Source organism: Macaca thibetana, chromosome 11, assembly GCF_024542745.1.
Source record: "Macaca thibetana thibetana isolate TM-01 chromosome 11, ASM2454274v1, whole genome shotgun sequence".
Classification (NCBI taxonomy): Eukaryota; Metazoa; Chordata; class Mammalia; order Primates; family Cercopithecidae; genus Macaca; species Macaca thibetana.
In genome coordinates this window covers 49,303,788-49,367,332 of record NC_065588.1, presented here as the reverse complement: position 1 = coordinate 49,367,332, position 63,545 = coordinate 49,303,788, and the positions used below count along the sequence as shown (strand labels likewise).

The 63,545-nt window shown below is 44.4% G+C and overlaps 1 protein-coding gene across 2 annotated transcripts; it reads right to left on the bottom strand.

The window, feature by feature from the left end:
- Nucleotides 1–2,953: 2,953 nt before the first annotated feature.
- EIF4B (eukaryotic translation initiation factor 4B) lies at nucleotides 2,954–39,141 on the bottom strand. 2 transcript variants are annotated; one of them, XM_050748870.1, is made up of 15 exons: nucleotides 38,803–39,141; nucleotides 28,266–28,403; nucleotides 25,874–26,082; nucleotides 24,472–24,588; nucleotides 22,621–22,675; nucleotides 21,854–21,988; nucleotides 16,332–16,457; nucleotides 16,059–16,232; nucleotides 11,014–11,242; nucleotides 10,311–10,423; nucleotides 7,708–7,921; nucleotides 7,065–7,120; nucleotides 5,767–5,872; nucleotides 5,403–5,475; nucleotides 2,954–5,020 (listed from the first exon to the last, which is right to left on the bottom strand). In XM_050748870.1, the coding sequence occupies exons 1-15, from the start codon at nucleotides 38,813–38,815 to the stop codon at nucleotides 4,940–4,942; spliced, it is 1,839 nt and encodes a 612-aa protein (XP_050604827.1). In that variant the 5' UTR covers nucleotides 38,816–39,141; the 3' UTR covers nucleotides 2,954–4,939. The 2 variants fall into 2 exon arrangements, with proteins under 2 accessions (XP_050604827.1, XP_050604828.1); XM_050748871.1 differs by having other exon boundaries at nucleotides 10,326–10,423; nucleotides 38,803–39,036.
- Nucleotides 39,142–63,545: the final 24,404 nt, after the last annotated feature.

The following is a 63,545-nucleotide window of genomic DNA, read 5'->3' as shown; positions in this document are numbered from 1 at the left end:
TCCTTAGGGTCTTTGGCTGGGCCTTGGGATGGATGCTGTGGCAGTACCTTTACCTCAGCTGTAAAGTTACCATGGAGAGACTGGGACTCAAAGAGGAACTTGATTGGATCCCAGAGAGGTGAGGGGTAAGGGCTAGAATCTCACACATGCTGGTTTTGCTGCTGCCTGGCAGGCCCATGAGAGGAACTTTAAGGTTCCAAGGAATTGGAAAAGGGTCACAAGATGGGTGGTCCAACTCCCAGCTCTGGCTTGATTCCTACTCTCAAACTGGGGATAGTGGGGAAGGGAGCTGCAGGAAGGAAGCTGATGAGAAAGGCTGAGAATAAGAAGTTATGCAGGAGGTAGCTTGGTGGGAGTGAAACAAAAATGAAAGGTTCAGAAGGGCCAGCCAGGCATCCTGATTTCCAGCTCACAGCAGCAGGAGCTTCAGAGAGGAGGGAGAAGGGGAGGAGGAGAAAGCCAGGTTGATATTAATAAAGGCCAAATAATTTCAGGAACACCTCTGGCCTCCCTCCACACAGGTTTTCTTACCTTGACTATGCAGAGGGTGGTCCATCTTGGCACTGAAGGTGGAACCCCCTCTTCCATGGTCTGGGGTGACCCCATGCCTGTTACTGAATGTGCTCAGATCCTTGGGGTGCAGGGACTGTAGGGGGAGGATTTGAAGGTGTGGGATTGTCCTGGCTGGAGACCACTGGGTCAGGAGAACTCCAGTAGAGGGTTTGGGTGCTGGGAACCAGGAAGAGTGGGGGAAGGGGCAGAGCCAACTCCAGAGGCGGATCTCCTGGCTGAGGACAGAGGGTGTATTGTCCAAGCAGGAGGTTGCTGCAGCTGGGCGGGGAGCAGCTCAGCTCTTCTCTTCCAAATTTCTTTTGGGGGAGGGTAAGGGAAGCAAGTCCCTCTTTACTTGTAGCCCTGGGGGCTACAATGGTTGCAGAGAAACAAGGCTTATTTGACAAATAATGCTTCCCAGGAGCAGATGTGTAGCTCTCTCACTTCCTGAGAAACCAGATGCTGTGAGCTCACTTAGCACTTGAGGCGACGCCCTCAGCACGAACTGGGACCCTAGTGCCTTGGGATCCAGAGTATAGTGTTTGATTCTATTGAGAAGAAACTAGGCTAATGTGGACTGGGATACACGTGGGAGCTAACCAGCCTCAAGTTAGCCCTTGTGAAGTAGGATGCTGCACCTGCACTTTCCCCCTACTTGTCCAGTAGTTCAAGATTTACAAGAGGTTGGCAATGAGGGCTGACCACTCCTGGGTCCACTTCTGCAGCTGGGAGGCTTCTGGGTGGACCCACATTTTTTTTTTTTTTTTTTTTTTTTTTTGAGACAGGGTCTTGCTCTGTTGCCCAGGCTGGAGTGTAGTGGTGTGATCACAGCTCACTGCAGCCTTGACCTCCTGGGTTCAAGTGATCCTTCCTCCCGAGTAGCTGCAACTATGGGCATACACCACCATACCTGGATAATTTTTCTATTTTTTGTAGAGAAGGGTCTTGCCATGTCGCCCTGACTGGTCTCAAACTCCTAGGCTCAAGCGATCCTCCTGCCTCATCCTCCCAAAGTGCTGGGATTACAGGTGTGAGCAACCATGCACGGCTAACACACATCTTTTTTTTTTTTGAGACAGTCTTGCTCTGTCACCCAGGCTGGAGTGCAGTGGTACGATCCCGGTCCACTGCAGCCTCTACTTCCTGAGTTCAAGTGATTCTTCTGCCTCAGCCTCCTGAGTAGCTGGGACTACAGGTGTGTGCCACTACGCCTGGCTAATTTTCATATTTTTAGTAGAGACAGGGTTTCACCATACTGGCCAGGCTGGTCTAGAACTGACCATGTGATCTGCCCTCCTTGGCTTCCCAGAGTGCTGGGATTACAGCCGTGAGTCACCGCACCTGGCCACACACTTTATGAGGATGTGGCCATACACAGGGCCTTCCTCTATACACTTTCTGTACACAGCCATCATAAACCTCTTTCAACAAGCCTTTCCTATTTTTGTTCCTTCTTTCCATCATTTACCTAAACCTCAGTATTGCACAGCTAAGAGAGTGGCTTGAAACAAAAGCTTGGAGAATATGACTGAAACTGATTCCAGTGGTAGAGAGGCAGTGAACAAGCATTACCTTGTAGGTTCCCCAGGCAGCCTGGACGATAGGGGCACCTAAAGCCACATTGAAAAGCCTTCACATCATCACAGCTGAGTCTCATATCCCTCAACTTTGCCAATTTTGGAGAACAGAAAAATGCACTGGCCAGAAACTAGAAGAGCAGCTGTTCCAATTGGCTGGGAAATGCCATTTGTGTTAACTGGCTCCTCCTCTTGGCTCTTAAATCCCCAAAATTGTTGACTGAGGTTTTCCCGGGCTCCTTTGTATGTTCCACCTCCTTGTGACCTTAGGGATTCTCTGCCACTGTCCTAACCCCTTTCCTGCCTTGCAACAATGACCAGTCTGTCCCTAGCTGTTTGGAAAATTCCCACTGAGTCTGTAAGCCTCTGTTCTGGTAACCTTGACCAGGTTGTCACCAGTATCTCTGGTCCACCAGTGCAGTGCTGACTCAAGGGAGCAGCACCTCTCCAGATTGCTGAAGTAAGGGAGGGAGATTATGAGGGAACTGCCCCAAGGACGCAAGGATTCATTCTTAGAGTTCCCACATCTTGATTAAAATAAACAGTACAGGAAATAGACTGCAAGCACATCCAGGTGATTAAATAATTAACACCAGGCCAAAAAACAAGCAAGAGGGGAGCTGGGATGCAAACTGTATTACTGGGCCTCAATAAACATTGTAATGGATTACCTTGTAACCCCACCCTCTGACCTTGGACAATATGGTATCTAATGCTAAATGAAAACTTCAGAGATGGTGGGGGAAGGAGGAACAGGCAGTCAACGACTCCAGTAGAAACCACTGGGAGTGAAGAGTATATGTCAAAGAATTTCAGCATTACAATGAACTTTAAAGATCAGATTTATTTGGAGAAAACAAAAAACCCACAACCCAAAGGATGGGATTTTACATCAAGACATCTCCCAGGTAATAAGTCTACAGATTACAAATCATTTTCATAGAAGATATTTTTGTACAAATTTTACATGTATTCAGGAGTGGGACATTAATCCCCATTTCTATTTTAATAGGGGGGACAAGGCAGGGGAGAGGGAAAAACAGTTTTGGATATAACTATTTGGAAGGAGAGTAGACATGAAGAGGGCAAACCCTAGCTTTTCATTATCTACAATCAATGGTTTTTCCTTTTAAAAAAAAAAAAAAAAAAAAAAACCTTTCAATCTTCAACACTCTTTAAAAGCCCACTTCTTAGCTACTGGCCAATCCACACCAATTATTTAAATTCACTTGGTACACACCTTTGTCAACTGGGTAAATTATATTATGCCCACTGCTGCAGCACGCATAAACCAACACCCCTGCATGGCTGAACAGGGCCTAATCTAGGACTGATGGGAGACGGGCTTGCAAACCAAGATCAAGGTGTCGTTTCTCTGCTAATACTGTCTACCAAGCCGATCCCTACAAAAATGCACATACAAGCAGGCAAGTTTAGCTACTGTGTTGCAAGAGAAACCAGGACCTTGTTAAATAGTTCTCTCCATTACCATTTATTCTCTCAAGGGAAGCTTTAAAAAAAAATAATAAAGAAAAACAACACATTGGTCTGGCTACCTCATGAATCCAACAAGCATTGGTGTAGCATTTCAGTGGAGAAGGAAACGTGGGGGGAAAACTCATCAAGGTTGTAAAAAAGGCTCCCAATTTAACTGTCCCTGTCCCTATTTATCCACCATCCAAGACCATCCATTATTCTAGAGCACTCTGATCTATAAAAGGGGTCAAAGCATCAGGAGCAGGCAAGGAGTGAGAACCAAAAGACATCAAGAAACCGATTTGCTTGAGAAAAGCAGCGATTCTTCCTTTCACAGCTCTCCATGGCTGAGAGAGAAAATGCCCAAGACATCATCTATGTGACTTAAGAGACTGCTTTTTGGGAGGTTAAGAGTAGCACGAAGAACTTAAGATGACCACAAGAGTCTAAGTTTTTAGTTTCAAGGTTTCAACAGAATGTGGATATATTCAAACTTTCAAAAAGGACAGTGTTTAGAAAGGGTAAAACTAGGACACAGAAAACACTGGGAATTACCACGACCCCCAAGTGCTTCCGGCTCCAGGAAATAACCATTCATGTGTTTGCTGGAGGTCACACAATTTTCCCCATTACCTGGTACAAAATGACTCATCACTTCCCAAAAGCTTCTTTTCAAACCACGATTTTCCCATTTATTTTGATCCAATGCAGTCCTATTCTTTATGGCCTATAGTCTCACTCCCAACTACCCCCCTGGGGGGTTAAAAAAAAAATTCCCCCTAGGCTGGCCCCCAAAACTCAGAATTAAATAAGAGGAGGGGCTGGCAGCCTCCTGGAGACTAAAACAACTTGAGGCTAAATCTACCTTTCCAAGAGTGGAAAATGTATTCAGATAATGTTTTGAGAATTCATATATGCCACAATAGGATAAAAACTAAAAGGTAGAAATCTCACAATTTTCCTTCTACCTCCCTCCCCTACTGCCCAACCAGGTTCCAGACGTTATATCACTGTCATTACCATTTCTGCTAAATGGAGGCCCCTAGGCACTAATCACACTGGCAACTGTGTGGTGACATAACACACCACAACTCTTCCTCTAAAAAGCTGTAGTCCCTTTCTCTCTGGCTATATTGGCGATTCTCCAGTTACTTTAATACTTTAAAGGCTGCAGCAGCATGCAAAATAATTTCATTTTTTGTTTTTAAAAAAAGGTAAGAAAGGTCTTCAGGAGATGGTGAGTTTTATTTTGTCTTGTCTGGAGAGAGGTTTTGATTTGCTCTCGAATGTTCCAGGGTGGAGAGAAACTAGGAGAAAGCACAGGATGTAGAGGTCTATTCGGCATAATCTTCTCCCTCGTTTTCATCTTCACCATCAACAGAGAGAGCAGCATACTTGCTTGCAGAACTGAACTTCTGTAACACAACGAGAGTGACAGGATAATGAAGGCCTTGAATTATCACATCAAAACCCAAGACACAGAATACTGATCCTTTGGCAATGGAGGATGACAGTCAGATGACACCCACTTGCTTAGTCATCAACATTGTCCACTGGAGAGGAGCTAGGGAAGAGGGTCAGAGGCACATGTGATCTTACTGTAGTCCCACACCACCTCTACACCTTGCAAAAGGGATGAGAACAAAGGAAGGCAGAAACCAGGAAAAAGCTAAACTTCTTGTGCTATTTCAGATAAAGACCAATGTCTTATTTCCAAACACTTTGTATTCCAAATGGAAAGAAGTCCAACAGCAAAAAGTATTCTACGAAAAATTGGGAGCAGCCTTCAACACTTACCGAAGCTGGATTTTCCTCAGGTTTCTTTGGCTCAGGTGCAGATCTGGAGTCTTGATCCTTTTTGCCATCTTTCCTGCAGAGACGTAAGCATAAAACCACATCTTTAGGAAAGGACTCGCCTAATACAAATATGTGCATGCATGCAGTTTCAAAGCACTGAACAGGCACCTCTAGCCAACAGTCCTTGTTGTCTGGATGATGTATTACTTCTAGATTTTCAGAATCTTAACTGTCATGTTGGCTGACTTTAGTTTGCTCACAATGAGAGATCTGACAGTGCTTTGAGAACCAAGAACTTAATTTCTTAATTACACAAACATGTGGATCAGAGGAAAGATGATAATGAGAAAGAGAACAAGCATACCTATCTGACTCCTTCCAGTGGTCTTTGTTCCCTCCGTCTCCTGGTCCACGGCTAGAGGTCCCAGTTTGGCCTTTTGGGACATTCATCCCATCTACTTTATTTTCATCTGTTTGAGCAGTCATGTAAACAAATTAAAGGCAAGTAAAATTATCAATGTCCTTCTCCTAAGATTTTCCTTAAGCTGAAGAAAACTGTGCCCACATGTACTGAGGGAAACTAACCTCATGCCAACCCAGACTTCCTTCCTGAAGCCTTCTTTCCACATCCTCTATAGCACACAAAAATTCAAAAACCAAACAAAATCCACTAAAAAGTTCCATGTAGGGATGTGCCATCATGAAAAGCAAGCTGGAAATAAAGACTATGACGCTCTGTAGTGACCTTGGCCTTGCTGATGGTAACATTTCTAATCTGGATTGAAAGTGTTAATTTCCTTCCGATTTTTTTCTCCTCCTGTCAAAGAAATGTTCTACCAGGCAAGGGCAGGGTTTCATACTTTCTCCAAAGAGGCCATTCCTCCCTCTACTGGCAAGAAAAGGTAGATAACCCAATAATTCTTTTATTTTTTTTTATTTTTTGAGATGGAGTCTTGCTCTGTCGCCCAGGCTGGAGTGCAGTGGGGCCATCTCAGCTCACTGCAACCTCCGTCTCCCAGGTTCAAGCAATTCTCCTGCCTCAGCCTCTCCCCAGTAGCTGGGATTACAGGCATGTGCCACCACACCCGGCTACTTTTTTTGTATTTTTAGTAGAGACGGGGGTTTCGCCATGTTGGCCAGGCTGGTCTCGAACTCCTGACCTCTGATCTGCCCGCCTCGGCCTCCCAAAGTGCTGCGATTACAGGTGTGAGCCACCATGCCCGGCCAACCCAAGAACTCTTTTTTTTTTTTTTTTTGAGACGGAGTCTTGCTCTGTGCCCCAGGCTGGAGTGCAGTGGCGCGATCTCGGCTCACTGCAAGCTCCACCCCCCTGGGTTCAGGCCATTCTCCTGCCTCAGCCTCTCCCCAGTAGCTGGGATTACAGGCATGTGCCACCACACCCGGCTAATTTTCTTGTATTTTTAGTAGAGACGGGGTTTCACCGTGTTAGCCAGGATGGTCTCGATCTCCTGACCTCGTGATCCGCCCGTCTCGGCCTCCCAAAGTGCTGGGATTACAGGCTTGAACCACCGCGCCCGGCCCAACCCAAGAACTCTTAACACAGTATCAGGTGCAAGACACATGCTCTTCAAAATCTAATTTTGGAGGCCTTTTTATTTAGGCTTCTAGGTGAAAAACCTATTTCCCATACTATGAGCTCACCTTTCCTTGCTGGTCCTTCCTCAGATGGTTGAGCTGGAGCTACTTTTCCCCCACCACTAGAAGGAAAACAGGTAATCACATTCATCAGTTGTTTCAGGGAGAAAACAGCCAAGAAACTTATAATCATCTTCCAAATGCAGTAGGTAAGCTTTACAGAAAACAAAATCATACTCAATGTTATGGAACATTAAAATATGGGAAAGCAAGCAATGAAAGCAGTAATTTGAACACTAAATGCCATATGCTTTCTAATCATCACATCATGCAAGATTAGTATTGCTATTTTCTTTTCTTTTGGAGTCTTAACTCTGTTGCCCAAGCTGGAGTGCAATGGCACATCTTGGCTCACTGCAACCTCCACCTCCCGGGCTCAAGCCTCTGACTTATATTTGCAGATTTATGTGGCACTAGTACTCCCATCATAGCTGATTTCAAGCTACCAAAGTGATGTCAACTGGCTATCAAAACTCCAGAAAATGGAACTAGGTCTTATGAGCCAATTCCAGCACACTAAGAGACTAAAGCCAGCATAACTTGTAAGGTGCTATACAATGCTGGCATCCTGTAGGGCATCTTCTGTCATTACATCACAGTATTTTAGAATCTGCACAGCTAACCAACTACTGTTTCCAAGCTGACTCACCTTGTAGGGGATTGCTGCTCTGTGTCTGAGCTCTGAGATCGAGCTGGAGGGTTAGAACTTCGCTTCACCCAAGCATTCTCCTTTGGTGGAGGGGCTGGCATTACCTTTAGGGGCTGATCAGGTTTGGGAGGTTTAGAAGTTGGAGAGTGACAATCTTCCTCCTTATTGAGTGTTTCATTTTCTAGAGACTTCTCACTCTCTCTCCTTCGTGCATCTGTGAAGCCAGAGTGAAAAGATCAAATTATCAGGCTGCAGATGCTCATGCATCTACCAGGATCTCAATAGTGTGGAAAATGGTACACATCCAAGTTTTGGCTCCCAAAGATGGATTTATCCCTAAACCAGTGGTTTACAAGTATTTCCAGAACAATGTCTGATGCACAGAGAAATAGGAAAAATAATGACCACGTATACAACTTAAGGGACACCCAGCCATCTGACCTTTTTAGGAATGAGTATCCTTGACAGCCTTTCTGCATTCTCAATGTTAAAGTGTCTTGACCTGGAGAATGTACATATGTGAAGAGGACCTATGATGAAATCCCAAACTGTAGTAACCACTGCTCAACTTCAACTTAAAACTCAACACACATGGACTATGATGCAATCACATTTATGAAAAACAGCCTACTGGCTGGGTGCAGTGGCTCACGCCTGTAATCTTAGGACACTGGGAGGCTGTGGGGGTGGGGGGAATCGTTTCAGCCTAGGAGTTTCAGACCAGCCTGGACAACATGGTGAAACCCCAGCTCTACACAAAATAGAAAAATTAGCTGAGTGTGGCATGTGCCTGTAGTCCCAGCTACTAGGGATGATGAGGTGAGCTGTGATCGTATTGCTGCACTCCAGCCTGGCTGACAAGAGTGAGACCCCATCTCAAAAAACAAAACAACAACCTACATATGTGTGTTTTTTAAAAAAGGTAATACGTGTCTTCTCAAAACAAGGACCCTCCTTTGGGAGGCTGAGGCAGGACTGCTTGAAGCCAGGAGTTTGAGACCAGCCTGGGGAGTGTAGTCAGACCCCCATCTCTAAAAAAAAATTTTTAATTTAGCCAGATATGGTTGCATGCACCCATCGTTCACAGCTACTTGGGATACTGGGGCAAGAGGATTGCTTGAGGACAGGAGTTGAAGGCTGCAGTGAGCTATGATCGCACCACTGCACTCCAGCCTGGGTGAGAATGAGACCCTGTCTTAAAAATAAAAAACTAGGCCGGGAGCGGTGGCTCATGCCTGTAATCCCAGCACTTTGGGAGGCCAGGGAGGGCAGAGCATGAGGCCAAGAGATGGAGACAATCCTGGCCAACATGGCGAAACCCCATCTTTACTAAAAATACAAAAAATTAGCTGAGCATGGTGGCGCTCACCTGTAATCCCAGCTACTCAGGAGGCTGAGACAGGAGAACTGCTTGAACCAGGGAGTCAGAAGTTGCAGTGAGCCAAAATTGTGCCACTGCACTCCAGCCTGGTGACAGAGCAAAACTCTGTCTCAATAAACAAACAAACAAATAAATAAAAGAAATGCAAGTACAAATCAATTTAGAGGTGGGAGAAAAGACCTTAAAAAACATCGTAGTGGCTGGCACTTTATGAGGCTGAGAGCAGCCTGGGCAACATGGGGAAACCATCTCTACAAAAATTTAACTGGGTATAGGCCGGGCGTGGTGACTCATGCCTGTAATCCCAGCACTTTGGGAGGCCGACGTGGGCAGATCATGAGGTCAGGAGATCGAGACCATCCTGGCTAACACGGTGAAACTCCGTCTCTACTAAAAACACAAAAAATTAGCTGTACGTGGTGGCGGGCGCCTGTAGTTCCAGCTACTTGGGAGGCTGAGGCAGGAGAATGGCATGAATCCGGGAGGCAGAGCTTGCAGTGAGCCGAGATCGTGCCACTGCACTCCACCCTGGGAGACAGAGCAAGATTCCATCTCAAAAATAAATATATAAATAAATACAATTTAGCCGGTGTAGTGGTGCATGCCTACAGTCCCAGCTACTAAGGAGGCTGAGGTGGGAGGATCACTTGAGTCCAGGAGGTGAGGCTGCAGTGAGCCATCATAATGCCACTGCACTCCAGCCTGTGTGACAGAGTAAGACCCTATCTCAAAACAAAACAAAAAAACCACATCATGGTAAGGGAAGGAGGTATTATAATTGAACCACTGAGGTTTCTAAAACACTAAAAGTGCTTGATCAACCAGTAGTAACACTGCTTGAGAACACTGCTCTGGTGATAACATCAAAAAAGGTTGGTCTTGGGACAGCTCATATGAAACTCCAAGCCTTTGACTGTTCTGAATAGACAACATTCTAAGATGTCACAACATAAAATGAAAATACACCAAAAAAAAAAAAAGGACATAAAATGAAGAAACAAGCCTAACAGTCAAGTATCCGCTTCAGTGGTAGATTATTAAGCAGATCATCTAGGTCTACTCTGGTACCCATTCCTCAAATTCTTTGGAGCAGAAGACATGAAACTCCAGTCGGCCCATGCAACTCATATAAAGAGTTCATGACTGAATTTAAATACTGCAAAGTCTCTGCATAATTTGGTTATGGATAGTTTATGGAAAACAGCAATAACACAATACCCACCCTGGTCTGACTTACTTCTGCCAGATGTGGCGGAGGTCCCAGTCTGTGATGACTCACTTCCTGTCCTCGACCGTTCCCGTTCCTGAGTTTCTTCACTTCGCCAGCTTGGGTGTCTGTACGAGAGATTTCACAAAACACACATTATGCCTGGCTCAATGAAGGCCACCTTAGACCCATGCTGACCCCTCAAGAACCATCATTTATTAATATTCTACCACACTTGCTTCATCTATAGGTGTATGTGCATATAAATTTATCTTTCCCTCAAACTATTTGAAAGCTACAGACATTAAGACACACTTTGGCCCTAATTACTTCAGCAAGAATCAACTAATATGGTTAAGAACACTATCCTACATAATCTACAATACTGCCCTTCTTTAACACGGTTCTACAAGCCACTCACTACCAAGCCTAGTTTTTCAGGGCAATTACTTATTATAGGAGGTCTCTAGCCTTTTAGATGCCATACCAGCTTTTAACAGTAAACACTTTTGTGATGGACAGGAAACAACTCTTCATTGTGTAAAACTGTCCCTAACACTGCATACTAACACCCCCAGCCACAGCCCACTAAATGCTCATCAGTGACAACCAGTGATATGATAATGACACAAATTTCCCAAATGCCCCTGGGGATGTAATGCCCCCATTAAGAACCACTGGATTCCTAGATGGGATATCCATCAAGAAGACAACCTACCTCTCCCGAGGCCGTCGTTCTAGTTTTGGCTCATCCAGCTGACGCTGCAACTTCTCTTGTTCCTTCTGTAGCCGTTCTTCTACTTCTCTTTCTCTAGCAGCTGTGTCAACAGGCTTTGCCCCTCCAAAGATAGAAGCAGCTCGACTGGACTGGGAGGTACTAGCAGAGGAATCATCTTCCTTAGGAGTACTCCGAGGCTTTAGATTCAGTTTGGGTCTTTGAGGGGGACCTAAGTTAAATGAAACTTTAAGTAATAGTTTTCCAAATTGTCAGAAGCTGATGGCTGAAAGCCAGATTCCCAGATATAACTCCTATGAAATGCTATATGAGATTCAAGTTAGTGGCCTAACCAATCCGCAGAAGTCAAATAGGACATCATTAGACAATAGGTAGCTTAGGCCGGGCGCGGTGGCTCACGCCTGTAATCCCAGCACTTTGGGAGGCTGAGGCGAGTGGATCATGAGGTCAGGAGATCGAGACCATCCTGGCTAACAAGGTGAAACCCCGTCTCTACTAAAAATACAAAAAATTAGCTGGGCGTGGTGGCAGGCACCTGTAGTCCCAGCTACTCAGGAGGCTGAGGCAGGAGAATGGCGTGAACCCAGGAGGCAGAGTTTGCAGTGAGCTGAGATTGCACCACTGCACTCCAGCCTGGTCGATAGAGCGAGACTCTGTCTCAAAAAAAAAAAAAAAAAAAAGGTAGCTTAGGCCGGGTGTGGTGGCTCACACCTGTAATCCCGACACTTTGGGAGGCTGAGGCGGACAGATCACCTAGGGTTGGGAGTTCGAGACCAACCTGACCAACATGGAGAAACCCCATCTCTACTAAAAATAAAAAATTAGCCTGGCATGGTGGCGCGTGCCTGTAATCCCAGCTACTCAGGAGGCTGAGGCAGGAGAATCACTTGAACCTGGGAGGCAGAGTTTGTGGTGAACTAAGATTGCAACCCTGCACTCCAGCCCTCCAGGCTGGGCAACAAAAGCAAAACTCTGCCTAAAATAAATAAATAAATAAAAATAAAAATAGGTGGCATAAATAACCAAGTTCTGGCTGGGTGTGATGGCTCACGCCTGTAAACCCAGCACTTTGGGAGGCCGAGGCAGGCAGATCACCTGAGGTTGGGAGTTCGAAACCAGCCTGACCAATATGGAGAAACCCAGTCTCTACTAAAAATACAAAATTAGCCGGGAGTGGTGGCACATGCCTGTAATCCCAGCTACTCAGGAGGCTGAGGCAAGAGAATCGCCTGAACCCAGGAGGCGGAGGTTGCAGTGAGCCGAGATTGGTGCCACTGCACTCTACAATGGGCGACAAAAGCCAAACTCCATCTCAAAAAACAAAACAAACAAACAAAAAACCAATCAACTTCAATTACTCTTGTACCACATCCATGATGTAGTTCAAGACCACAGGAAAGACTAAAAATGGTAAACATTAAAGTGATAAATTAAAAAAAAAAAAAAAAAAAAAAAAAAAAGCGAAAGCCAGGCGCGGTGGCTCATGCCTGTAATCCCAGCTCTCAGGGAGGCAGAGGCGGGAGGATAGCTTGAGCCCAGGAGTTCGAGACCTGCCTGGGTAATATAGTGAGATCCCGTTCTCCACAAAAAAAAAAAAAAAAAAAAAAAAAAAAAAAAAAAAAAAAAAAGTGATAAATTAATAATCTATTAAGATTTCTTTTATATGGGAAAAAGTTTTGACCATCATTAAACTACTGGATGAAAGTATCTTGCTCTGAAATCTGTGCGTTAAGAACTAATACAATATGATACGGAAGACTCTAGTTCTTTATTTTTTTTTGAGACAGTCTCGCTCTGTCACCCAGGCTGGAGCGCAGGGGTGTGATCTCAACTCACTGCAACCTCTGCCTCCCTGATTTCCCTGCATCAGCCACCAGAGTAGCTGGGAGTACAGGCACATGGCACCATGCCCAGCTAAATTTTGTACGTTTAGTAGAGATGGGGTTTCACCAAGTTGGCCAGGCTGGTCTTGAACTCCTGACCTCAAGTGATCCGCTTGCCTCGGCTTCCCAAAGTGCTGTTACAGGTGTGAGCCACCACGCCCAGCCAGGAAGACTCTAAATCTTATACCCTTGTCTCTGTGTATAATATAAATTTGGCAGGTGGTTCATGGGGCAAAACATGTAACATTGAACAAATAAACTCTTAAGGCAGCCTGATTTCTTCCTTGATTCAAGTTGTCAGAATACTTTAAAGAGAAACCTAAGTGTTTCAAGGAAGTTAAATTACTAAAAATCATTGTTTGTCCTAAATATTTTGGATATACCAAAGATACAAAGAAAGCCTATCTATACAATCACCTGACTTAAGTAATGTAACCTTAACGAAGAGGTAAAACCTCCTGATGACATGACCAGCTGCACTCTGTCCTCTAAATAACCACTAGATGGTGACCTTATCATGCCCACACTTGACTTTATACTTTTACTACGTATGCACGTAGTACCTGTAGATAGAGGGTACTGTTTAACAAGATCTAAATTTTCTATGAGGGCTTAAAGTCGACAGTTTATATATGTTCCTAGACGTATTTTACATCTGTATTATAGCCCTGTCACTTTTATAAGATAAAATGGGGGCTCAGAAAAAGTAGCTCACTTCAGATATTTAAGATATTAATAAAATAATACAGCTGGGCACAGTGGCTCACGCCAGTAACCCCAGCACTTTGGGAGGCCGAGGGCAAGTGGATCACTTGAACTTGGAAGTTTAAAACCAGCCTTGGCAACATGGAGAAACCCCATCTCTATAAAAAATATCAAAATTAGCCAGGCATATGGCATGCACCTATAGTCCCAGTTACTGGGGAGGATAAGGTAGGAGGATCACTTGAGCTCAGAAGGCTGAGGCTACAGTTAGCCATGATTATGTCACTGCACTTTTAGCCTAGGCAACAGAATGAGATCCTGTCTCAAGAAGAAAAAAAAAAAGTAAATGGTGGGCAAACAGTGAAGGCCCGTGTATGTCAGAGGTATAGAGAAAGGGCTATCTTCCAGGTCCTGGGGAAACTAGAAAGGTCTAAACAGAGGAGAATAGGGTAATTAGATCTTATGCCAGAAAGACAACTGACAACTGGGGCCAATGTGAAGAATGGAGCAAGGAAGGGAACTCTGTTAGGAGGCAATGGCCAGTAATGTGGGTGCAGCAATGAGACTTCAACAAAGGTAGCAGCAGCGACTAGAGACAAGACAGCAGATCTTAGAGGGAATTGGGGGTAAGAGCAAGAAGAGAAAAAGAAAAAAAATCAGGTATGCAGCTTTTGGTGGGGAGGTAAGGGACAGTGTGAGACAGGAAAAGATCAGAAGTCAAGGAGAACATGAAGCCCACATCTAAGCCTCCACTTTTCTAACTTGTAATTTTACCTATACCACACAGAAGTCAGAATTAAACAATACTTGTACAAGCACTCAGCTCACAGATGGAACAGAGTAGTTAATAAATGTTAGTTATTATTTTTAGGCTTCTTGCTTGAGGAAATAGCTTTTAAGAATGTAGTTTTTTTGGCCAGGCGCGGTGGCGCACACCTGTAATCCCAGCACTTTGGGGAGGCCAAGGCAGGCGGATCACGAGGTCAAGAGATCGAGACCATCCTGGCCAACATGGTGAAACCCCATCTCTACTAGTGATGGTGAAACTCTGTGCGCCTGTAGTCCCAGCTACTCGGGGGGCTGAGGCAAGAGAATTGGTTGAACCTAGGAGGCAGAGGTTGCAGTGAGCCGAGATCGTGCCACTGCACTCCAGCCTGGCAACAAACAGAGCGAGACTCTGTCTCAATAAAAAAAAAAAAAAAAAAAAAAAATTCTGGGACACATGCCATAACCTTTTATATGACATCACTGAAGTTAGAACACAAATGGTGGCCATTTATTAGTATTTTCTAACAAGTTAGATTTGTAACAGTTTACATTTTATATCTTATAATATTAGGGCATGATTTTAGAACAGGTGTACCAAAATCTCACCTTTATAATTAATGAACATCAATTATTATGGTGTAATGGTACTGAAATCAGCAATGTTTTTTTTTTGGAGACAGTCTCACTCTGTCGCCCAGGCTGGAGTGCAGTGGTGCGATCTCAGCTCACTGCAACCTCCGCCTCTGGGCTCAAGCAATTCTCCTGCCTCAGCCTCCCGAGTAGCTGGGATGATAGGTGTGTGCCGCTCCGGCCACCTAATTTTTGTATTTTTAGTAGAAACGGGGTTTCACCATGTTGGCCAGGCTGTTCTCGAACTCTTGACCTCAAATGATCTGCCCATCTTGGCCTCCCAAAACGCTGAGATTACAAGTGTGAGTCACTGCACCTACCCTTAATGCTTAGTTTTCAACCCCACAGTACCAATGATGCGCTACAGGACTACGTTTAATCTGAGTTTCATTTCCCTCACTTGAAAAATGTAGCTAAAACCATCTGCTTTAAGTGTAATTTACTGAGATCACAACATAACAGTATCTGGCAATTTTTTTTTCCATTTTTACTGTTTATTCAATAAATTTTAACTGAAAAAATCTATCTGTGAAGGCATATGAGATGAAAGGAATTCGACTGCTGTATTTCCACTGATGTCATCCTTAGCCAATGCTTTTTTTTTTTTTTTTTTTGAGACAAGAGTCTCACTCTGTCATCCAGGCTGGAGTGCAGTGGCGCGATCTCCGCTCACTGCAAGCTCCGCCTCCCGGGTTCACGCCATTCTCCTGCCTCAGCCTACCGAGTAGCTGGGACTACAAGCGCCTGCCACCACGCCTGGCTAACTTTTTCTATTTTTAGTAGAGACGGGGTTTCACCATTAGCCAGGATGCTCTCTATCTCCTGACCTCGTGATGCGCCCGCGTCGGCCTCCCAAATTGCTGGGATTACAGGCGTGAGCCACTGTGCCCGGCCAGCCAATGCTCTTTCTACTATGCTTTGCTGCTTCCTGTACAATGTGCAAATCACATCTGTGCCCAACTCAGTGGTTTGTAACATAATCACAAATTTTCTGTAGTTTTCCCAGTTTCTGCTCCATGTAAGTAAAAAAAAAACTATTACCTCTGTCATCGCGCCTATAATCATCCCGAGAGTAATCATCTCTGGAGCTCCACGACCGATCATCCCGTCTGTCGTATCGGTCTTCATAGCGGTCCCCGCCTCCTCTGTAGTCATCATCCCTGCGATACCCACTGCCAAATGCTCTTCTGCCACTGCCTATCCGGGAATCATAGCCTGTAAACATATCCCAAATTATAATCATCACAGCAGAGAGAGAAAAAGAAGCAAAAAAGTTACTGAAAGAACAATTCAACATAAACATTTTACAATTACCTCTATCATAGTCTCTGCTGCCTCGGTCATCATAGCGATCCCGGCCACCATATCGATCCATATCCCGGCGTGGGCCATCCCGATACCCATCCCGATACCGGTCTGAATCATAACGATCTCGATACTCTAGAGAAAAGAGACAAGTAACACCATCCCCTTTCCTCTGACACCATTAATAGAAACACGGTAAGCTATCAGACCAGTTTGGAAGAATTTGTGTTTATTTAAATTTTCTATCTGATTTCTTCAAAAAGTTTCTCAGGTGAAATAAATGTTGCTCAGCTAATAATCTGGGAAGGGTGGGTTGGAAATAAAGAAAATCCCTAAATATTCTATAATGAATTTCCAGAAGGAGAAAAGGTTTATATGCAAAAACAAAAAACAAAACAAACAAACAAAAAAACCAAAGTAAGCACAAGACACTAAAACAACACAGTTGGAATCTTCCATGTGTGATCCCAAAGACCACCTATTTTTTAATTAAAAAATTTTTTTTAGCCGGGCGTGGTGGCTCACGCCTGTAATCCCAGCACTTTGGGAGGCTAAGGTGTGCGGATCACGAGGTCAAGAGATTGAGACCATCCTGGCCAACATGATGAAACCCCGTTTCTACTAAAAATACAAAAATTAGCTGGGCGTGGTGACGCGCACCTGTAGTCCCGGCTACTTGGGAGGCTGAGACAGGAGAATGTGTGAACATGGGAGGCGGAGGCTGCGCTGAGATCACACCACTGCACTCCAGCCTGGCGACAGAGTGAGACTACGTCTCAAAAAAAAAAAAAAAAAAAAAAAAAATTTTTTTTTTTTTTTTTTTGAGAGAGTCTCTCTATGCTGCCCAGGCTGGTCTTGGACTGCTGGGCTTAAGCAATCCTCCAGCCTTGGCCTCCCAAAGTGCTGGGATTACAGGCCTGAGCCATAACAACCAGCCACAAAGACTACTTTATTTAAGAGGCAAACAAAATGAGAAACAATATATGCAACATATGACTAACAGGACATAATTTTCTATTGAAGTTTAGGAGCTTTAATCAATTTCTGCACTGCTGATCATAATTTTAAACAGTACAAATACACTTTGGGAGGCTGAGGCTGGAGGATCGTCTGAGCTCAGGGGTTTGAGACCAGCCTGGGCAACCTGGCGAAACCACAACTCTATCAAAAATACAAAAAATCAGCCGGGCATGGTGGTACAGGCCTGTGGTCCCAGCTACTTGGGAGGACGAGGTGGAAGGATCACTTGAGCCAGGGAGGCAGAGGTTGCATTGATCCAAGATTGTGCCAAAGGCACTCCAGCCTGGGCAACAGAGTGAGATTTCTTCTCAAAATAAATAAGTAAATCAATAAATTAGTATAAATACTGAAAGTTGTATTAGAACTATGCATGAAAAGCTTTGAAGTCATGTATACCCTTCTTGGCCAACAATTTAATTTCTTGAAATTCATCCTGAGGAAATAACTGGATGTGTGATAAAGATACATGTACAAAGACATTCGTTGCAATGTTTGTTATAAACTATATTTTACACACACATGTGCATTTCAGTATCAGAGGAACCTAAATACTAGAAATCTGTATAAAGAAATGTAGTAACTCAGATAGCAAACTGGGTAGCATTAAGTTGTCTGTAAAAGGGATAGCTGCTATTTAGCTCCAGTTGACTGTTGCTAGGATCTTCCAATTTTCTGAGAGAAGCTGGCAGCCCAGATTTTTATGTTAAAAAAAATAAATCTGAATTTCTAAATATAAACTAACTAAAAAAACCTACAAATATTTTATAAGGCTGATTAATTTACATACAGGGGCCAAACAGGGATCTTTTTCTTTTTTCTTTTTTTTGAGACGGAGTCTCCCTCTGTTGCCCAGGCTGGAGTGCAGTCGCACAATCGTGGGCTCAATGCAACCTCTGCCTCCCGGGTCCGAGTGATTCTCCTGCCTCAGCCTCCCGAGTAGCTGGGGTTACAGACACCCGGCACCATGCCCGGCTAATTTTTTTTTTTGTATTTTTAGTAGAGACGGGTTTCACCGTGTTAGCCAGGATGGTCTCGATCTCCTGACTTCATGATCCGCCCACCTCGGCCTCCCAAAGTGCTGGGATTACAGGCGTGAGCCATCGTGCCAGGCCAGGGATCTTTTTCTTGTGGCTACTGTCTTTTAAATATAAATAATGATTTCATTTTGGAAACCACATACTTTTTACTGACCAGACATAACATTTCCCAGTATTATAAACTTTATATATTAAAGAACATGCTAATGTTAGTAAAATGATTATAGAAATGATCTAAAACGGACACAAGAAAATCAGCCCTGTGTTTATTTTGAAATGTGGTTTAATTTCTGCAGATGCGATTTACACTTGATTTTATTTGGATAATACTGAAATTATGATAAGCTTGCATTTATTGAGAAAGCACAGATCCACATTGGAGAAAAGCAGCACATGCTATTACTGACATTTCACAGGAATACTTAGTGTAATACCCCCCAACACCCCTCAGGGTTCTGTTTTTGGCCTAATGCTTGGGATAGGAGTCTCTGGATCTTTAATTCAAGCTAACTAAGTTGACTTTGGGGCAGCTTTGGATAACAACAGCACACTCACTCGTTATCCATCCTGCTTGCTCTAAATTCAAGGTTTCAGGTGAGAAAAGTCATGCCCCTGGACTCAAAACAGGACCCTTGGGCCGGGCGCGGTGGCTCAAGCCTGTAATCCCAGCACTTTGGGAGGCCGAGACGGGTGGATCACGAGGTCAGGAGATCGAGACCAACCTGGTGAACATGGTGAAACCCCGTCTCTACTAAAAAATACAAAAAACTAGCCGGGCGAGGTGGCGGCGCCTGTAGTCCCAGCTACTCGGGAGGCTGAGGCAGGAGAATGGCGTGAACCCGGGAGGCGGAGCTTGCAGTGAGCTGAGATCCGGCCACTGCAACTCCAGCCCGGGAGACAGAGCGAGACTCCGTCTCAAAAAAAAAAAAAAAAAAAAAAAACAGGACCCTTGGTCTGACTGTCTGCTTTTTCTTTCAAGAGCCATTTCTTCCTGTTAACAATAGAATCTCTTGCATAAATGCTGAAGTTAATCACCTCAGGTAGTTCTCCCCAAGGCTTTGTTGTGTCAAAGTCATGTAAGAAGTCAGATATAAACTTGCTGATTTACCCTTCTTTCAGACCTATGACCCATTCTTCTTCCTTCTACATCTTAAATGGTTAAAGACTCTCCTCTAATAGGAATTATATCCCTTATTGCTTCCTCAATTATATTTAGTACAAAGCTCAAAAGGTACCTCACAAAATTAAAACGCTTGTGGCTGGGAGTGCTAGCTCACACCTGTAATCCCAGCGTTTTGGGAGGTCAAGGTGGGCAGATCATCTGAGGTAAGGAGTTACAGACCAGCCTGGCCAACATGGTGAAACCCCATCTCTACTTAAAAATACAAAAATTAGCCAGGTGTGGTGGCATGCATCTGTAATCCCAGCTACTCAGGAGGCTGAGGCACAAGGAACACCCTGAACCTGGCAGGCCCACTGCACTCCAGTCCGGGCAACAGAGCGAGACTCTGTCTCAAAAAAACAAAACAAAGAGCTTTTAAATTTAAGTTTTTCTGTTTTTACTTAAACTATTTCAAACATATAGAAAAGTAAAGAAGCCATTATAACAAACTTATGAACCTATTACTTAGGTTTAGTGAATGTCATATTTTGCCATGTTTCAGTTTTTTGTTTAAAAGAAATATGTTACAGATGTAACAACAGAATTTTCCCTACCCCCACCAACAATCACAAGGGTGGTTAAAATTACCATGCACAGCTTTATATTTTTTACAACTTATGCATTAATACTACATGGTATTGTTTTCAAATTTATACACAATTTTTTTCCCCTTAATGTAACAGGTTTTGAATTTTATCCCTGTTGTTATGTTATTATTTGATTACAGACAAAACACTAATTTATTTTTACTAGCTAGTAGCTTCTTTCCATTTTAAAAATAATTAGTGTCGTCTATTTTTGTGTATTTTAATAAAGTTGCATAATTTTCCCAATAAAGGTTTTTGTTAAAGTGATGTATATAATTAATCTCTACTCCTACCCCATGATATTTCCCACTCCCCTATCTTTCCGCACCCCAACTATTTAATTATTCACACACTCTCTTCCCTCCACTATAATAACATATGCCCAATAAAGACAGGATTTTCTTGTTTTTGTTCACTGCTGTATCTTGAGCATTTAAGTGAATCAATTTTTATTAGAAAAAAATTACACTGCTATATCCTTGTTCACTGCTATATCTTGAGTATTTTTAAAGTGAATCAATATTTTTATTTTAAAAACTTACATTTTAGGCCAGGCGTGGTGGCTCATGCCTGTAATCCTAGCACTTTGGGAGGCTGAGGCAGGAGGATCACCTGAGGTCAGGAGTCCGAGACCAGCCTGACCAACATGGAGAAACCCCATCTCTACTAAAAATACAAATTTAGCCAGGCGTGGCGGCACATGCCTGTAATCCCAGCTACTCGGGAGGCTGAGGCAGAAGAATCACTTGAACCTAGAAGGCGGAGGTTGTGGTGACCTGAGATCATGCCATTGCACTCCAGCCTGGGCAACAAGAGCGAAACTCCGTCTCGGGTAAAAAAATAAAAAAAATGTATTTTAATTGTTTGCTACAAGCATATAGTAATGCAACTGATCGGCTGGGCACAGTGGCTCACGTCTGTAATGCCAGCACTTTGGGAGGCCAAGGCAGGCGGATTATGAGGTCAAGAGATCGAGACCATCCTGGTCAACATCGTGAAACCCCCATCTCTACTAAAAATACAAAAATTAGCTGGGTGTGGTGGTGCACGCCTGTGGTTCCAGCTACTTGGGAGGCTGAGGCAGGAGAAATGCTTGAACCCAGGAGGTGGAGGTTGTAGTGAGCCAAGGTCGCGCCACTGCACTCCAGCCTGGGCGACAGAGCAAGACTCTGTCTCTTTCTGATTTCAAATAGCTCACTTTGTAGAATGTGTTGGGTTTTTTTTTTTTTTGGAGACAGGGTCTCGCTCTGTCACCCAGTCTAGACCTCCTGGGCTCAAGGAGTCCTCTTGCCTCAGCTTGCTGAATAGCTAGGACTGCAGGTGCGCACTACCACATCAGCTTTTTTTTTTTTTTTTTTGGTAGATAGGGTTTTGTCACCCAGGCTGCTCTCAAACTCCTGGCCTCAAGCAATCCACCTGCCTTGACCTCCCAAAGTATTGGGATTATAGATGTGAGACACCATGCCCAGGTTGGGTTTCTTTATAAACAATTGTCTCCAAAAAAAGAGAAATGTCTGTCCCTTTCTTTGGTTAAGTTTCTAAATAAAATTATTAATTTGTCAAATTTGCTTTCTGCATCTATCAATTCTTTCAGATATTATCCAAAATTTTTCTTAATCTGCTTTCCCCCCTCTATCTGTTAATGTGATCATCTGTAACACATTTGGCCTACTACTAAATAGCCTCCCAAAGCACAGAAGAAACTAACTTCATAAAAACACTTACTGTCTCCAAAGCTATCATCACCTCTTCTAGGTGGGTAGTCATCAAAGCTGTCTGTAGCAGGACGAGCCCTCCAGTCTGTATCTGTTTTGTCAGAATCCCGATTTCTATCACGGCCAAAAGAACGATCATCCCTGTCTACAGATACATTAAAACAAAAACCGTAAGTTAGCTCATAAAAACTTTGCCCGATGTTTCTCACACATAGAAAAACCCCACTTGACCATATTTTTCACTTTCACATCACACTGTCATCCCAGTTACCTCAGGCCCCATAAGTACATGCTCCAATTCAACCCGAGTGGTTCTTTTCCTCCCATTTTTTCCTATTGATTTAATGCTTAGCTATCTCAAATTCTGCATAGGCCAGGAGTCCGTGAAACATATACAAATTAGGTCCCCTTTGTGACCAATGTGCTGTTAGGCAGATAATCTATTTATCATCTATTTAATGTTCATCTAGATCAATCAGGCTTTTCAATCTTGACATGCATTTTGGGCTGCATAATTCTTTGTTGATAGGGACTGTCCTATCCCCTACAGAATTAACCCCTGGATTCTACTTATGTCAGCAGCACTCCCTCCAATTGTGACAACCTACACTGTCTTAAAACATTGCCAGAAATCCCCTGTGGGGCAAAACTGATTGAAAACTGTTACTGTAGATTCAGGCAGGCCCACCACTACCCCTATTAAAATTTTCTGGGAAAGGATGGTTTGTTGTCATCCTAGGACCATTACCAGTCAGAAATCTCTACCAGTTTCCTTACCTTTATCCTGTGCTTGATCAGCAACGTCCACTCGAATTCTCCTGTTACCTAGAGACTGAGAGCATAGGACCATATTAACCAACCTTTTGCCCCATTATGCACAAATCCCTTGAGTGACCTTGAACGTCTGGGCATAGCAGAAGCACTAGGGGAAGGAAGATAAAGGAGAACACTGTAATCTAGCTAACACTCCAATCTGTGGGCTAAAGAGTCCTTTATAAAGACTTAAAAATTCAACAAATTTAAGCTGGCTTTGAATATTAGGTCAATTATCATACTACTTTTACAAAGCTTAATTTCACAGAACAGAATTAACTTTTTAACGATCCAAGGTAATTTGTCAAGTGTAGTAAATTAAAAACAATCCTCACATAACTAGCTGAATAAAAGGCATATTTGGTGCCACAGCAATTATTTATCAAAATTTATAGAAGCCAGGTGCAGTGGCATGTACCTACAGTCTCAGCTCTTTGGGAGGCTGAAGCGGGAGGATCACTTAAGCCCAGGAGTTCAAGTCCAGCCTAGGCAATATAGCGAGACCCTGTCTCCTAAAAATAAAAACACCCAACACATTTATAGAGCCCCTACTAGTACTATACACCAGCAAAATTGCATAAAGCATGCTTTGTCTACAATCTTAGGTTCTTTCACTCAGTATTACCTTTGGATAAATCAGTTCTTCCAGAGATACCCTCTGACTTCCCTTTCCCACATCATTATTTACATACTTTGAACCCAATTAATTCTACTGCTGATTTTTCCTCATTTCATAGTAGAATCTACAGTTGAAGAAGGATAACAATGATTTTTAGTTAAAAATACCCAAAACTATATTAAACACCACTATAATGAAATCTTTAGTAACAAAGTAACTCTTAAATATGCACCACAACAATATATTAAGTAATAGTTCATCTAGTAAGCATCAAATAGTTAACAACTGCATGGTATTCTTTTTCTTATCCAGACTGAGTAAGGTTAGAGACCACTAAAGTTAATAAAATCTAAAAATAATCCAATAAGAGTAACTCTGGAACAACATTAGACCTTCATATGCATTTAAATTTAACTAAGTACATTAATTTTTATCTCTATTTCACGCTGATGACAGATTATGATGATGGTAATTATGAGGCAGCAAAACTATTTCTAAGAGGTGTTGATTTCAATCATGTCATAGGGCAAATTAGGACTTACGGCACGAATTATGGCACAAATGGCACTAGAAATTGCCTTATCAATAAACAATAAGGTGTTTTTGGAGTTAAAGGAGGAAAAAAGTCTTTTTTCTTCTGAGACATAAGCCTCTCAAGTTCTGGGACAGGAAAATATTTTGTAGGCAGTGTTGACAAGCAGAAGGATTGGATATTTGTCTCTCTCCTATAATATATTCCTTTGTAGGAAATGTTTCCAAATCCTCTTAAATGAACAAAAAATACCATTACAACACTTCCCTGAAAATGAGATATGCCTTTCAATACTAAACAAATTTGATTTTTCTATTTGCCTTTATCAGGTCAGATTACTCTGAAAAAGTCATAGGAGTTGAGGCAACACTATGGGTAAACCAATGTGAGACTTTTTTAGAGACATGGTGTGTGGCGCGTTTCTTCCACAATTTTCCACCTAAGTACCTCTTCTAAATTATTGGGGCCTACTGAATTTGCTGAAGTGTGACTTGCTAAATGTTGAATGTTAAGTGATATACTGTTAAATAATGCAGGCCTTTATTTGTAGATATGGGAATCTTTGAAGTGAGCCACTCACTCAACCTAAAAAATATCAGTTTGATAAACAAACACGAGATTTGTGAACTTACACCCCTCATATCCCCACTCTTATTTTCTTTACCTCTTCATTGAGACTCAGGGCACTGAGCAGGGAATCCAGGTCCTCAAATTCAGCATAACCAAAACCTTTCAACCTCTCTGGATTGCTGGGTTCACGTGGTAAACGCACTGCACTGATCTGAGGGAATAAGAAACAACAAAGTTTCCCAACGTTCTTCATTTGCCATTTTTTGAGAGGAGTACGAAAGCATTACTGTATGTGCATGAATTTTTATGAATACACAAGAACATGGTTGTCTCAGGAGGAAAACTGATGCAGAGGGATAGTAGAAACTTTACTAAATGCCCTATTATACCTTCTGAATTTTGAACTATATGAATTTAACCCTTAAAAGAAATATGAATTCAGGCCAGGTGCAGAGGCTCATGCCTGTAGTCCCAGCACTGTGGGAGGCTGAAGCAGGTGGATCATCTGAGGTCAGGAGTTCAAGAGCAGCCTGACCAACATGGTGAAACCCCATCTCTACTAAATATAAAAAATTAGCTGGGCATGGTGGCACATGCCTGTTATCCCAGCTACTTGGGAGGCTGAGGCAGAATTGCTTGAACCTGGGAGATGGAGGTTGCAGTGAGCTGATATTGCACCATTGCACTCCAGCCTGGGCAACAAGAGCGAAACTCCATCTCAAAAAAAAAAAAAAAAAAAAAAAAAAAAAAAAAAAAAAAAAACTAAATTATATTTCTTTTTTTTTTTTTTTTTTTTTTTGAGACAGAGTCTTATTCTGTCACCCAGGCTGGAGTACAGTGGCGCAATGTCAGCTCACTGCAACCTCTCCCTCTCAGGTTCAAGCAATTCTCCTACCTCAGCCTCCCGAGTAGCTGGGATTACAGACGTGTGCCACCACGCCCAGCTAATTTCTGTATTCTTAGTAGAAGAACACAACATTAGCCAGGCTGGACTCGAACTCCTGACCTCAAATGATCCACCCACCTCTGACTCCCAAAATGCAGGGATTACATGTGTGAGCCACCATGCCCAGCCTTAAACTGTATTTTTAGTTGTTTAAGAGCAACTGCTGGCCGGGCGCAGTGGCTCAAGCCTGTAATCCCAGCACTTTGGGAGGCCGAGACGGGCGGATCACGAGGTCAGGAGATCAAGACCATACTGGCTAACACGGTGAAACCCCGTCTCTACTAAAAAATACAAAAAACTAGCCGGGCAAAGTGGCGGGCGCCTGTAGTCCCAGCTACTTGGGAGGCTGAGGCAGGAGAATGGCGTGTACCCGGGAGGCGGAGCTTGCAGTGAGCTGAGATCCGGCAACTGCACTCCAGCCTGGGCGACAGAGCATGACTCCGTCTCAAAAAAAAAAAAAAAAAAAAAAGAGCAACTGCTGATTCCACAATTAGTCTTTTTTAGACACTATCCTCAATATCTAGTTAATTATTACAACTTTTACACTTACATTTAATCCTCTAAAGAATTCCTTAATTGACTCTTCTGTCACATCATAGGGTAGGTTTCCTAGAAAAGCAGTGTAGGGTGGCGATTTGGGAAGACGGCTCCGGTCGATATTGGGTTCCCGAGCAGCCCGTGGAGCAGTGGGAAGGATGGAACGGTCAATTGGAGGCGCCCTGTACACATCGTCATCATTACTGTGCCACGTTGTTGAAACTAGGATAGAGGAATGAATACAAGAATTAGAAGAAACGTCTCTCACTACTGTCATAGAACAAGAGGACCCATGTTAACTGCCAAATATTAAACATGCTATACAAGGAAACAGACAAAAAAAAAGTGGGGGTTCACTAATAAGGGCACTTTACAAAAAGAAGATGCTTCTGAGATTAATTATGACACCTCAATCCTTATGTAGCAAAGAAATACTATTCCATAAATGTATGGAATTATTCCATAAATACAACTGTTCATGGAATATTACTGTGTGCCAGCTACTTTATATTAATTATATCCCATCTTATCTAACAGTCCTATGAGGTTGTCCCCCATTCTACAGAAAAGCAAACTCAGATTTCACATAGTAATTTGCCCAAGGTCACAGATGGTAAAGCTAGGATTCAAACCTGGGTCCCTCTTACTCCAGGTGTATTTAACGACTACTGACAACTCTCATACTCCTAGTGGCGAGGCTGAAGTGAGTATTTTTCTGCATGGTCTATCCTCCCTTAAAAACAATAAGCCCAGCTCGGTGGCTCACGCCTGTAATCCCAGCACTTTGGGAGGCCAAGGTGGGTGGATCTGACGTCAGGAGTTTAAGACCAGCCTGACCAATATGGTGAAACCCTGTCTCTACCAAAAATACAAAAATTAGCCAGGCACGGTGGCGCGTGCCGGTAATCCCAGCTACTTGGGAGGCTGAGACAGAATTGCTTGAACCGGGAGGCGGAGGTTGCGGTGAGCCAAGAGACTGCGCCACTGCACTACAGTGTGGGCGACAGAGACTCCGTCTGAAAACAAACAAAAAATACAACAACAACAATCTTTCCCTACAGAACTGTCCATGAATTTGTACTTCAGATACCAACACTTATGGGAAGTACGACCTATATAAAATTTCCTGTTTTGGCTGGGTGCGGTGGCTCATGCCTATAATCCCAGCACTTCGGGAGGCTGAGGCAGGTGGATCATGAGGTCAGGAGTTCAAGACCAGTCTGGCCAAAATGGTAAAACCCCAACTCTACTAAAAATACAAAAAGTAGCTGGCGCGGTGGCAGGCACCTGTAATCCCAGCTACCCAGGTGGCTGAGGTAGGAGAATCGCTTGAACCCCAGGAGCAGAGGTTGTGCTGAGCTGAGTGCGCGCCACTACACTCCAGCCTGGGTGATAAGAGTGAGACTGTATCAAAAAAAAAAAAAAAAAAAAAAATTCCCATTTTTAGGAATTATGAGAACAAGTCACAAGAAAAATTATTCTTTCAGCATGCAATAAAAGATTTTCAGGAAAAAAACAATGGTAATGAGATTTATGTCATACCTGGTAATTATAAAAAATAGCTCCTGATTATTTCTGGTGACTCCCTGAAGGTACAGAACTTGTCCAAATGACACTCAATGACTCTTCTTTATTTTCCCACCATAATTAGTGTTCTCATTCCTTTTCCTCAGACCAGTTTTGTTTACCCAAGGACACTGATTTTATACTAATAACTCCTAGAATTAATTATTCCTTGGCTCTGAGTAAACATAGCTAACAGATTACACTGAAACATCACTTTTTGTTTTTAATTTTTTTGAGATGGAGTCTCGCTCTGTCACCCACGCTGGAGTACAGTGGCATGATCTCGGCTCACTGCCACCTCCACCTCCCGGGTTCAAGCAATTCTCCTGCCCCAGCCTCCCGAGTAGCTGAAATTACAGGCACATGCTACCACGCCCAGCTAATTTTTGTTTTTAGTAGAGACAGGTTTTCACCATGTTGGTCAGGTTGGTCTTGAACTTCTGATCTCACATGATCTGTCTACCTCGGCCTCCCAAAGTGCTGGGATTACAGGTGTGAGCCATTGCGAGCAGCCTGAAACATCACTTTATGAGGACTCCATAGAATTGCTTACTTTTAAAATGAAGAAAATGAGGCCCAAAAGAATAGTAACTTAAGAAGTCTGTTAGTGCAAGAGCAAGAACTATCAAAGCTCTCTTAAATGACCACTTCAGTCTTCACTGCAAAGTCTGATAGCCCAAACCTCAGAATAAACCTTAGATTCTACAAAATATGTAAGATTTCAGGTGCTAAAAAATGAGTAAGTTCTTTTCAGATTACAAATGATGTGAATTATTATGTAATAGGTTTCCTCTAGAAAATAATAAACATTCCAAACATGATGACAAAAGAAAAATTACCATCTCCTTCCAGGTCATCCGTTTCATCAGCCCAGCTGACTGGTTTGGAAACATAGGTGCTTCCTCCACCAGTACCCCCATCCTCAGCCAGAAAGTCTGTTAGGGAGATAGTCTTCCCCTTCTTATTCTTCTTTTTTGCTGTTTTAAAAGGCAAGAGAAAGATTATTCATCAATACCCAGATATTTACAGAGCTGTACAATGCAATATTGTAAAACGTTATTTTCAAAGAAAGTAACATGGACACTCCTCAAATGGTTAAATTATGGCATTTCCATGAAGGGGTACTATACAGACATAAATAAGGAGAAAGCACAATATAATGGTACAAAAAGAAGTGAACAATAAGAAATTTAAAAGTTGCAGAATATCTATTATGTGTAAACACATGTTTACGTATGGAAAAGGGTCTGGGTGTTTGAGATACCCCCTGGAGAGTATGTTTGGAGTGTGGGGGCAACCTTTTATTTTCTACTATATTCACTTATCATTTGAGATCTTTAATTTTGTAAGTACTTCTATTCAGTTACTACTTTCACTGCTCCTTGGATAAAAAAGATGAATAAAAATTCGTATCTCACATAACACATTCTGTATGGCAGTTCTGAAGATTGTTTGACACTTGTAAACAAACCATAGGAGGAAGGAATCACAACTATCCTTTTTCTTTTTTTTGAGACAGAGTCTTGCTCTTGTATCCCAGGCTGGAGTACAATGGTGCCATCTCGGCTCACTGCAACCTCTGCCTCCTGGGTTGAAGAAATTCTCCTGCCTCAGCCTCCCAAGTAGCTGGGATTACAGCACCCGCCACCACGCCCGCTAACTTTTTTGTGTTTTTAGTAGAGACGGGGTTTCACCACGTTGGCCAGGCTGGTCTCAAACTCCTAACCTCAGGTGATCCACCTGCCTCAGCCTCCCAAAGTGCTGGGATCATAGGTGTGAACCACCACACCCGGCCCCATTTTTTTTTTTCTTTTTTGGGACAGGGTCTTGCTCTGTTGTCCAGGCTGTAGTGCAGTGGTGTGGCCACGGCTATCTGCAGCCTCAACCCTCCCAGGCTCATGCGATCCTCCCACCTCAGCCTCCTCAATAGCTGGGACCACAGAGGTACACCACCATGTCCAGCTGATTTTTAATTTTTTTTTTTTATTCCCTATGTTGCCTAGGCTGGTCTCAAGTATCCTGGAGGATCCTAGGCTCAAGCGATCCTCCTGCCTCAGTCTCCCAAAATGCTGGGATTACAGGTATGAGTCATGGTGCCTGGCCACAACTATCAATTTACAGAAAAGGAAACTAAGTCTCAGAGAGGTTAAGTGAAACACTAGATGTCTGTAAAGTTACAGAGACATTAGATGGCTAGGCTGAAGATAAAACCCAAGTTTTTTTCATATGAAGTCCAAGGTTCTTTCTATATACCAAGGTATCCTTGCCTCTCAGCAGCTTATTCTATGTCAGATTATCAAAACCATGGTAAAACGTACTGCTATTTGTAGTGTTCAAATGGTAAAAGTCATATTTCCTAGATCTCTCTGCCCTCTAGAAAAAATGTCCTTCTCTGGCCGGGCGCGGTGGCTCAAGCCTGTAATCCCAGCACTTTGGGAGGCCGAGACGGGCGGATCACGAGGTCAGGAGATCGAGACCATCCTGGCTAACATGGTGAAACCCCGTCTCTATTAAGAAATACAAAAAAGTAGCCGGGCGAGGTGGCGGGCGCCTGTAGTCCCAGCTACTCGGGAGGCTGAGGCCGGAGAATGGCGTGAACCCGGGAGGCGGAGCTTGCAGTGAGCTGAGATCCGGCCACTGCACTCCAGCCTGGGTGACAGCGAGACTCCCTCTCAAAAAAAAAAAAAAAAAAAAAAAAAGTCCTTCTCTACTGTAACAACACTGCATATGAGGATATAATGCTAAAAGGAAAACACAAGAAAACCCTAATAACCAACACATTTAAGTGTTTCCCACCATTATGGAATACTTTGTAATCTCCAAATGGTTCAGCTTAGCGAACTGACACTGCTCTTTCTTTCTGGTCCTCAGAACTTCTGAGAAGTTACCACCAATCAAGAACTAATTCAGAAGAGCAGAAGGGACTCAGTAAAGTTCCAGAACTGGCCTGATAGCAGACACATGATTAAGAAAAAAGCAAGCAGCTTTGTTGTAAAAAAGATTGGCTTCATGGTTTTTATAATCACGAATTTCTCCTCCATGTTCCAACTGTCACCTGATTTTTAATCCAAGAATATCAAAGTTGATGTACCCCTCTGTTTAACTGAAGGTTGCTTTCTCAGTTGGTATCTGCCTTTCTTTCAAAATTCAACTTTCAGGAAATAAAGGTAACCAGTTTGCTATGAATGTTAACACACAGCCTTCCAGACACAATCGGAACCTTAAGTATTACGGTCTCAACGTGCAAACCAGATGAACCCGGCTAAAATAATCAAAGTTGACCACGAACATGGTATTTTCCATATCTCTCAAGTGACTTAACATTAATCCAGCTCTGAAAGTATCGTTTATGATCAACCAGATCACATTTTGAATCCATCCTACTTTTTTTTTTTGAGATGAAATCTCGCTTTGTCATACAGGCTGGAGTGCAGTGGTGTGATCTTAGCTCACTGCAACCTCCGCCTCCCGGGTTCAAGTGATTTCTCCTGCCTCAGCCTCCCAAGTAGCTGGGACTACAGGTGCATGCCACCATGCCAGGTTAATTTTTTTTTTTTTTAGTTTTAGTAGAGACAGGGTTTCACAGTGTTAGCCAGCATGGTCTCGATCTCCTGACCTTGTGATTGGCCTCCCAAAGTGCTGGGATTATAGATGTGAGCCAACGCGCCTGGCCTGCTTTCTTTTTCTTTTCTATTTTTTTTTTTTTTTTTTTTTTTTTGCAGTGGTGCAATCATGGCTCACTGCTGCTTTGACCTTTTGGGCTCAAGCAGTCCTCCCACTGTAGCCTCTTGAGTAGCTGGGACTATAGGCATGTACCACCATGCCCAGTTAATTTTAAAATTTTTTGTAGAGGTGGGGGTCTTGCTACACTGCCCAGATTGGTCTTCAACTCCTGGCCTCAAGTGGTCCACCTGTCTCAGCCTTCCAAAGTGCTGGGATGAGATGTGAGCCACTGCACTTGGCCTTATTCCATAGCTTTCAAAGAATACAGTTATGCAGATGTTGGGTCTCATAGCACTTTTATTGCTGCAGCTCATATGCAAAAGTTTTTTTTTTTTTTTTTTGAGAGGGAGTCTCACTCTGTTGCCCAGGCTGGAGTGCAGTGGCACCATCTTGACTCACTGCAACCTCTGTCTCCCAAGTTCAAGTGATTCTCCTGCTTCAGTCTCCCGAGTAGCTGGGATTACAGGCACATGCCACCAAGCCTGGCTAATTTTTGTTATTTTTAGCAGAGACAGGGTTTCACCATGTTGGCCAGGCTAGTCTTGAACTCCTGACCTCAAAGGATCCACCCACCTCGACCTCCCAAAATGCTGGGATTACAGGAATGAGCCACTGTGCGCCCAGCCTCATATGCAAAGATCTACGGGAGAGTTTAATAAGCTAACATGAATAAGACATGAGGTAAACCACTTATAGTGCCTAGGCTTATTTTAGACTTTTTCATATCATTTAATTCAAAAATAGAGTCTGGGATTAACATGATGCTAGCTAGATATCCTTACCCTCATGGGGCTTAATCTGGTATCATCAGCTAATATCCAATTATTAACCTGTCCTTCCACTGGGAGGATAAAAATAGAACTGGTGGTCAGTACAATGAGGTCAAGTTCAACATAAGAACATAACAATCTGAATAAGGTATCCCTTTCCTCTTTGTTCTATATACGTATCTTCTACCAAAACAGCAGAATGTGGAATTAATCTGCCCTTTAGTCCGATTTGGCTTAAATCAACTTTGTAGATCAGTTTCTCAACTCTTACCCCTTGACTCCTTTGACAAACAAGTTTCCTCTTTAATGTTATTTGAAATTTCCAAACAAATTAAATATCATGACTAAAAAATATTAAAGGCACTTTTAAATCTTAGAATGTCTTTTCAAATCACAAGTCTCCCCCTCCTCTGACTGCCACCCACTCCCAGGCCCTCTGGTTAAGAAATTACTGTTGGACGAGTCTTTTTTTTTTTTGAGACAGAGTTTTGCTCTTGTTGCCTAGGCTGTAGTGCAATGGTGCAATCTTGGCTCACCAAAACCTCCATGTCCCAGGGTCAAGCAATTCTCCTGCCTCGGCCTCCCGAGTAGCTGGGATTACAGGCATGCGCCACCACACCTAATTTTGTATTTTTAATAGAGACGGGGTTTCTCCATGTTGGTCAGGCTGGTCTCCAACTCCTGACCCCAGGTGATCCTCCTGCCTCCATCTCCCAAAGTGCTGGGATTACAGGCGTGAGCCACTGCACCCCAGCTATTAGATAAGTCTTAAAAAAAAAAAAAAAAAAGGCTAAAATTCCGTACAAGATCTTTAACTTATTTAACTGCAGCAGCAGCATTGACTCAGTCACAATATAAACAGCAGGTTTAAAGGAATTAGCCCTTGAAAAGCAAAATCAATAAGCCTAAAGTAGGTGCCCGTGTTTGTTCCACTCCATTTCATTCCAGTAACTGAGAAAAGATGTTATCTAAATCCTCCATGCCCTTTGCTCCCCCAATACCTAGGCCCATTACATGTTTAGATATCAACAGTGTTCCCTCTGCCTTATAAGTAAAGCACTGTTTAATGCTCCAGGTTTATCAACCCTTTGCAATTCGACAATGAACTGGTCCAATTCTTTAATTTTCTCTACATCTTATGTGAACTGGTTAAAAAGGTAACAAATCAATCACCTCGCAAAACAAAACGTGTCCCAATTATTTATACATGGTCTACAGTGGGGAAAAGACACCACCAGCTCTTTATATATCCATACAGGTTTAATAGAAGATCTTAAAAACGGAAATATTGCTAAGTCCAGAAGCCCTTAAACAAGAGACAACACATTCATGGTTTTCTTTTTTTTTTTTTTTTTTTTTTGAGGCGGAGTCTTCACTCTGTCGCCCAGGCTGGAGTGCAGTGGCACCATCTCGGCTCACTGCAAGCTCCGCCTCCTGGGTTCGCGCCATCCTCCTGCCTCAGCCTCCGGAGTAGCTGGGACTACAGGCGCCCGCCACCGCGCCCGGCTAATTTTTTGTATTTTAGTAGAGACGGGGTTTCACCGTGTTAGCCAGGATGGTCTCGATCTCCTGACCTCGTGATCTGCCCGCCTCGGCCTCCCAAAGTGCAGGGATTACAGGCGTGAGCCACCGCGCCCGGCCCATGGTTTTCTTAATAAACAGAATTTGTTATAATAGACACTAAAATAAATACAACCTACTTCTTAACTCAGAGTTTCTCTATTTCAGCACTACTCATATTTTAGCTTAGGTAATTTCTTGTCATGGGGCGACCTTTAGCAGTATCTCTGACTCTCCTCATTAGATGCCAACAGCAACCCCCGAACTCCATTCCACTGTGACAACCAAAAGCGTCTCTGGACACTGCCAAATGCTCTATGGTGGGATGGGGGTTTGGGATGAAAGACTGTCCCTTAGTTGAGAACCATGTTCTAAGTGATGTTTCACTTCAATGAATAAAAAGATAAATGAAAAGGAAATGTTAGTCCTATACAAAGGACTTTTCTTTGGGGGTGATAAAAAGGTTCTGAAATTAGATAATAATGATGGTTGTACATCTCTGAATACACTAAACCCCACCAAATTGTACAGGGCCTTGCTGTGTCACCCAGGCTGGAGTACAGTAGTGAGATCATGGCTCACTACAGCCTTGACCTCCAGGGCTTAAGCAATCCTCCCACCATAGACTCCCAAGTAGCTAGGACCACAGGTACATGCCACCATCCCTGGCTAATTTTTAAAAAAATTTTTGTAGAGATGTGGTCTCACCATGTTACTTAGGCTGGTCTTGAATTCCTGGGCCTAAGTGATCCTCCTGCCTTGGCACCCCAAAGTGCTGGGATTACAGGTGTGAGCTACTGCACACGGTCCAAACTGTATACTTTATAAGGGCAAATTTTATGGTATACAAATTACATTGAATAAAGCTATTATTAAAAGTGAGTTCTGCCAAATTCTCCATAATTAAAGGCTACTTTAGGCCATGCGTGGTGGCTCATGCCTGTAATCCCAGCACTTTGGGAGGCCAAGGTGGGAGGATCACCTGAGGTCAGGAGCTCGAGACTAGCCTGGCTAACACGCTGAAACTCCATCTCTACAAGAACTGCTTGAGCCCAGGAGGTGGAGATTGCAGTGAGCCGAGACCATGCCACTGTACTCCAGCCTGAGCCATAGAGTGAGACTCTGTCTCAAAACAAAAACAAAAACAACAAAAAAAAAGCTACTTTAAATAATGAATTAATGATTAACAAATGTTTCCCTAAATCAACAACATTGTATAAACACAATCAATCTACCCAAATAGAGTGTCTAGAATTAGACTAATTACATTGGTGTTTAAAGCCCAGCCATGAAAAGACATTTCATGCAATGTAATATCATAATATTTCACCTTCACCTTTACTGCACTACATAGATGCTCCCCGACTTTATGATAAGACTATCAGGATAAACCCATCTCAAGTAAAAAAAAGCATTTACTATCCAGATAAACCCATTGTAAAGTTGAAAAGATCCCAATGTAAACCACCCTTTGATTTAGTTGGGGATTGGGTAAGTTTAGCATAGTAGAGATAAAGACTAAGTCAGAACTCATAAGCTCCACCATCTTGACTCCCGTACAGATTCAGTTTCATGACCTCTCTGTGCCCAATTACTTCATTTTGACACAAGAAGATGCCATACTACCTTTTCCTTATCCCTCCAGGGATACTGAATTTGATCATTTACATAATCAAAGTAAGTGCCCAATGCATGCCATACTAACCATTACACAAAATGGGAGACAGGAGCTACACAAATTCAAATTAAACTTCTTGATTTGAGTACTTTCCTACTATTGGGACCATAGCAGTATCTACTACAAATTTAAGAAACTGGCTCATAAATGTACATAAGGCAAATCTAATTACAAATATGCACTTAAAATACCGTACTCATCAGTTATTTCCTCTACCATTATGAAAAGAGAATTCCAGAATGTTTTGAGATGAAACATACCTCTTTTTTCAATGACATTACTTAGAAACACTGCTTTATCTTAACTGACAGTATTCTGTATTGGTATTTAAACTTTCAAAAAGAGTTTTAGTTTTAGCCTTCTGGGTATCTTACTCCCAGAATAACATATACATGATGGAGGATGGAATTTGAAACTGGGTAATCTATAAGCAATATATAATGGCAACCCTTAAAACCATTTTACTGTGAGAGTTAGCAGTGTATGAAAACAACCACTGCAGAGCATCTTCTCCCTATAAAAATAATCAAATGAGATGTCACACAGGATGGCATTTTGAAGCATTATGGAAATGAAAGGCCTGTGCATGAGCTTATGTATGTTATTTCCAATTTTAAATTTTTTTTTTTTTTTTTTTTTTTTGAGACGGAGTCTTGCTCTGTCACCCAGGCTGGAGGGCAGTGGTGCAATCTCAATTTACTGCAATCTCTGCCTCCTGGATTATAGGCGTGAGCCATCGTGCCCAGCCCAACACCCCGCTAATTTTTGTATTTTTAGTGGAGACTGGGTTTCACCATGTTGGCCAGGCTGGTCTCGAACTCCTGTTCTCAGGTGTTTTGCCCACCTCGGCTTCCCAAAGTGCTGGGATTACAGGCATGAGCTACTGCAACCTGCTCAATTTGAAAGCATTTTAAATGTTAAACTGTATCAAACACATCTGATTCCCTCTAGGTAAGGGGAGAGCAGACAAATAATGACCACTTTCCAGATAAAGAAACTGAGATTCAAGAGTTAACTGGCTTGTAACAAGTCTACTAAAGTAGTCACAATGAAAATTTAAGAGAAATGAAAAACTTCGTATTTTTAAGACTTTTTTTTTTTTTGAGATGGAGTCTAGCTCTTTTGCCCAGGCTGGAGTGCAGTGGCACAATCTCGATTCACTGCAACCTCTGCCTCCCAGGTTGAAGTGATTCTCCTGCCTCAGCTTCCTGAGTAGCTGGGATTACAGGCACGCGACACCACACCCAGCTAATTTTTGTATTTTTAGTAGAGACAGAGTTTCACCATGTTGGTTAGGTTGGTGTCCAACTCCTGATCTAGTGATCCGCCCGCCTCAGCCTCCCAAAGTGCTGGGATTATAGGCGTGAGCCACCGCGCCAGGCCTTGAAGAATTCTTTCTAAGAAGCAAAGCAAGAAATTAAGTGTACTGGCTCAATGTATCAAGTTTCTAGGAATTCAAACTATCCTCATTCTATAGTTAGTTCTGAGACCTACCTTAGTTCTTGAAGGTCAATAATGGATCACACTGGAAACTGGTATTGCTGCAAAGAATTTTTTGGTCTCATTTAACAGTAAAAGAGGCATAATGAAGTTGTTTTATGTATTTTCACACAGAATACATAACATCCATTTCCCTCATCAGGGAATACTGGTTACTTCACAAAGCCAATGTGACTGGAAAAGAGGGGCGGGGAAACCATCCGATAAACCCCAGATTCCTCAAGGGCAGACTGAAAGACGTGACTTGTGCTCAAATACCAGTACCAGCTAAAAAGATTTACTGAAGTGAATTAAAGGAGATGAGGGTTTTCAAGGGAGTGGAGTAAATATGGAAGAACAAGAAAATGGGACGGCACTGAGTAAATCCCTTTAATCAGTCTGGATTTCCCTCAACTTGGTAAAACAAAGGACATAAATTGCTGGCACGTCTTCCGCCTCTAAAAAAAAAAAACGAAAGTTAAGAAAACACAAATTTTCTTCACTAAATTACTATACTAAACTGTTAAGGTGGCAAATCCAGACCAAGTAAGTACTTTAAGCAACGGTTAGTTTAAAATATATTTAGGACTTGTACTAGCCCACTGGAGAAAAAAATTTGAACATTTTTGTAAACTTCAGATGCTTTAGGGCAGCGTCCTAAACTGATGATGACACCTTGATACTTTTAAGTTGCTGAGGAGTCTCAAAGATTATGAGCTTGCTCTGCCAGCTGAGAGCAGTGTGGCCTTAAATAATATTCCTCAGCTGGGAAATACCACCAGCTCTCTGCAGTACCTCAGGATCGAAGGAGACAACAATGCACAAAAGTGCTTGGTCAACTGTCAAGTGTTACACCAATGAAAGATCTTCAAATGCACCTCAAATTTCTCAACATTTTCCAAAGCCAACCATAACCCTTAGCTTCTTTGTAACAGAGATGATGAATTACCGGGTAAGAAATGAGCACCCAGAGATAGAAGTTCAAATAATGTTTTCAAGAATGCAAGGTCATGCCAGAGAAAACAAACTATATTCCCCAAACTAAAATCAATGCTACAAGATGTTGGGTCATCACTGCTCTTACAGGCCCATTAGATATGTAAGTAGACTTGCAAGGCAACCTCCAAGGTTGTCTAAAGAAGTAAGCAACTCCAGTCACTAGTAATACATAAAGTAAGCAACTCCAGCCACTAGTAAGCACTATCTTAAAGTACCTGCTGGTAGTTGTACAGTTACCTTAACAACAACAACAAAAAAGCTGAAATCTACCATTGGAGCTATCCACATTCAACCAACATGGAAGCGCCAGAAGAGAAACCTGATCCTTGCATATAGCTGCGCTGAGTAAAAACGCCTCCAACTGAGTATGAGAAAAAAGCCTAGAAGGAAATCCAGGTGCACACCCGTGCTTCTCAACACGTGGGTGCACCACACTGGGTTCCCCACCCCCCAATAGCACCAACCTCCAAGCCTAACACACATACCCTTGGAAGAATACAGGCACAGGGCCACACTCTAGAAAGGGAAGAGACAACCTAAAAGGACATAAAAAGAGCGCAATACAGGCGCGTTAAAAGCTTCCCATCTGGGTTCTAGCGCAAGGACTGACGGCGCGCCCGTCTCCACTACCCTCGTGTCTCCCACCGCGCACGCGCACCACTGCCTTCCCCCGCCCCTCCACCGACTCGCGCTCGCGTTCCAACTGCTCCCCCCACACTTATTCCCCTGCCCCCGACTCCGGTCCGCTACAGCCTCGCGCCTTGGAGACGTAGCCTAATGTGCACTCGTCCGCGCAGCAACCGCCTCCTTCCTTCCTCCACGCCTTCACGTGGGCACGGTGCTTCACGTCTACGAAAAGGCCTCGCACCACCCGCACACCTTTCTGCGCCTCCTTCTCCAATTCAAGCCAGAGTCCACCATTACTGCCTATTCCAATCTCGCGCAGAAAGGGTGATAAGAGTGTGAGGGGGAGGGGAAGGTGTCCTTCCCCTCCCCCCCAAACATCCCGAGGTAGTAACCTAACAGGGCTACGCCGCCAGCCTGCCGCAGCCCTCAATTCAGAAAGGAACCGGTGCCAGCAGTTCCCCGACTTCAGGAAATCAGTGGATCACGCTCGGAGGGGGGTTTCCGAGCCCAGTCCTGGGCCGCGCTCGGCTGCTCGCTCACCTGAGGCCGCCATGTTGGGAGAGGGAAAGAGAACGCAAAGGACCCGGATGAGGCAATCACGTGATTATAGCGGGCGCGTCGGGCTAGGAGACTCGAAGCTGGGAGGGGGCGGGGAGGTGAGGACGGAGACAGGAGGCGGGGCGGCGCTGCTCTAGGTTCGTAAAGCTGCGCGGCGAGGTGGCACGGCTTCCGACGGGAAGACATGCGCGACATGTGGCCAAAGGGGTGGGGCCTGGGTTGTCGCGAAACCCCTCACGCTTTACGTAGGGCTACACGCGGGCGCGGGGCTGGGGTTGAGCCCTGGCCGGCCTCGTGATGCATAGACTTCCTGCCGGAAGAGTGACGGGAAGGGTGGGGCTTCGCTGCTGGTTCCGCTTACTCTGCACGGAGCCGGTGATGGGTGTGGCGAAATGGATGTTCTGAAAGGGAAGAGTCTGAGTTTAACGTACTTTTTTTTTTTGAGACGGAGTTTCGCTCTTGTTGCCCAGGCTGGAGTGCAATGGCGCGCGCGACCTCGGCTCACTGCAACCCCCGCCTCTCAGGTTCAAGCGATTCTCCTGCCTCAGCCTCCGGAGTAGCTGGGATTACAGGCGCCCGCCACTATTCGCTGCTAGTTTTTTGTATTTTTAGTAGAAACGGTATTTCACCATGTTGGCCATGCTGGTCTTGAACTCCTGACCTCAGGCTGTCCACCGCCTCAGCCTCCCAAAATGCTGGAATTACAGGCGTGAGCCACCGCGACCGGCCTAGTTTTTAAAAGCCACATCAGAAATTACTGTTTATTTATTTTTATTTTTTGAGACAGGGTCTCGCCCTGTCGCCCAAGCTGGAGTGTAGTGGCGCGATCTCGGTTCACGGCAGCCTCAACCTCCGGGGCTCAAGCGGTCCTTCCACTTCAGCCTCCCGAGCAGCTGGGACCACAGGCGAGCGCCTCCAGGACCAGCTAATTAAAAAAAAGTTTTTGTGTGGAGACAGAGTGGCGGGCGTGGGGGGGGCGCTGTATCTCCCTATGTCGCCCGGACTGGTCTCGAACTCCTGGGCTCAAACATTCCTCCCTCCGTGGCCTCCCACAGTGCCGGGATTACAGGCGTGAGTCACTGCTCCCGGCCAGAATTTGTTTTCAAATTACTTTTTGTAAAGGCAAAACAAATCGAGCGTCTTGTGTAAGAATGGCTTTAATGAGGCATGTTCAGACGGAATAAGAAGGTAACAAATGCTGAAGACTTAATTCCCATGGGCTTTTACCTCATTTAATGCTCCAATTTACTGACTAGGTTTAGTCAAATTTAGGCCTTCAGGATTTCTGAGACTAGGGCTATTCATGCTTCCCCTAGCTGATGTTCCATTTCATTCATTCAATGAAAATTTCTGTTGCTCACCGTGTGCCAGGCACAGACATTTGTGGGTACAACATGGAATAGAACTGTCCCAAAAGGGGTTATATTCTAGTGGGGGAAGGACAGATATATAAGCAACTAATAAATAAAATATTACAACAAGTATTCTGTGAGTACTTAAAACAAGGTGGTGTAATGAAAAGTGATGGGGTGCAACTTTAGATTGCCTGTCAGAGGAGACCTCTGAGGAAGTGACATTCAGACGGAGATCTAAATTATAAGCTGCCAGCACTGGGAATGTCTTCTGAAGAGGTTTAGGAGAAGACAGGATGCGCAGATGGGATTGCTGCAATATGGTGAGGGCAGGGGAGGGAAGCGTGGTACAGGATGAATCCTGAGAGATAGGGGCTGGATCATGTGAGACTGTGTAACCAGGTTTAGGAGGTGTTTGGATTTTGTCTCAAGGGGATTGGGAAAGTATGGAATGATTTAAAGCAGAGAAATGTCATGACTTGAAATAAAATTTTAAAAAGGATTATTTAGTATCCTGATGTGAGTGGTGGTTACATGGGTGTATATCTAGAATTCATATACTTAAGATTTGTGTACTTTATGTAAGTCACGCGTTAATTAGAAAAAAAGAGATTACTCAGGCTGCTGAATGGAGAGTGCAGTTGTCAGAGGCATTTGAACCAGAGCAACTCCTTGAATAGGGCTGGGTAAAATAAGTCTGAGACCTACTGGGCTGCATTCCCAGAAGGTTAGGCATTCTTAATCACAGGATGAGATAGGAGGTCAACACAAGTTATAGGTCACAAAGACCTTGCTGATAAAACAGCATGCAGCAAAGAAGCCGGCCAAATCCCATCAAAACCAAGATGGCGACTAAAGTGACCTCACTGCTTGTTATATGCTAAATATAATGCGTTAGCCTGCTAAAAGATACTCCCACCAGGCCTTGACAGTTTACAGATGCCATGGCAATGTGAGGAAGTTACTCTATATGGTCTAAAAGGGAGAGGAACCCTCAGTATGGGAATCGCCCTCCTCTTTCCAGGGAAGGCATGAATAATCCACCCCTTGTTTCACATAAAATCAAGAAATAATTTAAGTATTCTTAGTCAAGCAGCCCGTGCTGCTGCTCTCTGCCTATGGAGTAGCCATTCTTTTATTCCTCTTTCTTTTCTTTTTTTTTGAGACAGGGTCTCACTTTGTTACCCAGGCTGGAGTGTAGTGGCGAGATCATGGCTCACTGCAACCTCCCGGCCTAAAGTGGTCCTCCTACCTTAGCCTCCCGAGAAGCTTGGACCACAGGCACGTGCCATCATGCCCAGCTAATTTTTGTATTTTTTTTTTGTAGAGATGGGGTTTCCCCATGTTGCCCAGGCTGGTCTTGAACTCCTGAGCTCAAGTGATCCACCTGCCCCAGCCACCCAAATTGGTGGGATTATGGGTGTGAGCCACCATGCCTGGCCAATTCTTTTTTTTTTTTTTTTTTTTTTTTTGAGATGGAGTTTCACTCTTGTTTCCCAGGCTGGAGTGCCATGGCATGATCTCGGCTCACTGCAACCTCTGCCTCCCAGGTTCAAGCAATTATTGTACCTTAGCCTCCCAGGTATCTGGGATTCCAGGCTGCTGCCACCACGCCCAGCTAATTGTTGTATTTTTGCTAGAGATGAGGTCTTACCATGTTGGCCATGCTGGTCTCAAACTCCTGACCTCCAGAGATCCACCCACCCTGGCCTCCTAAAGTGCTGGGGTTACAGGCGTGAGCCACCATGCCCAGGCAACGAAATAGGTTTCAAGACAAAAACTGAAAGAGACAAAGAGGGTCATGATATAATGATAACGGTCAATTCAGCAAGAGAATATAACAATTGTAACTATATATACACCCAACACTAGATCACCCAGATATATAAAGCAAATATTATAATAAAGAGATAGACCCCAATACAATAATAACTGGAGACTTCAACACCCCACTTTTAGCATTGGACAGATCTTCCAGACAGAAAAATCAACAAAGAAACATCGGACTTAATCTACATTATAGACCAAATGGACCTAATAGGTATTTACAAAACATTTCATCAAATGGCTGCAGAATACACATTCTTTCCTTCAGCACATGGATCATTCTCAAGGATAGACCATACCTTAAGTTACAAAACAAGTCTTTTGTTTGTTTTTTGAGGCGGAGTTTCACTCTGTCACCCAGGCTGGAGGGCAGTGACACGATCTCGGCTCACTGCAAGCTCCACCTCCTGGATTCACGCCATTCTCCCGCCTCAGCCTCCCAAGTTGCTGGAACTACAGGCGGCTGCCACCATGCCTGGCTAATTTTGTTTTGTATTTTTAGTAGAGATGGGGTTTCACCGTGTTAGCCAGGATGGTCTTGAATCCCCGACTTCGTGATCCACCTGCCTCGGCCTTCCAAAGTGCTGGGATTACAGGCGTGAGCCACCGTGCCCGGCCAACAAGTCTTAAAACATTCAAAAAATTGAAATAATATCAAGCATCTTCTCTGATCACAATGGAATAAAACTAGAAGTCAATAACAAGAGGAACTGTGGAAACTATACAGACACACAGAAATTACCCAGTATGCTCCTGAATGACCAGTGGCAAAATGAAGACGTTAAGAAGAATGTCTTGAAAAATTTCTTGAAACAAATAATAATGGAAACACAAAATACCAAAACCTATGGGATACAGTGAAAGCAGTACTAAGAGGGAAGTTTATAGCTATAAGTGTCTACATCAAAAAACAAAGTAAAACTTCAAATAAACAACCTAACGACACATCTTAAAGAACTACAAAGTTGGCTCGGTGCAGTGGCTCACACCTGTAATCCCAGAACTTTGGGAGGCTGAGGTGGGCACATCACGAGGTCAGGAGTTCGAGACCATCCAGGCCAACATGGCGAAACCCCGTCTCTACTAAAAATACAAAAATTAGCTGGGTGTGGTGGCACGCACCTGTAATCCCAACTACTGGGGAGGCTGAGGCAGGAGAATCGAACCGGGAGGTGGAAGATGCAGTGAGCTAAGATCGCGTCACTGCACTCCAACCTGGGCAACAGAGCGAGACTCCATCTCAAATAAATAAATACATAGATACATAAAAAGAAATAATGGGGCTGCGTGCAGGGATTTCATGCCTGTAATCCCAGCACTTTGGGAGGCCGAGGCGGACGGATCACCTGAGGTCATGAGTTCGGAACAGCCTGGCCAACGTGGTGAAACCTTGTCTCTACTAAAAATAACAAAAATTAGCCAGGCATGCTGGTGCATGCCTGTAATCCCAGCTACTCAGGAGGCTGAGGCAGGAGAATTGCTTTAACCTGGGAGCTAGCGGTTGCAGTGAGCCAAGATCACGCCATTCCAGCCTGGGTGACAAGCAAGACTCCGTCTCAAAAAAAAAGGAAATAGTGAAAGTTGGTGGTAAACGGGCCTAAAATGGTTGTAAGGTTTTCATATTCTACATGAAGAAGTAGAATATTAACCTATCCCTAGGCTGTGAAAAGTTATGGATGTGTTTTCTAAGGCCTAGAGCAAGAATTTAAAAAGTAATGTAATTAGGTATAGCTGGCCGGGCACCGTGGCTCACACCTGTAATCCCAGCACTTTGGGAGGCCGAGGCAGGGGGATCACGAGGTCGGGGATTCAAGGCCATCCTGGCCAATGTGATGAAACCCAACATGGTGAAACCCTGTCTCTACTAAAAATACAAAAAATTAGCTGGGCATGGTGGTGGGCACCTGTAATCCCAGCAACTTGGGAGGCTGAGGAAGGAGAATCGCTTGAACCCAGGAGGCAGGGGTTGCAGTGAGTGTAGATTGCGTCACTGCACTCCAGCCTGGGCGACAGAGTGAGACTCAGTCTCAAAAAAAAAAAAAAAAAAAAAAAAAAAAAAACAATAAATATCAGAGTAGAGATAAATTGAAATGAAGAAAACAATACAAAAGGTCAACAAAACAAAAAATTTTTTTGAAAAGATGAACGCGATTGAGAAACTTTTAACCAGACTAAGAAAAAAAAAAAAAAGTGAAAACCTGGCTGGGTGCGGTGGCTCACGCCTGTAATCCCAGCACTTTGGGAGGCTGAGGTGGGCGGATCACGAGGTCAGGAGATCGAGACCATCCTGGTTAACACGGTGAAACCCTGTCTCTACTAAAAATATAAAAAAATTAGCCAGACGTGGTGGCGGGCGCCTGTAGTCCCAGCTACTCGGGAGGCTGAGGCAGGAGGATGGCATGAACCTGGGGGGGCGGAGCTTGCAGTGAGCAGAGATCGCGCCACTTCACTCCAGCCTGGGCGACAGAGCAAGACTCCATCTCCAAAAAAAAAAAAAAGAAAAAGTAAAAACCTAAATAAATCAGAAATGAAAAAGACATTACAACCGGTACTGCAGAAATTCAAATGATCATTAGTGGCTACTGTGAGCAACTGTATGCCAATAATTTGGGAAATCTAGAAGAAATGGATAAATTCCTAGACACAGAAAGTGGCTGTCTAAGGTTGGGAGGATGGAAGAAGTAGGGGCAGGGGAGTGGTAACTGCTAAAGGTATGGGTTTTCTTTTTCAGGGTAATGAAAATACTCTAAAATTGATTGTAATGATAGCTGCATCACTCTGTGAACATACTAAAAACCACTTAATTATATATTTTATTTTTATTTATTTTTATTTATTTTTGAGATGAAGTTTCACTCTTGTTGCTCAGGCTGGAATGCAATGGTACGATCTTGACTCACTGCAATCTCTGCCTCCTAGGTTCAAGTGATTCTTCTGCCACAGCCTCCCGAGCAGCTGGGATTATAGGCGTATGCCACCACACCTGGCTAATTTTTGTATTTTCAGTAGAGACTGGGTTTCACCATGTTGGCCAGGCTGGTCTTGAACTCCTGATCTCAGGTGATCTGCCCGCCTCAGCCTCCCAAAGTGCTGGGATTACAGGCGTGAGCCACCACGCCTGGCCAATTGTATACTTTAAATGGGTGGATTGTTTGGTTTGTTAACTGTATTTCAAAACTGTTTTAAAAAAAACTAAGGGCCGGGCGCGGTGGCTCAAGCCTGTAATCCCAGCACTTTGGGAGGCCGAGGTGGGTGGATCACAAGGTCAGGAGATCGAGACCATCCTGGCTAACATGGTGAAACCCCGTCTCTACTAAAAATACAAAAAAAAACTAGCCGGGCGTGGTGGCGGGCGCCTGTAGTCCCAGCTACTCGGAGGCTGAGGCAGAAGAATGGCGTGAACCCGGGAGGCGGAGCTTGCAGTGAGCCGAGATCGCGCCACTGCACTCCAGCCTGGGCGACACAGCAAGACTCCGTCTCAAAAAAAAGAAAAAGAAAAAAAAAAAAACTAAGGCAAAATAAACACATATTCAGAAACAAGAAAACTAAGAATTCATTGCCAATAGACTGTATTAAAGCCAGCTGGGCAAGGTGGCTCGTGCCTGTAATCCTATCACTTTGGGAGGCCGAGATGGGCAGACTGCCTGAGCTCAGGAGTTTGAGACCAGCCTGGGCAATAGGCAACCCCTTCCCTACTGAAAATACAAAAAATTATCTGAGTGTGGTGGTGTGCACCTGTAGTCCCAGCTACTCAGGAGAATCACTTGAACCTGGGAGGCAGAGGTTGCAGTGAGCTAAGATCACGCCACTGCACTCAAGCCTGGGCAACAGAATGAGACTCTGTCTCAAAAAAATAAAAAATCAAAAAAAAGAAAGAACTGTATTACAGCCAAACTAAGGGAAGTTCTTCAAACTGAGGGGAAATGATACCAGAGAGAAATGCATATATTTAGGAAGGAATAAAGAGTATTTATATATTAGGCTACCAGGTAAGTGTAAAAGGCATGTTTTTGTCTTAATTTCTTTTTCAAAATTATTTTTATTTATGATTTATTTATTGAAACTACTATAGGCTGGGCACGGTAGCTCACGCCTGTAATCTCAGCACTTTAAGAGGCCATGGCAGGTGGATCACCCAAGGTCAGAAGTTCAAGATCAGCCTGACCAACATGGAGAAACCCCATCTCTACTAGAAATACAAAATTAGCTGGGTGTAGTGGCAGGTGCCCGTAATCCCAGCTACTCAGGAAGCTGAGGCAGGAGAATCACTTTGAACCTGGGAGGCGGAGGTTGCGGTGAGCCAAGATCGCACCATTGCACTCCAGCCTGGGCAACAAGAGTGAAACTCTGTCTCAAAAAAAAAAAAAAAAGAAATATATATATATATATATATATATATGTATATATATAATACACATACACACACACACACACATATATATATAAAAATACACGTTTGCTTTTCTGTGAGTTTTTTTTTTTTTTTTTGAGTTGTAATCTCATTCTGTTGTCCAGGCTGGAGTGCAGTGGTGCAATCTTGGCTCACTACAACCTCCACTTCCCAGGTTCAAGTGATTCTCCTGCCACAGACTCCAGAGTAGCTGGGATCACAGGCACACATCACCACACCCAGCTTATTTTTAGTAGAGATAGGGTTTCACCATGTTGGCCAGGCTGGTCAGGAACTCCTGACCTCGAGTGATCAAGCCTCGGCCTCCCAAAGTGCTGGGATTACAGGCGTGAGTCACCGCGCTTGGCCCTGTGTGTCTTTTGTTAAGAGACAAAGTCTCACTCTGTCACCCAGGCTGGAGTGCAGTGGCCTTCAATCTCTGTGCTCAAGCAATCCTCCTACCTCAGCCTCCCAAGCAGCTGGGACTACAGGTGTGTGCCACCACACTCAGCTTATTTTTATTTTTTATGTGTTTTTGGTAGATACCAGGGTCTCACTATGTTGCCCAGGCTGGTCTCGAACTCGTGGCCTTAAGCAGTTCTCTTGTCTTGGCCTCCCAAAGTGTTGGGATTACAGAGGCATGAACCACCATGCCCTGCCCCTCTTAATTTATTTAAAATACACTTGACTGCCAAAAGCAAATATTAAAACATGGTCTTGGGGAATTATAATGTATTTAAATGTAATATATACAACTACAGCTAAAACATAGTGGGAAATGGGCCAGGTGTGGTGGCTCATGCCTGTAATCCCAGCACTTTGGGAGGCCGAGGCAGGGTGATCCTTTGAACACAGGAGTTGGAGATGAGCCATGGGTAACATGGTGAAACCCCATCTCTGCCAAAAAAAAAAAAAAAAAAAAAAGGCTGGGCATGGTGATATGTGCCTGTAGTCCCAGCTACTCAGAAAGCTGAAGTAGGTGGGTCACTTGAGCCCAAGAGGTCGAGGTTGCAGTAAGCTGTGATTGACACTGCACTCCTACCTGGGTAACAGCAAGACCCTGTCTCAAAAATAAACAAACGAATGAAAAGAAGGCTGGGTGCAGTGGCTCACGCCTGTAATTCCAGCACTTTGGGAGGCGAAGGTGGGTGGATCATGAAGTCAGGTGTTCGAGCCCAGCCTGGCCAATATGGTGAAACCCCATCTCTACTAAAAAATACAAAAATTAGCCAGGCATGGTGATGCTCGCCTGTAATCCTGCCTACTCAGGAGGCTGAGGCAGGAGAATCTCTTAAACCCAGGAGGTGGAGGTTGCAGTGAGCCAAGATTGCACCACTGCACACCAGCCTGGGCGACAGAGCGAGAGTCTGTCTTAAATAAATAAATAAATAAATACATAAATAAGAAATAGTGGGGCCAGGTGCAGTGGCTCACGCCTGTAATCCCAGCACTTTGGGAGGCCGAGGCATATGGATTACCTGAGGTCAGGAGTTCAGAGCAGCCTGGCCAACATGGTGAAACCCCATCTCTATTAAAAATACAAAAATTAGCCAGGCACGCTGGTGCGTGCCCGTAATCCTAGCTACTCAAGAGGCTCAGGCAGGAGAATTGCTTGAACTTGGGAGCTAGCGGTTGCAGTGAGCCAAGATCATGCCATTGCATTCCAGCCTGGGCAACAAGAGCTAGACTCCGTCTCAAAAAAAAAAAAAAAAAAAAAAAAAAAAGAAATAGTGGGTGTTGGTGGTAAACGGACCTAAAATCGTTGTAAGATTTTCATATTTCACATGAAGAAGTACAATATTAATATAACCCTAGGCTGTGAAAAGTTATGGATGTATTTTCTAAGCCCTAGAGCAAGAATTTAAAAAGTAATGTAAAGAGGTATAGCTGACTGGGTGTGGTGGCTCACGCCTGTAATCCCAGCACTTTGGGAGGCCAAGGCAGGCAGATCACGAGGTCGGGAGTTTAAGACCATCCTGGCCAAAGTGATGAAACCCCATCTCTACTAAAAATACAAAAATTAGCTGGGCATGGTGGTGCATGCCTGTAGTCCCAGCTACTCAGGAGGCTGAGGCAGGGGAATCGCTTGAACCCAGGAAGCGGAGATTGAAGTGAGCTGAGTTTATGCCACTGCACTCCAGCCTGGTGACAGAGTGACACTCCGTATCATAAAAAAAAAAAAAAAAAGTATAGCAAAAAATTCAATAAATAATGTGGAATTCTAAACAATGTGTAATTCAAACAAAGGCAGAAAAGGAGAAACAGGTGAAAAAATAAAACTGGGACAAATACAATTATTTAAAACAAACACTTTTCAGGAAAAAGCACATAAATTGGTCTTCCTGAACATTTTACATGGGAACCGGTACTATCCAGAGCCTAGTGTGTAGGTTTTTGCTCCAGTTCAGTCTTTAGGCAGCTATGCAGAACAAGACTAAAGAGAAGAAATGCAATATGGGGGAAGGAAAGTAGGTAGAATTCAGAAGAGTCTTTTTGACTATAAGGAATTTGAAATATGCAAAGGTTGTAACGCGAGAACATTTTGAATCTTCATCTGTGGAGAAGCAGCAGGCACCCCCTCAGCACTGTGACCAGGAGATAGGAAAGATACAGCCAGGTCACCTCCCAGGGGTAGGTTCTGCCACTTACAGACAGAACACTGGCAGGAAACACTGGGCTAGTGTAGGGTTCTGTTGTGATGGCTGCTCCCTGGTAGCATTCCACAAGGTTCTCTCCTCAGCACTCCTCTCTTTTTGTACCAAAGGCTGCAAATGCCAGTGTCTCCAGGAGCCAGGTAGATCATGTGAATGATTTAAGCAGCCTGGCAGGCATGTGGCAAACTGCATAGCACATGTTCCATGTGGCAGAGACATTTACTGCTCACCCAATATCCATGAGCTGCCCCACATGTCTCAGGCCCCTAATGAGGGTCCTGGGACTAGTTTCGGCAAATGGACGGTTAGTTCAAGTACCATTTCACTTTGTGTTGGAAGCATGTAAGCGCCACAAAGCAGCCCTCCAGCTCCTGGAGGGATCCCCTGATGGGATCATCTAGAGTGTAAGTTGGAATAGCAGATTCATAAGATATGTGCAACCTGGATCCCTGAGTCATTACAAGGAAGAAAGCTACCCTGGAGAGTTGCCTGATTCACCCTGAAGTTTGCTTGAACAAGAAACAAATCTTCATTATGTTAAGTGCCTGATATTTTGTTACTGTGGCCTAGCCTACCCTATGTACTTTCTTTAAAGGTGACAGGCACAACTCAACCCTGACTCTCATTGTCAAGTGAAATGGGGCCCAGCGTTACCAGATCTTCCAGTTTATCAAGATAAACTAGATATACAGATTTTTTGGTGAAATAGTCCAACATTTAAAAGTGGATAATTAATTCAAAAAATTACGACCCTGGATAGCCCAAATAAAGTACACTTGGGGCCAATTTAGCCCATGGGCCACGAGTTGCAACTTGTGCCCTGCACTGTTTTCCTTAGTAACTCATCAATTCCCAAAGCTTTTGTCGTCACTCCTGTTCAGATGGGGGCAAAGACCCTATCTTTGTGTCAAAGCTCCTGTTGAGCCGGGCGCAGTGGCTCAAGCCTGTAATCCCAGCACTTTGGGAGGCCGAGACAGGCGGATCACAAGGTCAGGAGATCGAGACCATCCTGGCTAACACGGTGAAACCCCGTCTCTACTTAAAAAATACAAAAAACTAGCCAGGCGAGGTGGCGGGCGCCTGTAGTCCCAGCTGCTTGGGAGGCTGAGGCAGGAGAATGGCGTGAACCTGGGAGGCCAAGCTTGTAGTGAGCTGAGATCCGGCCACTGCACTCCAGCCTGGGCGACAGAGCCAGACTCCGTCTCAAAAAAAAAAAAAAAAAAAACTCCTGGTGAGCTCAGTGGATGCCTTCAACCTTTTAACCCTGTATTTCTAGCTTTAGCTTAAATGCTGGAGTGTAGCCCTAGCATGTTCTTTTTCTTTTTTTTGTGAGACAGAGTCTCGCTCTGTCTCCCAGGCTGGAGTGCAGTGGCGTGATCTCGGCTTACTGCAACCTCCACCTCCCAGGTTCAAGTGATTCTCATACCTCAGCCTCCCCCAGGCAGCTGGCATTACAGGCGCCCACCACCAGGCCTGGCTAATTTTTGTATTTTTAGTAGAGACAGACAGGATTTTGCCATGTTGACCAGGCTGGTCTCAAACTCCCAACCTCAGGTGATCTGCCTGCCTTGGCCTCCCAAAGCGCTGAGATTACAGGCATGAGCCACCATGCCCAGCCTCAGAATGTTCTTTAAGCTTTCAGTCCTACCTGTTCCCTGACAGCATAAGTGCACACTGTTAGGGGCTTAATGGCTCCTTCTTTCCTTCTTCTTTCTTTCTTTTTTTTTTTTTTTTTGAGATGAAGTCTCGCTCTGTTGCCAGGCTGGAGTGCAGTGGCACGATCTCAGCTCACTGTAACCTCCGCCTCCTGGGTTCAAGCGATTCTCCTGCCTCAGCCTCCCGAGTAGCTGAAACTACAGGGTGTACCACTATGCCCAGCTAATTTTTGTATTTTTGGTGGAGATGGGGTTTCACCATGTTGGCCAGGATGGTCTTGATCTCTTGACCTCATGATCCATCTGCCTCGGCCTCCCAAAGTGCTGGGATTACAGGCATGAGCCACCACGCCTGGCCGTTTCTGTTTTTGTTTTTGTTTTCTAATGAAGATTTGTGCTTGGGGAGATCACGTGGGGCTTTTCTTGAGTAAATCCAACCACCTCTACCAAAGAGGTTCCCACTTCCTGGGTTGGATATTGTTAGTCAAAGGAGGAACTGGTGAGGACTTTGGCTAGAGATTTGCCATGTGGTATTGAGAGGTGAAGCCACTGGGCTTCTGGGTCTGGTGGGGACTTGGGTAACTTTTCTGTCTAGCTAAGGGATTGTAAATGCACCAATCAGCGCTCTGTGTCTAGCTAAAGGTTTGTAAATGCACCAGTCAGTGCTCTGTGTCTTCCTAATAGGGTGAGGACTTGGAGAACTTTTCTGTCGAGCTAAAGGATTGTAAATGCACCAATCAGCAGCACTCTGTGTCTAGCTAAACGTTTGTAAACACAACAATCAGTGCTCTATGTCTAGCTAATCGGGTAGGGTACTTAGAGAACTTTTCTGTCTAGCTAAAGGATTGTAAATGCACCAATCAATGCTCTGTGTCTAGCTAAAGGTTTGTAAATGCACGAATCAGCACTCTGTAAAACGGACCAATCAACACTCTGTAAAATGGACCGATCAGCAGGATGTGGGTGGGGTCAAATAAGGGAATAAAAGAAGGCCACCTGCGCCAGGAGCAGTAACCTGCTTCGGTTGCTTTTCATGCTGTGGAGGGTTTGTTCTTTTGCTCTTTACAATAAATCTTGTTGTTGCTCACTCTGGGCTCGCACTACTTTTATGAGCTGTAAACACTCACTGTGAAGGTCTGCAGGTTCACTCCTGAAGCCAGTGAGACCAAAAACGAACAACTCTGGATGCGCCGCCTTTAAGAGCTATGAAACTCTCTGCAAAGGTCTGCAGCTTCACTCCTGAAGTCAGCGAGACCACGAACCCACCAGAAGGAACAAACTCTGGACACGTCCAAACATCAGAAGGAACAAACTCCGGACACACCATCTCTAAGAACTGTAACACTCACCGCGAGGGTCTGTGGCTTCATTCTTGAAGTCATTGAGACCAAGATTCCACCAATTCCGGACACAGTATTTCATAAACCAAACCCAATTCTGGACCCAGACAGGAGAGCAGTTTGGGGTTGCTTATTAGAACAAGCTTGTTTGACATTAGCGTGCTAAAGTTCTCCTTTTCCTTACTTTCCAGTTCAGACTTTTGAATGCTGGGGTGTGTTTGAGAAGCAACTAATAAACCCAACCTCTGCCCCTTGTGAATTTATTACAAATTTATTTATTTATTTATTTATTTTTTTTTGAGATGGAGTCTCGCTGTGTGGCCCAGGCTGGAGTGCAGTGGCCGGATCTCAGCTCACTGCAAGCTCCGCCTCCCGGGTTCCCGCCATTCTCCTGCCTCAGACTCCCGGGTAGCTGGGACTACAGGCGCACGCCACCTCACCCGGCTAGTTTTTTTTTTGTCTTTTTTGGTAGAGACGGGGTTTCACCGTGTTAGCCAGGATGGTCTCGATCTCCTGACCTCGTGATCCACCCGTCTCGGCCTCCCAAAGTGCTGGGATTACAGGCTTGAGCCACCGCGCCCGGCCTATTACAAATTTATAGTTAGTTTTCTTGGCAGGTATTGGTGAGAAAGTAATTCACCTGATTAATGTTTTTATTGTATATCTGGATAAATGAGTGATGAATATATAAAGAGTGGAGTATTCTCTAATAGAGAAAGGTAAATGTAATAGAGGAAGGAGCTAGGGATAATCTCATCACAGAGCTGGGTCAACTTACACTTTTTCCCACCTTGATCTTATGTCTGTCTGAGTTCTGCTGTAACGAATTACTATAGATTGGGTGGCTTAAACAACAAACATTTCTCTCTTGTTTTTGGCATGGAGTCTCGCTCTGTTGCCCAGGCTGGAGTGCAGTGGCTGGCGCAATCTCGACTTACTGCAACCTCCACTTCCCGTGTTCAAGCAATTCTCCTGCCTCAGCCCTCTGGAGTAGCTGGGACTACAGGGACCCACCACCACACCTGGCTAATTTTTATATTTTTAGACGGGGTTACACCGGGTTAGCCAGGCTAGTCTTGAATTCCTGACCTCAAGTGATCTCAGGTGATCCACCCACCTTGGCCTCCCAAAGTGCTGGGATTACAGGCGTGAGCCCCCGCGCCTGGCCAACAACGAACATTTCTTTTCTTTTCTTTTCTTTTCTTTTTTCTTTTCTTTTCTTTTCTTTTCTTTCTTTCTTTCTTTTTTTTTTTTTGAGACAAGAGATTCACTCTTGTCACCCAGGCTGGAGTGCAATGGTGTGATCTCAGCTCACTGCAACCTCTGCCTCCTGGGTTCAAGTAATTCTCCTGTCTCAGTCTCCCAAGCAGCTGGGATTACAGGTGTGTACCACCATGCTCAGCTAATTTTTGTATTTTTAGTAGAGACAGGGTTTCACCATGTTGGCCAGGCCGATCTCGAACTCCTGACTTCAGATGACCCACCGACCTCGGCCTCCCAAAGTGTTAGGATTACAGGCGTGAGCCACCGTCCCCGAGCTATAAACATTTCTTTTTCTTTTCTTCCCTCCCTTCCTCCCTCCCTCTCTTTCTTCTCTTTCTTTTCTTTTTTTTTTTCTGAGATGGAGTCTCACTCTGTCACCCAGGCTGGAGTGAGGGGCGTGATCTCAGCTCACTGCAACCTCTGCCTCCCAGGTTCAAGCAACTCTCCTACTTCAGCCTCCCAAGTAGCTGGGATTACAGGCGCCTGCCACCATGCCTGGCTTTTTTTTTTTTTTTTTTTTTTTAATTTGAGACAGAGTCTTGCTCTGTCGCCCAGGCTGGAGTGCAGTGGTGCAATCTTGGCTCACTGCACCCTCTGCCTGCCGGGTTCAAGTGATTCTACTGCCTCAGCCTCCTGAGTAACTGGGGTTACAGCTGTGCATCACCACGCCCAGCTAATTTTTGTATTTTTAGTAGAGACGGGGTTTCGCCATGTTGGCCAGGCTGGTCTTGAACTCCCGACCTCAGGTGATCCACCCGCCTCAGTCTCCCAAAGCGCTGGGATTACAGGCATGAGCCACTGCACCTGGCCTACTATCAGTTTTTTGTTGTTGTTGTTGTTTTTTTAACTTACAGAGCTGTAAGAGTCTAGTCAAAAGCAGTCAAAAATTATATTGAGCACATTGATTATCTTCTTGGTATTGAGGAGAGATCTTGGTATTGAGGAGAGAAGCCATTTCTCTTACTGCCTCCTGTCTCTGAAGAGGAGGAGGAAGTAAAAGTTGAAAAACAACAGGAATGAAGTCATTGGCAAGACCAGCCAGTGCCACTGATGACCAGGCCTGAGGTAAAAAGATTAATCCCCCCACTCTAACCAGATGTGCTCTCAATCTATCACGACCCTTTCATGTGGAACCCTTTAGAGTTGTAAGCCCTTAAAAGGGCCAGGAACTCTGTCTTCGGAGAGCTTGGCTCTTGAGATGTGAGTCTGCTGACGCTCCTGGCCAAATAAACCTCTTCCTTTTTAAATCCGGTATCTGAGGAGTTTTGTCTGCAGCTTGTCCTACTACATTATAGTATATCCAAAAATAAGAAGTTGAAAGGGCTGGATGCAGTGGCTCACGCCTGTAATCCTAGCACTTTGGGAGGCCGAGATGAGCAGATCACCTGAGATCGGGAGTTCGAGACCAGCCTGGCCAACATGGGGAAACCCCATCTCTACTAAAAATATAAAAATTAGCCAGGCGTGGTGGTGGGCGCCTATAATCCCAGCTACTTGGGAGGCTGATGCAGGAGAATTACTTGAACCTGGGAGGCAGAGGTTGCAGTGAGCCTAGACCACGCCATTGCACTGCAGCCTGGGTAACAAGAGTAGAACTCCATCTCAAAAAGAAAAAAAAAAAAAAAAAAAAAAAAAAAAAAAAAAAAGAAGGACTATTGAGTCTTTGAAATAAACTATTTTTATAAAATTAAGAAGAAATAACAAACACAAAGACACAGACCACTACATAATCAAATAACACTGAAAGTTCTCTATACAAAGGCCAGCATTCCATCAAAAAGGTACCCAGTAATCTTTAGCTCATTTAACATCTTCTACATTTTTTCCAGCAAAGACTTGGTCTTAGTGTTCTTTTGTATTTTGCCATCTAGCACAACATTTAGGTATTAGCTATGTTAGGTATGCAATAAGTACAGGCTGGTTGATTGGAGAATTATTGAATGATGGATTAGAAAGAGTGTGATAGATTGAAAAACATGACCAAAATATTTTGCAGTGCCTTCATCAAAAGGTAGTCTGTTTCCTACTTTTTGAATTTGGCATTGCCTTGTGACTTGCTTTGGCTAACAAATGTGTGAGAAGTGACAGTATGTGACTTCTGGAGCCTAGACTTTGGAAGATCTTGTGACTTCCACTTTTACTGTCTTGGGACCTGTTGATACCGGGCAAGGAACCCAGGCTATTCTGCTGGAGAGCAACATGCAGGAGAACTGAGGTGCTTTGGCTGATAATCCCAGCTAACTGCCAGTTATGTGAGGCCATCGTAGACCATTCTGGTCCATATGCTGCAGTCGCAGCCACTTAAGCAACTCAAAGTGAGATGAACAGAAGAACTGCTCAGCTGAGCCCAGCTAAAATTGCAGAGTTGTGAGCTAATTATTGTTTCAAGCCTCTAAGTCTTGGGGTGGTTTGTTATGTAGTAATAGCTAAACTGACAAAGTGCTATTTGTGTAGTCACAGGATGTCAGCTGGAGGCAGAAGACAAGTGTTTCTTCTTTGGAGAGATAACGCTGTCTACCATGATTGAATTTTCTGTCTCAGTTGTCCTGCATCCCAACTGGGTTGGGAGCCCTGTGCTGCTCCCTGAAAGAAGTGTCACTACTTGCGTATGTGGCTTGGCCCCAAACCTTCTAGATGGCTGTGCAGCCAATTTGATGGGCTTATTATCTGTACTGGGCTTGAAGTTTGTAGAGAAATGGAAGTCAACCCTCTTCCAAAGAGAGGCAGAAGGCCAGGCACGGTGGTTCACATCTGTAATCCCAGCACTTTGGGAGGCCGAGGCGGGTGGATCACCTGAGGTCAGGAGTTCGAGACCAGCCTGGCCAACATGGTGAAACTCTGTCTCTACTAAAAATACAAAATTAGCCAGGCCTAGTGGTGCATGCCTGTAATCCCAGCTACTTGGGAGACTGAGTCAGGGAATCGTTTGAACCTGGGAGGCGAGGTTGCAGTAAGCTGAGATCACACCATTGCCCTCCAGCTTGGGCAACAAGAGCGAAACCCCATCTCACACACACAAAAGAGAAGAGAGGCAGAAGGCTGGGCACAGTGGTTCACGCCTGTTGTCCCAGTGCTTTTGGACGCCAAGGCAGGAGTATGGTTTGAACTCAGGAATTTGAGACCAGGCATAGTGAGATCCCAATTGCTACAGAAACCAACCAACCAACAAAAACAGATTAGGTAGGCATGGTGGCATGTGTCCGTGGTCCCAGTGCTTTGGGAGGCCAAGGGGGAGGATCCCTTGAGCCCAGGAGTTTGAGATCAGCCTGGGAAATATGGTGAGACCCCGTGTCTACAACAAATAAAAAATTAGTTTGGCATGCGATGCACACCTGTAGTCTCAGCTACTCAGGAGACTGAGGTGGGAGGATCACTTGGCCCTGGGATGTCAAGTGTGCAGTGAGTGGTGATTGTGCCACTGCACCCCAGCCAGGGTGACAGAGCGAGACCCTGTCTAAAAAAAAGAAGAAAGGCAGTGAACAAGCAACACTTTTCAAGGAACTGAACAAGGACACATGTGCTCAAGTTAAAGTATTTGTAAAGTATCTGAACATGGACACGTGTGCTCCAAGGAAAGTACAAAGTTAACCCTATACTAAATATCTGTCTTCACCCTTCCTTGAATCTGTATGACATCTTTACTTTCCAATCATCTTTCTACTTGGTTTGTTCAAGTCTCAATATAGCCCAGTGAGTAAGAAAGGCAAGTGAGGAAATCAAGAGACTTGCTCAGCATCACCAGCAGCTCAATCATGGCACAGATTCCAGGTCTCCTGCTAAATCATCCAGTGGCCCAGTGCTGACTACTGCCCCAGCAGGTTCCATGGGCAACCTTTGCCCTCTGAGGACTGTCAGTCCAGGATGCATACCCAGGATGTACGTGGGAAGCAGGATGATGTCAGGGTGGCAGTGCAGTGTCAAGGACAAGATCTGATATCATCTGTTAGCTCCATCAGATGTGTGATGTCAGGTCAGCCACTCAACCTTTCTAAGCCTCAGTTTCCTCATTTGTAAAATGAGGTTAAGATTATATCTACCTATACATTAAAAAACTGTAAATAATGGTTGCCTCTGTAGTGGGTTTGTGGGGTTGGGTGCTGGGTAGGAGGAAGATTTTCTTTTCATTGTATATCTTTATACCATTCAAGTTTATAATCATAGGGCAGATATTATTAATTCACTAATAATACTAATTAAAATACAAAAATTGCCTGTGCAGTGGTTCATGCCTGTATTCCTAGCACTTTGGGAGCCGAGGCGGGTGGATCACTTGAGGTTGGGAGTTCAAGACCAGCCTGACCAACATGGAGAAACCCTGTCTCTACTAAAAATACAAAATTAGCTGGGCGTGGTGGCACATGCCTGTAATCCCAGCTACTCGGGAGGCTGAGGCAGGAGAATCGCTTGAACCCAGGAGGCGGAGGTTGTGGTGAGCTGAGATAGTGCCATTGCACTCCAACCTGGGCAACAAGAGTGAAACTCCGTCTCAAAAAAAAAAAAACAAAAAACAAAAAAACAAATTAGCCAGGCACGGTGGCATGCACCTGTAATCCCAGCTACTCAGGAGGCTGAGGCAGGAGAATCACTTGAACCAAGGAGGTGGAGGTTGCGGTGAGCCGAGATTGCGCCACTGCACTCCAGCCTGGGTGACAAAGGGAGACTCTGCCTCAAAAAATAAAATAAAATAAAATAAATAAAAAATAAAATAAAATAAAATTCATTATGGACTAAACATCTGTTCTTGCCTGACTCAGGATGGAATCCTCCTACCCTCCTACCTTTGTTATGCTACTGCCTTCCTTACAAAGCCCTTGTTAAAGATCAAATGGAGCTGGGCGCAGTGGCTCACTCCTGTAATCCCAGCATTTTGGGAGACCAAGGCGGGCGGATCACGAGGTCAGGAGATCAAGACCATCCTGGCTAACACGGTGAAACCCCGTTTCTACGAAAAATACAAAAAATTAGCCAGGCATGGTGGCAGGCGCCTGTAGTCCCAGCTACTTGGGAGGCTGAGGCAGGAGAATGGCATGAATTCAGGAGGTGGAGCTTGCAGTGAGCTGAGATGGTGCCACTGCACTCCAGCCTGGGTGACAGAGCAAGACTCCATCTAAAAAAAAAATATATATATATATATAGATCAAATGGAATATTTTCAAGGGTCTCAAATTCAAATACTGTCAGAGTTCAGATAGGCAAGTGTGCGAAGTGGTTTAGGCCACTGGAAGTGGTGTAGACCGTGGAAGATTGAGGAGTACATACCCTGGCTAGAGGTGTTCACATGCAATTTTTATCCATGGAGTGAACTGGCATTTTGTGATGCTCACAACAAATAAATAATTCAAACTTGGGTCTGGTCTGACTTCAAAGCTTTTTCTACTGTGTCATTTGGTCTTGTCCAAAACCCCAGTTTCCTTTTTCTTTTTTTTGAGACAGAGTCTCACTTGGTTGCCCAGGCTGGAGTGCAGTGGCGTGATCTCGGCTCACTGCAACCTCTGCCTCCTGGGTTCAAGCGATTCTCCTGCCTCAATCTCCTGGGTAGCTGGGACTACAGGCATGCTCCACTATGCCTGGCAAATTTTTGCATTTTGAGTAGAGATGGGGTTTTGCTATGTTGGCCAGCCTGGTCTTGAACTCCTGACCTCGTGATCCACTCCCCTCGGCCTCCCAAAGTGCTGGGATTACAGGCCTTGGCTACCGTGCCCAGCCTCTTTTTTTCTTCCCCTTGAGATGGAGTTTCACTCTATCACCCAAGCTGGAGCACAGTGATGCAATCTCGGCTCACTGCAATCTCCACCTCCCGGGTTCAAGCAATTCTCCTGCCTCAACCTCCCGAGAAGCTGGGATTACAGGCACCTGCCACCACGCCCAGCTAATTTTTGTATTTTTTTAGTAGAGATAGGGTTTCGCCATGTTGGCCAGGCTGGTCTCCAACTCCTGACCTCAGGTGATCCGCCTGCCTCAGCCTCCCAAAGCGCTGGATTACAGGCATGAACCACCACACCTGGCAGTTTCCTTTTTCATAACACAGGACCACTTACACTTACCTATCTTGGAAAGCTTAGGAATCATTTATTGCAAATTCTTAGCACAGTACCTGGCACACAGTAAGCACTCAAAGAGTGGTAGTTCTGTATAAAATAGTTCATAGGCCGGGGGTGGTGGCTCATGCCTGTAATCCCAGCACTTTGGGAGGCTGAGGCAGGCAGATCATGAGGTCAGGAGATCGAGACCATCCTGGCTAACATGGTGAAACCCCGTCTCTACTAAAAATACAAAAAATTAGCCGGGCGTGGTGGAATGTGCCTGTAGTCCCAGATACTTGGCAGGCTGAGGCAGGAGAATCACTTGAACCTAGGAGGTGGAGGTTGCAGTGAGCCAAGATCATGCCACTGCACTCCAGCCTGGGTGACAGAGTGGGGATCTGTCTCAAAAAAATAAAAATAAAAAATAAAATAAAATAGTTCATAAACTTCAAAGCATTATACAAATATTAGGTATTATTATAAAGACATAGGTTGGGCACAGTGGCTCATACCTGTAATCCCAGCACTTTGGGAGGCTGAGGCGGGCGGATCACAAGGTCAGGAGTTCGAGAACAGTCTAAAAAAAAAAAAAGACATAAACAACACCAGGGTAAAAATATCATTCACTTCTAAATGAATACATTGATGGATACTAACTTAGGTGCTAGGTAAGAAGAGAATAAAGGGCTGGGCACTGTGGCTCAAGCCTGTAATCCCAGTACTTTGTGAGGCCAGGCAGGACAATCGCCTGAGGCCAAGAGTTCCAGACTAGTCTGGGTAACATAGCTAGACCCTGTCTCTATAAAAAATTGCAAAAAAAGAAAAGAAGTTGGCAAGATCTTGTCTCTTCAAAAAGTAAAACATAATTAAAAAAGAGAAAAGAGTAAGAACCTTAGGAGCCCTGGCGAAGTTGAGAGCCGAGGTGGGTGAGATTTAGATAAGCATCCACTGTGCTGATACAGGGGCAGTACTGTGCCGACCGGAGTCTGCAAGTGTGCCTCTGCATGAGGGGAGAGGGGCACCAGGCAGTTCCTAGCAGGTCCTCACAGTTTAACGGGCTAAGCATGCCATTTATGGGAACATTCACAATGCAAAATTACTTTTCAAATGACCAGAGGGATGTTTGTTGGAGTTCAGTTTATGATAGCAGAAAACTAAAAACAAAGTAAATATCCCAAACTAGGGGACACGTTAAATAAATTATGCCATATCCATTCATTGAGGGGACACTATTCAATCCTTGAAAATAATATTATTATGATCTATGTAAGATGAGTATTTATTTATTTATTTATTTTCGAGACGGAGTTTCACCCTTGTTGCCCAGGCTGGAGCGCAATGGAGGTGATCTTGGCTCACCACAACCTCCGCCTCCCGGGTTCAAGTGATTCACCTGCCTCAGCCTCGGGAGTAGCTGGGATTACAGACATGTGCCACCACGCCCGGCTAATTTTGTGTTTTTAGTAGAGACAGGGTTTCTTCATGTTGGTCAGGCCAGTTTCGAACTCCCGACCTCAGGTGATCTGCTCACCTCAGCCTCCCGAAGTGCTGGGATTACAGGCGTGAGCCACTGCGCCTGGTCGTATAATAGTATTTAGTGACAGGAAAAGATGTTCCTATTATATATGTTATATGTAAAGAGGAGGTTGCAAAACAGTGAGCACAAGTCAATTCACCAAAAAAAAATGTATGTTAAAAGATATTGAAGGATACATATCAAGATATTAACAATAGTTACAATAGTTTCCCCTAGGTGGTAGTATTCTTATGGTTTTAAAATTTTCTTATTTTTCCCCATCTTTGTTATCTATTTCTTTTTTCTTTTTTTTTTTTTTTTTTTTTTTTTTTTGTTGAGACGGAGTCTCGCTCTGTCGCCCAGGCTGGAGTGCAGTGGCCGGATCTCAGCTCACTGCAAGCGCCGCCTCCTGGGTTTACGCCATTCTCCTGCCTCAGCCTCCCAAGTAGCTGGGACTACAGGCGCCCTCCACCTCGCCTGGCTAGTTTTTTGTATTTTTTTAGTAGAGACGGGATTTCACCGTGTTAGCCAGGATGGTCTCGATCTCCTGACCTTGTGATCCGCCTGTCTCGGCCTCCCAAAGTGCTGGGATTACAGGCTTGAGCCACCGCGCCCGGCCCCTGTTTTTTTTTCAAGATGGAGTCTTGCTCTGTCGCCCAGGCTGGAGTAAGTGGCACGATTTCGGCTAACTGCAAACTCTGCCTCCCAGGTTCAAGCAATTCTCCTGTCTCAGCCTCCCTAGTAGCTGGGACTACAGGCACATGCCACCACACCCAGTTAATTTTTGTATTTTTAGTAGAGACAGGGTTTCACCATATTGGTCAGGCTAGTCTCGAACTCTTGACCTCAGTTGATACACCTGCCTCAGCCCTCAAAGTGTTAGGATTACAGGTGTGAGTCACCGAACCCAGCCCATTTCCTAATTTTTTACTATGAATGTGATGTGCTGGCCGGGCGCGTTGGCTCACGCCTGTAATCCCAGCACTTTGGGAGGCCGAGATGGGTGGATCACAAGGTCAGGCGATCGAGACCATCCTGGCGAACACGGTGAAACCCCGTCTCTACTGAAAATACAAAAAAAATTAGCCGGGCGTGGTGGTGGGCGCCTGTAGTCCCAGCTTCTAGGGAGGCTGAAGCAGGAGAATGGCATTAACCCGGGAGGCAGCGGAGCTTGCAGTGAGCAGAGATTGCGCCACTGCACTCCAGCCTGGGCGACAGAGCGAGACTCCGTCTCAAAAAAAAAAAAAAAAAAAAAAAAAAAAAAAAAAAAGAATGTGACCTGCTTTTGGAATAAGGAAAAATGAAAACATTTATTTTTTAAAGTGTGGTGAAAATCAGAAGGGCAGAGATCAAAGACTGTGTAAATAGGACTGAGCCAATCTGGAGAAGCATTGTGTAGGAAGCAGCATCAAGGAGGATGAGAGGTGTGTCAGGGCGAGGGCAAATAGGGAAGGACGAGGAAACTCAGGGGGACACATACCTGACATTCACAGTGCCAGTTCCTCAACTCCTGCACCATGGATCACTGCCATTCTGTCTACGCCTCTAGCATGGCCCTCCAGAATGAACTGCAAGCTTGCTTGAGGCTCTGGAGAGCACTTACATCTATTAAGGTTCTTTAAGCTCCAAGAGGCTCTGATTCCATGAACTCTGCCCGTGAGAAAGTTGAAAAGAAATTGGAGGTGAATGTGGATGGAGCAGCCGCCTATTAGCAAATTTGGTCAAATGGTGGTGCTATAAGCCAGAAAATCAAAGTACATTCTGGTAGCCAGGGTTATACTGGAACAATGGTCTCTGCACCTAGAAGGCCACCAGGGGGCAGAGGGAACCTAGACTGCGATTTTTTTTTTTTTTTTTTTTTTTTTTTTTTGAGATGGAGTCTCGCTCTGTGCCCCAGGCTGGAGTGCAGTGGCGCAATCTGCGCTCACTACAAGCTCCGCCTCCCGGGTTCACGCCATTCTCCTGCCTCAGCCTCCCGAGTAGCTGGGACTACAGGCGCCCGCCACCACCACACCCAGCTAATTTTTTGTATTTTCAGTAGAGACCGGGGTTCACCGTGTTTGCCAAGATGGTCTTGATTTCCTGACCTCGTGATCCACCTGTTTCGGCCTCCCAAAGTGCTGGGATTACAGGCGTGAGCCACCATGCCTGGCCACAGGACTGCTTTTCTCAGGGCCAGCTGCAGTCACCATTCAAAAATGCCATCAGTGCCGGACACGGTGGCTCACACTTGTAATCTCAGCACTTTGGGAGGCCAAGGCTTGAGGTCAGGAGTTCAAGACCAGCCTGGCCAACATGGTGAAAGCCTGCCTCTACTAAAAATACAAGAAATTAGTTGGGCTTGGTGGTGCGTACCTCGGGGGCTAAGGTGGGAGAATAGCTTCAATCCAGGAAGCGGAGGTTGTGGTGAGCTGAGATTGAGCCATTGCACTCCAGTTTGGGTGACAGATCGAGAAGAAAAGCCATCAGCATCATTTAATAAAACCGATGGCTGTAATGATGCAGTGCCAGAAATAAAACAGAGTAACTCAAAACAGGTGCAGATCTTGCTATGAAATGCTTAAAGGGATAGGATTCATTATGAAATGCTTAAAGGGATAGTTCAAGGGAGCTCTGCAGCCTCATCCCTTAACCTGCCCCCCTCACGATACAACTTGTTGCTTTAAGCGTCACCCTGTCACCATGGCTTTTCCTCCCTTCCTCTG

Excerpts from the sequence above, each read along its gene's own strand:
- EIF4B (XM_050748870.1), bottom strand. Across the intron at positions 21,989-22,620 it reads TGATCAAGCACAGGATAAAG|ACAGGGATGATCGTTCTTTT; the intron begins GTAAGGAAACTG and ends ATGTATCTGTAG. Across the intron at positions 7,922-10,310 it reads CAGAAGTAAGTCAGACCAGG|ATGCACGAAGGAGAGAGAGT; the intron begins GTGGGTATTGTG and ends CTGGCTTCACAG.